Genomic DNA, 72,089 nt, shown 5'->3' on the forward strand with positions numbered 1-72,089 from the left:
CAAGGCTGGCTAATCAATCAAACTGTTTTACCACCGTACTGGATGATTAATCAAAGTTTTTGTCACAAGGCTGACTTCATTGAAACTTTTGCCACAAGGCTGGCTGATTAATCAAAGTTTTTGTCACAAGGCTGACTTCATTGAAACTTTTGCCACAAGGCTGGTTAAACACAAAAACATCTTTATCATTCTAAGCACCCTAAGTGGCATGGCCTCGGGCTTATAATGAAAATATTTTCAAACAAATCAAATAGGTGTATGTGATGATATAGATTAGATACATATAGCATTTAGACGACATTTGTCTATTTTCCTTTGCTTCCACTAGCATAAGTGGGAACTACGATTGCTCTGACTTTCTCAACATCCCTTTGAGAATACGTAGGCACAAGGTCGATCCTTGGCGAGCAAAACAAAACAAAAAAAAACCATTCAAACCTTAGCACCCGTAGACCCCGAGCTACAGATGCTCTGATTCCCTCTAAGGGATATGTATGCAGAGGATCGCGATGATCTTTGCGAGCATAATCGAACAAACACCTTAGGTCCCACCTATTTCACAAGAACCTCCACCACAACAAGAATGGAATAAACAAAACAAAGAAACCTATAGAGTACTATAGATACGTTGGGTGCTAATACCTTCCCTTCGTATAACCAACCCTCTTACCCGGAATCTCTCCCCCACTTTTTAGGTTATTGCAGCTTTTTTCCTTTTCCTACTTTGGAAACAATAAAAAGTTTGGTCGGTACAAAAGAAAAATCATTTTTTGAGCACTCGAACCCAAAGAAGGCATCAGGTGTCTCATCCCGAAAAAGGACAAACGATTTTTCCCCGCGACAAGAGGTATGATTGGATCTCTTCTATACCTAACTGCTTCTAGACCTGACATTCTCTTCAGTGTTTGTTTGTGTGCTAGATTCCAATCAGATCCGAGAGAATCTCATTTAACTGCGGTTAAGAGAATTCTGAGGTATCTGAAAGGTACTACTAACGTTGGTTTAGTTTACAGAAGATCCAAAGATTACAACTTAGTAGGATTCTGTGACGCTGACTATGCTGGAGATAGAATTGAAAGGAAAAGTACTTCTGGAAGTTGTCAATTTCTTGGAAGTCATCTGATCTCATGGTACAGCAAGAAGCAAGCTACAATTGTCCTCTCAACAACAGAAGCAGAATATGTTGCTGCTGCTGGTTGTAGCACACAAATGCTCTGGATGAGAAGTCAGCTAGAAGATTATCAGATATATGAGAGTAACATTCCTATTTTCTGTGATAATACTTCTCCTATATGTTTATCTAAGAATCCTTTTTTTTTTACATTCAAAAGCTAAACATATTGAGATATACCCTGGAAGAAAAGCCCTTTGTGGATGAAATGGATGAAGCAAGATTGGTTGCTGCATTGGAAGCTAACCCTTGCAGGGAGATTGTGGTTTGGAGACCTCAATATCCTGTTCTGCTCGGAGATTTCACGACCCTCTTTGACTTTCTGAGGGAAAACCCTTCTAAGTAAGACCCAAGCTTGGTCATTCCAGAAGTTGTTGACCCACCAGAAGTTGAAGGTCCTTCTGCCCCCAGGAATCTAGCTGCCATTCTTCAGGCACTTGAGAATGGAGATTCTGAGATTCCGGCTGCAGATTATGGAGATGCTTCTATGCAAGAAGCAGATGCTGAAGATCATGTTGCTAAAACAGTTCCTGTTGAGGAAAATTCTGCAAATGATTTATCAATGGAGGCTGCAGATCACAATGCCATCCCTGTGGATAGAAGCTGTGAAGCGTCTTCTGATAAATCTTCCCATCTTGCAAGGAAGCTGGAAGTTATTCAGAAGAACCAGGATGAGCAAAGCTCAGTCAATGCTGATTTTAGAGCTTTCATGGAGAGGCAAGATGGATACAACAATGTGGTTCAAGAGATGCTGGCTAAGATCTTGTCAAGGCTAGGGCCATCTTAGATTGAGTTTTAATTGTTTCTGTTTCTGCCTTTGCTGCATCTGTTTTTTATGCATCTTTCCTTCCTTCTCTTCTTGTACTTCTGTACTTCTGTCTTGTTGAGCTTAAATGAAAATTATCTTTTTCTTCCATGTGTTTTTTGTGTTTTTCATCTGAATCTTTTATGTTTTTGATGATATGACAAAAAGGGGGAGAAATATGTGATAAATGATTTGATTTAATCAGTTGCTTTTCTAACAGAACTTGCAAAGTTCTATGCTTTAAGTTGTGTTGTTGCAGGAATTGAAGATTCTCTTTTCAAGATCAACATAAGAAGCAACAAGATCAATCAAGCTCTTGGATTCTTGAAGCAAGCTGAGTGCTATGAAGCTTCAGAATCAGAAGAAAGAATGTTCAGATATTCTGATGATAGAATATGATCTGAAACATTATGTTTATGTGCTCTGACACATACCATATGGCTCTGATACATATTATGTGTTCTTAGCTCTGATACATATTATATGTTCTGAAACATATTATATGTTCTGACTCATTCATGCTGACTTTTGTCGTTTAGTTTTGTTCTGTAACATTTCAGGATGTAGAGATGCTCTGATGATGCTCTGGTACATTCAACAATGTTCTGATACAATCTAGCATGAAGTGAAGTAAGAAGAAATTCAAGCTCTGAAGCTGTCCTGATGGAAGCAAGACTCAGAAGCTATGGATGTTCTGAAGATCTAAAGAAATTCAAGTTCTGAAGCTGTCCGATGGAAGCAGAAGTCAGAAACTGTGAATGTTCGGTGGATCAAAGAAATTCAAGTTCTGAAGCTGTCCGATGGAAGCAGAAGTCAGAAGCTGTGAATGTTCTGAAGATCAAAGAAATTCAAGTTCTGAAGCTGCCTTAGGGAAGCAGAAATCAGAAGTCATGAATGTTCTGTAGATCAAGCTATGTGAACGTCTCTACTGAAATACTCAGGGAAGTCTTTTATTATTAAAATTCTTCTAGTATTAATTTCAGGGGGAGATTATTCATCTCAGGGGGAGATTGTTAATCTCAGGGGGACACATATTCACATGCTTATGCTATAGCTGTGTAATCTGTCTTTAGCCGTCTGCTCTTTCTGATCGCAAATTCATATCATTTATATATGTTTTTGTCATCATGAAAAAGGGGGAGATTGTTAGAACAAGATTTGTTCTGATCAATATTCTTAGTTTTGATGATAACAAGGATATGAATTTTGTGTGAGATAATGTGGTACTCTAATACATTGCAATTTCCTTTTCAGGAAATATATAAAGAGTATGCACAAATCAGCGCTCAGAAGCTTTGTCTCAGAAGGTTCAGCATGCAACATCAGAACATGGTCTGGCAAGACATCAGAAGATGGTCAAAGCAGAATCAGAACATGGGTCTATGGAAGCATCAGAAGAACTTGAGATCAGAAGCAGAAGCACTGAAGATCACATGGTATCACGCTCAGAAGCACTTCAAGGTCAGAAGACAAGAAGATGCTTTGCACCAAGCTGTTTGACTCTGATGATATTCAAACGTTGTATACACAAACATCAGATCAGAAGAAAGTACAGGTGGCAGGCTACACTGACTGACAAAAGGAACGTTGGAAGCTATTAAAGGCAACGTCAGTAGACACAGCGTGAACAAGGCTCGAGGTAGTTGACAAAAGCGTGAAACATTAAATGCAATGCTGTACGGAACACGCAAAGCATTAAATGCTCCCAACGGTCATCTTCTCAAACGCCTATAAGTATGAAGTTCTGATGAGAAGCAAGGTTAACAACTCTGAACAAAATTCTGTGAATATTAACTTGCTGAAACGCTGTTCAACTCAAAGCTCAGAAACTTCATCTTCATCAAAGCTCACTACATTGCTGTTGTAATATATTAGTGAGATTAAGCTTAAACGTTAAGAGAAATATCACTGTTGTGATTATAGCTTTTCAGAAGCATTTGTAATACTCTTAGAATTGATTACATTAATTTGTAAGTAACTAGAGTGATCAAGTGTTGATCAGGATACTCTAGGAAGTCTTAGCTTGTGTCTAAGCAGTTGTATTTAGAGTGATCACGTGGTGGTCAGGATACTCTAAGAAAGTCTTAGCTTGTGTCTAAGCATTTGTTCCTGGAGTGATCAGGTTGTGATCAGGATACTCTAGAAGACTTAGTCGTGGGCTAAGTGGAAAACCATTGTAATCTGTTGCGATTAGTGGATTAAATCCTCAGGTGAGGTAAATCACTCCGTGGGGGTGGACTGGAGTAGTTTAGTTAACAACGAACCAGGATAAAAATAACTGTGCAATTTATTTTTATCGTCCAAGTTTTTAAACTACACTTATTCAAACCCCCCCTTTCTAAGTGTTTTTCTATCCTTCAATTGGCATCAGAGCGCCGGTTCTAAGGTGCAAGCACTTAACCATGTTTAGAAAAGATTCAGGAAGAGAAAAACGCTTCAGCAAAAGATGGCTGGTGATGAACACACATCTACATCTGGCTCCACTGAGCAGTACAATGGAAATGGTAACAATGGTTATACTAGACCACCAGTATTTGATGGTGAAAACTTTGAATACTGGAAAGATAAACTGGAAAGTTACTTTCTTGGTCTAGATGGTGAACTATGGGATCTTCTGATGGATGGTTACAAACATCCAGTGAAAGCTAGTGGCGTAAAGCTTACGAGGCAAGAAATGGATGATGATCAGAAGAAGCTTTTCAAGAATCATCATAAATGTAGGACTGTTTTGCTGAATGCTATCTCTCATGCTGAGTATGAGAAGATATCTAACAGGGAAACTGCCTATGATATATATGAGTCATTGAAAATGACCCATGAGGGAAATGCTCAAGTCAAGGAGACTAAAGCTCTTGCTCTAATCCTGAAATATGAAGCCTTCAAGATGGAGGATGATGAAGATATTGAGAAGATGTTCTCAAGATTTCAAACTCTGACTGCTGGATTGAGAGTTCTGGATAAAGGCTACACCAAGGCTGATCATGTAAAGAAGATTATCAGAAGCTTACCCAGAAGATGGGGTCCAATGGTGACTGCATTCAAGATTGCAAAGAATCTGAATGAAGTTTCTTTGGAAGAGCTTATCAGTGCCTTGAGAAGCCATAAAATAGAGCTGGATGCAAACGAGCCTCAGAAGAAAGGTAAGTCTATTCCATTAAAATCTAATGTTAAAAAATGCACTAACGCTTTTCAGGCTAGAGAAGAAGATCCTGAAGAATCAGAATCTGAAGAAGAAGAAGAAGATGAACTGTCCATGATCTCCAGAAGGGTAAACCAACTCTGGAAGAGCAAGCAAAGGAAGTTCAGAGGCTTCAGAAGTTCAAAGAGATTTGAACATGGAGAATCTTCTGGTGACAGAAGATCTGACAAGAAGAAGGCTGTGTGCTATGAGTGCAATGAGCCTGGACATTACAAGAACGAGTGTCCAAAACTTCAGAAGGAGAATCCCAAAAAGAAGTTTCATAAGAAGAAAAGTCTTATGGCAACATGGGATGATTCAGAAGATGAATCAGACTCTGAAGATGAGCAAGCTAACTTCGCGCTGATGGCTACAGAAGATGATGGATCAGAATCTACATCAGAATCAGATTCTGAAGAGGTATTTTCTGAACTACCTAGAGAAGAGTTAGTTTCCAGTTTAACTGAACTTCTGGAAATCAAGGCCCATCTTAGTATCAAATACAAAAAGCTGAAGAAGCAGTTTGAATTTGAAACTAAGAAGCTGGAAGTGGAAAATTCTGAACTGAAGGAAAAAGTTTTAAATCTATCCAAAGATAGTGGATCTCCTTCTGAAACAGAAAAATCCATTCCTAGCATGAATCATATTCTGAAAGAATATGACTCGAGCTTCAGAAAGTTCTTATCTAGAAGTATTGGCAGAAGTCATCTTGCTTCTATGATATATGGTGTTTCTGGAAACAGAAGGTTTGGTTTTGGCTATGAGGGTGATACCTCACATAAATTTGAACCTGTTGATGATCTGAAGATCACATACAAGCCATTGTATGATCAGTTCAAATATGGCCATGCTCATGATATTAGGCTCACTTCACATGCACGGAAGTTTAACACTGTTCACACCAAGAAGCATGTGACACATCCTAACAAATATCATGCTGACAAACCTAAAGAATATCATGATGTTCCTCCTGTTAAATATTTTGCTAAACCCAAGTTCGATCAGAACTTGAGGAAAACTAACAAGAAAGGACCCAAGAAATTGTGGGTACCTAAGGAGAAGATAATTTCTGTTGCAGATATCCTTGGCGGAAAAGAGGACAAACAGCAAAATGTCATGGTACCTGGACTCTGGGTGCTCGCGACACATGACGGGAAGAAGGTCTACATTCCAAGACCTGGTGCTTAAACCAGGTGGAGAAGTCAAGTTTGGAGGAGATCAGAAGGGCAAAGTCATTGGCTCTGGAACTATAAAGTTTGGTAACTCTCCTTCCATAACTAATGTACTTCTTGTAGAAGGATTAACGCATAACTTATTGTCCATAAGTCAATTAAGTGACAATGGTTATGATATAATCTTTAATCAAAAGTCTTGCAAGGCTGTAAGTCAGAAGGATGGCTCAATCCTATTTACAGGCAAGAGAAAGAACAACGTTTATAAGACAGATCTTCAAGATCTTAAGAATCAGAAGGTGACTTGTCTTATGTCTGTTTCTGAGGAGCAATGGGTCTGGCACAGAAGATTAGGACATGCTAGTTTGAGAAAGATTTCTCAGATTAACAAACTAAATCTGGTCAGAGGACTCCCAAATTTGAAATATAAATCAGATGCTCTTTGTGAAGCATGTCAGAAGGGCAAGTTCTCCAGACCTGCATTCAAGTCTAAGAATGTTGTTTCTTCCTCAAGGCCGTTAGAACTCTTGCACATTGATCTGTTTGGCCCAGTCAAAACAGCATCTGTCAGAGGGAAGAAATATGGATTAGTCATCGTTGATGATTATAGCCGCTGGACATGGGTAAAGTTCTTAAAACACAAGGATGAGTCTCATTCAGTGTTCTTTGAATTCTGCACTCAGATCCAATCTGAGAAAGAGTGTAAAATCATAAAGGTCAGAAGTGATCATGGTGGAGAATTTGAGAACAGATTCTTTGAGGAATTCTTCAAAGAAAATGGTATTGCCCATGATTTCTCTTGTCCTAGAACTCCACAACAAAATGGAGTTGTAGAGCGAAAGAATAGGACTCTACAAGAAATGGCCAGAACCATGATCAATGAAACCAATATGGCTAAGCATTTCTGGGCAGAAGCAATAAACACTGCATGTTATATTCAGAATAGAATCTCTATCAGACCTATTCTAAATAAGACTCCTTATGAATTGTCGATGAACAGAAAGCCCAACATTTCATATTTCCATCCTTTTGGATGTGTATGTTTTATTCTGAATACTAAAGATCATCTTGGTAAGTTTGATTCTAAGGCACAAAAGTGTTTCCTTCTTGGATATTCTGAACGCTCTAAAGGCTACAGAGTATACAATACTGAAACATTGGTTGTAGAAGAATCAATCAATATCAGGTTTGATGATAAGCTTGGTCTTGAAACACCAAAGCAGTTTGAGAATTTTGCAGATTTTGATATTGATATATCAGAAGCAGTAGAACCAAGAAGCAATGCTGCAGAAGCTGGCAGTCTCAGAAGCAATGGATCAGAAGATCAAGTTGCTGCATCTTTAGAGAATTTCAGGATTTCTGAAGAGCCAACAGTCAGAAGATCACCTAGACTTGCTTCAGCTCATTCAAAAGATGTGATCCTTGGGAAGAAAGATGATCCCATCAGAACAAGGGCATTCCTTAAGAACAATGCAGAATGTCAATTAGGTCTTGTTTCTTTGATCGAGCCAACTTCTGTTGATCAAGCTCTAGAAGATCCTGACTGGATAATTGCCATGCAAGAAGAACTAAATCAGTTTACAAGGAGTGACGTATGGGACTTGGTTCCTAGACCAAAAGGATTTAACATCATCGGCGCTAAGTGGGTGTTCAGAAACAAGCTAAGCGAGAAGGGAGAAGTGGTAAGAAACAAAGCCAGACTGGTTGCTCAAGGTTATAGTCAGCAAGAAGGGATTGACTACACAGAAACCTTTGCACCAGTGGCCAGGTTAGAATCTATTCGTCTATTAATTTCTTTTGCCACTCAACACAACATCACTCTTTATCAGATGGATGTTAAGAGTGCCTTCTTAAATGGTTATATAGATGAAGAAGTTTATGTCCATCAACCTCCTGGTTTTGAAGACTCCAAGTCTCCAAATCATGTTTTTAAATTAAAGAAATCATTATACGGATTGAAGCAAGCTCCGAGAGCTTGGTATGAAAGTTTAAGTTCCTTCCTTCTGGAAAATGGTTTCACTAGAGGAAAATGTGGACACTACTCTCTTTTGTAAAACCTTTAAAAAGGATATTTTAATATGTCAAATATATGTTGATGATATCATCTTTGGAACATCTAATGCTACACTTGGAAAGGAGTTTGCTGAGTCTATGCAGGCTGAATTTGAAATGAGCATGATGGGAGAACTCAAAGTATTTCCTTGGAATTCAAATCAACCAAACTTCTGATGGAACTTATGTTCATCAAACGAAGTATGTGAAAGAACTTCTGAAGAAGTTTAATCTTTCTGAAAGCAAAGAAGCCAAAACTCCTATGCATCCAACTTGTGTCCTAGGTAAGGATGAGGTAAGTAAGAAGGTAGATAAGAAGTTGTACAGAGGTATGATTGGATCTCTTCTATACCTAACTGCTTCTAGACCTGACATTCTCTTCAGTGTTTGTTTGTGTGCTAGATTTCAATCAGATCCGAGAGAATCTCATTTAACTGCGGTTAAGAGAATTCTGAGGTATTTGAAAGGTACTACTAACGTTGGTTTAGTTTACAGAAGATCCAAAGATTACAACTTAGTAGGATTTTGTGACGCTGACTATGCTGGAGATAGAATTGAAAGGAAAAGTACTTCTGGAAGTTGTCAATTTCTTGGAAGTCATCTGATCTCATGGTACAGCAAGAAACAAGCTACAATTGCCCTTTCAACAACAGAAGCAGAATATGTTGCTACTGCTGGTTGTAGCACACAAATGCTCTGGATGAGAAGTCAGCTAGAAGATTATCAGATATATGAGAGTAACATTCCTATTTTCTGTGATAATACTTCTGCTATATGTTTATCTAAGAATCCTTTTTTTTGTACATTCAAAAGCTAAACATATTGAGATATACCCTGGAAGAAAAGCCCTTTGTGGATGAAATGGATGAAGCAAGATTGGCTGCTGCATTGGAAGCTAACCCTTGCAGGGAGATTGTGGTTTGGAGACCTCAATATGATGTTCTGCTCGGGGATTTCAAGACCCTCTTTGACTTTCTGAGGGAAAACCCTTCTAAGGAAGACCCAAGCTTGGTCATTCCAGAAGTTGTTGACCCACCAGAAGTTGAAGGTCCTTCTGCCCCCAGGAATCTAGCTGCCATTCTTCAGGCACTTGAGAATGGAGATTCTGAGATTCCGGCTGCAGATTATGGAGATGCTTCTATGCAAGAAGCAGATGCTGAAGATCATGTTGCTAAAACAGTTCCTGTTGAGGAAAATTCTGCAAATGATTTATCAATGGAGGCTGCAGATCACAATGCCATCCCTGTGGATAGAAGCTGTGAAGCGTCTTCTGATGAATCTTCTTGTCTTGCAAGGAAGCTGGAAGTTATTCAGAAGAACCAGGATGAGCAAAGCTCAGTTAATGCTGAGTTTAGAGCTTTCATGGAGAGGCAAGACGGATACAACAATGTGGTTCAAGAGATGCTGGCTAAGATCTTGTCAAGGCTAGGGCCATCTTAGATTGAGTTTTAGTTGTTTCTGTTTCTGCCTTTGCTGCATCTATTTTTTATGCATCTTTCCTTCCTTCTCTTCTTGTACTTCTGTACTTCTGTATTGTTGAGCTTAAATGAAAATTATCTTTTTCTTCCATGTGTTTTTTGTGTTTTTCATCTGAATCCTTTATGTTTTTGATGATATGACAAAAAGGGGGAGAAATATGTGATAAATGATTTGATTTAATCAGTTGCTTTTCTAACAGAACTTGCAAAGTTCTATGCTTTAAGTTGTGTTGTTGCAGGAATTGAAGATTCTCTTTTCAAGATCAACATAAGAAGCAACAAGATCAATCAAGCTCTTGGATTCTTGAAGCAAGCTGAGTGCTATGAAGCTTCAAAATCAGAAGAAAGAATGTTCAGATATTCTGATGATAGAATATGATCTGAAACATTATGTTTATGTGCTCGGACACATACCATATGGCTCTGATACATATTATGTGTTCTTAGCTCTGATACATATTATATGTTCTGAAACATATTATATGTTCTGACTCATTCATGCTGACTTTTGTCGTTTAGTTTTGTTCTGTAACATTTCAGGATGTAGAGATGCTCTGATGATGCTCTGGTACATTCAACAATGTTCTGATACAATCTAGCATGAAGTGAAGTAAGAAGAAATTCAAGCTCTGAAGCTGTCCTGATGGAAGCAAGACTCAGAAGCTATGGATGTTCTGAAGATCTAAAGAAATTCAAGTTCTGAAGCTGTCCGATGGAAGCAGAAGTCAGAAACTGTGAATGTTCTGTGGATCAAAGAAATTCAAGTTCTGAAGCTGTCCGATGGAAGCAGAAGTCAGAAGCTGTGAATGTTCTAAAGATCAAAGAAATTCAAGTTCTGAAGCTGCCCTAGGGAAGCAGAAATCAGAAGTCATGAATGTTCTGTAGATCAAGCTATGTGAACGTCTCTACTGAAATACTCAGGGAAGTCTTTTATTATTAAAATTCTTCTAGTATTAATTTCAGGGGGAGATTATTCATCTCATGGGGAGATTGTTAATCTCAGGGGGAGACATATTCACATGTTTATGCTATAGCTGTGTAATCTGTCTTTAGTCGTCTGCTCTTTCTGATCGCAAATTCATATCATTTATATATGTTTTTGTCATCATCAAAAAGGGGGAGATTGTTAGAACAAGATTTGTTCTGATCAATATTCTTAGTTTTGATGATAACAAGGATATGAATTTTGTGTGAGATAATGTGGTACTCTAATACATTGCAATTTCATTTTCAGGAAATATATAAAGAGTATGCACAAATCAGCGCTCAGAAGCTTTGTCTCAGAAGGTTCAGCATGCAACATCAGAACATGGTCTGGCAAGACATCAGAAGATGGTCAAAGCAGAATCAGAACATGGGTCTATGGAAGCATCAGAAGAACTTGAGATCAGAAGTAGAAGCTTTGAAGATCACATGGTATCACGCTCAGAAGCACTTCAAGGTCAGAAGACAAGAAGATGCTTTGCACCAAGCTGTTTGACTCTGATGATATTCAAACGTTGTATACACAAACATCAGATCAGAAGAAAGTACAGGTGGCAGGCTACACTGACTGACAAAAGGAACGTTGGAAGCTATTAAAGGCAACGTCAGTAGACACAGCGTGAACAAGGCTCGAGGTAGTTGACAAAAGCGTGAAACATTAAATGCAATGCTGTACGGAACACGCAAAGCATTAAATGCTCCCAACGGTCATCTTCTCAAACGCCTATAAGTATGAAGTTCTGATGAGAAGCAAGGTTAACAACTCTGAACAAAATTCTGTGAATATTAACTTGCTAGAACGCTGTTCAACTCAAAGCTCAGAAACTTCATCTTCATCAAAGCTCACTACATTGCTGTTGTAATATATTAGTGAGATTAAGCTTAAACGTTAAGAGAAATATCACTGTTGTTATTATAGCTTTTCAGAAGCATTTGTAATACTCTTAGAATTGATTACATTAATTTGTAAGTAACTAGAGTGATCAAGTGTTGATCAGGATACTCTAGGAAGTCTTAGCTTGTGTCTAAGCAGTTGTATTTAGAGTGATCACGTGGTGGTCAGGATACTCTAAGAAAGTCTTAGCTTGTGTCTAAGCATTTGTTCCTGGAGTGATCAGGTTGTGATCAGGATACTCTAGAAGACTTAGTCGTGGGCTAAGTGGAAAACCATTGTAATCTGTTGCGATTAGTGGATTAAATCCTCAGGTGAGGTAAATCACTCCGTGGGGGTGGACTGGAGTAGTTTAGTTAACAACGAACCAGGATAAAAATAACTGTGCAATTTATTTTTATCGTCCAAGTTTTTAAACTACACTTATTCAAACCCCCCCTTTCTAAGTGTTTTTCTATCCTTCACTGATGACTTTTGTTTTCTTGTCTCTTTTAAAGTTCCAGATTCCTCTCCATCAGCTCGGTTAGGTCCATAAAGTATGAACATCTTCTCATAATTTGGAAGTGGTACATTTCTCCAATTTGATGCTTTTGGTTTTGACTGAAAAAGTGTGATAAATAAAAGATATAAGATTAATAAAAGTATACAATTATTTATTAACAAAATATTTTAAAATACAAAAATTTCATCAAAATTTACCTCAATTAAAGCATTCCATACTTCTGACTCGGCATCCCATAATTGTGTAGTTGAGTTCCAAGAAAAGCCGCTCATACCACCTTTAAAAATGTCATAATATTCAGTGAAATTTTTTTTCAAAGTTTTCCAACGGTTTTTAATCTTCACCTTGTAACTTTGTTTCCAAACAATGCACGAAGTTCAGCTGCAATATTTTCATATGCCGATGTAGTGAATGTACCGTTGACTTTGTTCCCCTTTTCGTATTCATGCATAAAAGCATCAACAAGAGCATCATCCATGACTCTATTCCAAGTCAACGTTCCAGAGTTACCATTATTAATTGGTAATTGCTTATTCGATGCCATAAACTATAAAAATGAGCAATTATAACATAACAAAATTAATAAATATAATTAACGAAAAAGTCGCAATATCATAATAAATTTGGTACTACTTCATCAAGGAACAACGAACATAAAAGTAATAAATATAAAATACAAGTCAAACTCTTTAAGCTAAGTTATTATTTTGATAATTTAACCACATTTGATGTGCTACACTATCTCTTATAACCCCGCCCATAGCAAGTTCATCTCTATCACTTCTTGAACCTTGATGACTGTCATGAGATACATTTTGATTTGCAAGTTCAACATCTACTTCTACTATAAGGTCTTCATCCGGGTCTACACTCATTAGATAATTGTGAAGAATGCAACATGCAAAAATGATTAATTTTTTAGCTTTGACTCCATAATTTGGCTCTGTTGAATTAGATAAAATCTCAAATCTTTATTTCAATACACCAAAAGCTCTTTCAATTGCATTGCGTAAAGATGAATATCGAAGATTAAACAACTCTTTAAAATTTTGTGGTGGATTTCTAGCTGAATATTCTTTCAGGTGATACCGAACTCCTCTATAAGGTGTAATTAATTCATTTGTCAACACGAATCCAGCATCAACAAGATAATATTTTCCTAAAGTAAAGGTAAATAATAAATGTGACAGTATAAAATATATAATATAAATAACTATAAGTCTAGGTTATTCTTGTATTACCTTGAGGAATTTTAAATTTATCTTCACGTGTTAATGCATTCTTTATTATTCTCGAGTCAGAGGCAGAACCTTCCCATCCCGCGAGCACATAATTAAATTTTAAATCAAAAGTACACGGTGCTAAAACATTTTGTGTCGGGTAGTCTTTCCTACCGCGATATCTAGGAGCATCTTTTGCGGATACTTTGACACGTATATGTGTTCCATCTATTGCACCAACACAATCCTAACATAATCCTATGACATATTTTTAAAATGTGAATAATCTCCAAATGGATTCATTGCTTGTCTTACCATGTGCCAAAAATCTTTACTAATTTAACCCACGGTTCCCAAAAAAAAATCACCACATGATAATGTTTAAAAACAAATAAAAGTAAGTTATATATGCATATAAAAAGCAAACAAACACCAAGTATACATGTAGTAATAATGGTAGCGGTACTGCTGTTGACGGAACGATATCATCTCTCTTTTTCAATATTAATTTCTTAATCTATGACAATGAATAACTAAATTATCAAAAGAAAAATTCAACGAAATAAAAAGAGAAAAACTCACCGGAAATAAGAGCAAGCAGATAGCAGCAGCACACTGTGAAACAACAAATAAAAAACTTAATTTTAATAATTCAATAAGGATAATTTTGGAATTAAAAAAATAATTGAGGATAAATTAGATATTACAATAAAATTCTAATAAGTGAATATCTCCTCCCCTCCAAATTCCCCCAATTTGAGGGGGAGCAAAATTTAAGTCTACGAGAGATTTTTCTCCCCTCCCCTCACCTTATAAAAATTGAACCAAACACATATATTTATGAAAATCCCCTCCCCTCCCCTCCCCTCCATCTACCTTCAACCAAACGGACCCTTAGGGTTTTTTTTTGTTTATAGTATTTAGTTGGGCCGAGTTTGTTTAGAGAGAGTGGCCCATTTCCATTTCCAATTTTCATATTCCACCTTTTTCATTCTCACTAATGTATTATGGGCCTGCTTTTCTTTTTCTGAAGCCCATCTGGCTGTTTGCTTTTGAAGTTTTCTTTTGGGCTTTCTCCAGATTGCTATTGGGCCTAGCGCCCAATTTCCTATATGCACCCATGTTTTGCTTTTATTTTAATATATGTTTCTAGTTTCTTTTATTTGTTTTAATTTTTAACTATTAATTTTTGCTTGTTTTGTTTTTAATATTAAAAAAATATATAAAAACATGCTTTTAATTATGATTTTATTTTATTATTAAAAAATCAAAAAAAATATTAGATTAGTCTTTTAATTTCTCAATTTTAGGTAGAATTAGATTAATATAACTTTAGGACTTAGAATTTCCCTTTAGTCATTTTCTTTTCTTTTTCTTTTCAACCTTTAAAATACTTAATAAATAGCAAAAGTAGAGAACGGTGAACATCCTTGCATTGGGATTCAGTTCACAACTATCTACATTTCCCTTTAAAAAAATACCCAACCAAAAAACACTTAAAATACCTAATAAATTTCAGATTCTTAAAAAGTAGAGAAGGGTAAGTATCCTTGCATTGGGATTCTAATTTACCATTATCTACATCAAAAAACATTGTTCATTTTAAAAAACACCAAAACATACAAAAACTTGTAATCCGAACTACGGCTGCTCTGATTCCTTAATAGGGATACGTATGCATTGGGTCGTGGGGCCTGAACTAGCACAACTTTGTATATATTTCTTTCTTTTCCTCGTGTTTCTTTTCTTCGCGCGTTTTCCTTTAGATTTTAGTTTTAGACTTTTAGATAACACTCATAAATTAGACTAACAAGAGCCGATCCCATCGAGTACGACGGACGTGAGGAGTGCTAACGCCTTCTCCTTGCGTAACCGACACCCTTACCCTTTTCTCTGGGTCGTAAGACCTTTCGTTTGTTTTCTCTTATAGGTTTTAGTCGATGTTTTCCTTTACCTTCTCTTGGGATAAATAAATAATCGATGGAAACTTTATTGATGTTAAATCCTGATGATTTCGACCCGGTTGTCACAATATGCTTGTAACCCAATCTTCATAACATCATCCCGTGTATCATTCCAAACCATATTATTCCTACTCCTCCAAAAGGTCTCAAGCAAAACGGCGAATCTACCCGCATCTCTATGATCCTCATGGCTACAAACATAAAAAATAAGGGACTTAGCATTAGGGATGTCAACTTGCCTCCATTAGCGGGGATCCCCATGGGGATTCCCCATTTGGGGCCCCAAAGACGGGGAGTTTTCCCCCGCGGGGACGGGGATGGGGAACAAAGTCTCCCCGAAGGACTTCGGGGACGGGGGTGGCGTAAATATCCCCCGCCCCGTGGAGTCCCCGCCCCGCATAGAATAGCCAAATGTCCTTAATTTATTATATATATAATTTTAAATTATTATGTAGGTCTATTTGTCATTTCATACAATTAATGTTATACACAAATTTAAAATATATAAAAGAGTGAGATCTAAATGATTATTTCAAGTTTATTTTAAGTTTGAAATTTTGGTGGTCATGACACTCAATATTATAGATTAAATATTGTTAAAACAATACTATTTATCGTAAAGGAATAATTTATAAATTTCTCGTGGTTACTTTTTGAAGCTTTTACTGTTAATTTGGTTTAAAAAAATAATAATCATGTCTATCGATCTTCGCATGGGGATCCGTGGGGACCCGCGGGGATCCGCGGGGACGGGGATGGGGAATAGATTCGATGGCGGGGATTATGATGGGAATGTATTCCCCGGTCCCGCCCCGCCCCATTGACATCCCTACTTAGCATCATGGAAAGTGTGTAATCGAGCCTTTATAAAAGAAAAAAAACCTGCTGCCCGCTAACTTTGAATGTTGGATACGCATCCGAAAACATATGCCACTCATCTTCATCCTCTAAATCACACCATAGACATAAAGATGGGCATTGGACATGTCGTTGTTGTAGATTAGCGCGCATCGGAAGGAAGTCCCTACAAATCCGCCATAAAAAGTGCTTAGCTCTTGATGGTGCGGTAATATTCCAAATATTCTTCTTACCACCTCAACGTTATAGAAACGAGTGCTACTTTACGCCCATTTCCAAAGTTTATACCCCGATTTTACACTATATTCACCATTTTGCTCCTCTTTCCAAATCAACCTATGTTCCACCACATCTTCTACTAAAGGAACTCTAAGGATAACTCCAAACCCTTTGTTGTAAAAAAATTGATTTATCTTACCTACGTTCCATTTCTTAATGTTGGGAAGCAAAAGGTCGTTCACATAGTGATCATACGTACTTTGAACATACGGTCCATCAATAAAACACCCCCTTTCTCACGGAGCCATGGGTCATATATAACCTTAATATTAATACCGTCTCCAATACTCTACTTACTTCCAAGGTTAAGAACATCCTTTGCCTTCCATAAACTACGCCAAACAAAACTCGGAGTATAACCAATCTTAGAATCAAGAAAGGAGGAATGAGGGAAGTACCTTGCTTTGAAAATTCTAGCCGCAAAAGAGTTTGGTTTCGCCAAAATATGCCATCCTTGTTTTGCTACCATAGCCATATTGAAGGATTTAAAATCCCGAAAACCCATACCTCCTTCATTCTTCGAGCTAGTCATCCTCTCCCAAGCCAACCATCTTATGCCTTTGTTATTGCGACCACCCCCCCCCCCCCCACCAAAATGAGTTAAGCATTTTTTCAATATCGTTCACCACCCCATCCGGAAGCACGTAGACACTCATAATATAGGCCGAAATTGACTGAAGAGCCGACTTAATCATAACCTCTTTCCCAGCCTTAGACAATGATCTCCACTCCAAGAATTGATTCATTTCCAAATCTTATCCTTAATAAAAGAGAACACCGCCTTCTTGGTTCTACCAATCATGGAAGGTAACCCTAAGTAATTTCGTGTACCCAAAACTCATCTCACCCCCATCACATTGGCTAAACCATCCTGATCTGTACCACTGATATTACGACTGAAGAAAACTTTAGATTTAGCCAGGTTGATCTCCTAACCCGTCGCCTCAGCATAAATGTTAAGAATCTCCATAAGATTTGTCACCTCCATAAGGTAACAAATATCTTAAACAAAAAATACAATATAAATCAAAAATGATATAAATTATTATTTGAATAAAATAATTAAAAATATTTAATATTATATTAAAAATTAAAAAGAATAATTCAGTTTTTTTATAAATTAACTAGTTTGTTTATGAATTTAACATAAATTAAATGAGTTGGTTGGATAGTTTTTTTTATATAAATTACTGGTTAATTAAAATATCATTTATATTAAATAAAAATATCATCATGGGCCGGACGGTTTGGGCTTAATCTCATTGCTTATAAAAAAAGTGTCGAAGTTTCCTTATATCTCACTCTTTCTCATTTTCTCTCTAGGGTTACCTTCATTCTATCGCCGTCATTCTCTCCATCTGGTTCGTCTGAAATTTATAATAGTAGCACTAGGTCAAAATAGGTTAAATTATGATGATTGATTTATAGGTTATAGATAAAAAAATTATTTCTATTGATAGTGGCTTAGCTTTTTCTCTTCGTCTGTTATTCTCTTCATCTGTTACTAAATTAGCATTAGGTCAAATGGTAAGGATTGATTTATAGGTTATTGAGAAATTTTAAATTTTTTATTTCTATTGATAGTAGCTTAGGCATCTTAGGTCTAATAACACTCTTGCTTATTCTCTTCGTCTGTTATTCTTTGAAATTTATAATAGTAACACTAGGTCAAATTATGATGATTGATTTATAGGTTATAGATAAAAAATTTATTTCTATTGATAGTAGCTTAGCTTGCAAAAAGCAGTGAGTCTGCAAAACAAGAAGTGTAAAGAGGCAATGATGCAAGCAAAGAAAGTGGCCTCTTGAAAGGATGAGATTCAAGGAAAGAAAGTGCAATCGGATTCAGAATCAGAATATGAAGATTTTGATGATGATGTTGTAAGGGCAATGGTGTAGTTTTCATGATGTCAAAACATTGTGGATTAACTACAACTGGAATGGAATCATAGAAATCAAGTAAATACAACAAAGACAAGCATTTTTTGCTACAAGACATTAATAGGTCGACTCATAAACATTATAGGTCGACCTACTACAAGCATTTTCTGAAAAATTCCATGTAAGGGCTGAATGCGTCGACGCATTACAACTTCAGGTCGACGCATGGAAAATTGGTGCAATCTCGGTTATGCGCACGCTGACCCTTCAGGTCGACGCATCAAATTTTGGATGATTCAAATGCAAGAGAAAAATGCGTCGACGCATTGATGGACTAGGTCGACGCATGGCATTTTGAGGAACTCACGGGAATGCGCACGCCGACCCTTCAGGTCGACGCAAGTGTCACAATTAGCTCATTTTCAGGTGCAATACTTTCTACAGGTCGACCTATGCAGAGGAGCAGGTCGACCTAACGCTTCTCAAACTGGTTTTTTGTTGTATCCAACTTGACCTATGCAATGTGTATGCTATAAATATTCAAATGATCATTCTCAAGCATTTTAACAAGAAACGTGAAAGATATACTCAAGCTTCTTCTCATCTTCAACCTTTCGCTTATTGATCGAAAATCACACATAATCATCTTTTTTGATCGGAGTAAGGAATGTGTGTTGATAAGGTTCGACGGTAGACATTTGTCTTGTTCGAGATTCGACGGTAGACATTTATCTTGTTCGAGTGAAGATTGTTGAGGGTGTTTCTTGTATAAAACCTTAGGGTTTTTTCCTTCTTCATCAACGATTTTGTACGAAGGTTTTTGATGATCGATTCGCTTTGGTAATCATTTCAGCCGTGCATAAGGGATTGAGAGATTGAAGATCCTCTCAACAAATTTGCTACAGCCGGAAGATTGAGAAAGGAACGATCGGGGTCCTGATCGGTGAAGATCATTGACATTGACTTGATTCAACTTGAATCAAGGGGAGGATTGAATTGTACTCAATTTTACGGCATGTGTGTAATTGGTGATTGGTACATTCTATCCTTGTTAAACATTTTGCAATCAAATAAAACTTTCCTAATTTCATTTGAAATTAGGGGCAGACGTACTCCTGCGAGGACGATAGAGGAACTGCCTTAACAAATCTCGTGTTCTTTATCGTTCTTACTTTTATCTTGCTTCTATTTGTTTCGTTTATTTCCATTGTTGAGCAAAAACTAAGGTTTGGTAAATATTGATCACCAAGTGTTTGATAAAATTACTCAATCAATTTTTTGTTTAAATTTTAGTATAAACGTTCATTGTGAGTAATATACCATCTAGTGTGAAATTGAAGCAATTGATATATTCGTTAAAATGTAATTCATTATTCGCCACTTTTCATCCATTCGGTTTAGTGCACATATCCGGTCCTAGATAACGCAATCGCTCTTAGACGATTAAGTGATTCAGGGAAGTCACGTTTCAAAAGCTAAAATTTTATTAAGTAAAAAAGGTGGTCTATTCACCCCCCTCTGGACCATTCATATCGTCTAACAAGTGGTATCACGAGCTCCGGTTCATTCTAGTGCTTGATATAACTTTTTAGAAAATGGAGAGCGGTCAAAAAGGGGCATATAATAAAGTGCCTATTTTCACTGGAGAAAATTATAGTTATTGGAAAGACTATATGTGCATCCATATCAACTCCGTTGGTAGAAAAATATGGGATGTCATCGTCAATGGTCTTATGGCTATCACCATAACCAATGATGCAGGCATCACTAGACCTAAACCTCAAGCACAATAGGATGAAAAAGATGAAAAGAATTACGGGTATGATTGGAAAGCTAGAAACATGATTATAGCTTCCTTAGGGGTTGATGAGTACTTTCGTGTGTCGCATTGCCAAATGGCTAAGGCAATGTGGGATGCATTACAAGTCACCCATGAAGGAACTAATGATGTTAAGCTAGCTAGAATCAATACCTTAACGCAAGAGTTTGATCTCTTTCATAGGAAGCAAGGTGAAACCATTGAGGATATGCAAAAGAGATTTTCTCACATTATCAATTGTTTACACGCTTTGGGACATATTACTCCCAATGTCGTAGCTACTAACAAAGTTTTGAGATGTCTTAGTAGGGAATGGCAACCTAAGGTCACGACAATCAAAAAAGCCAACGATCTCTCTACATTGGATCTCACGACTCTATTTGGAAATCTAGAAGAACATGAGCAAGATCTCATGAACCTAAACAAACACGAAAAGAAAGAAAAGAAAGAGAAGTCAAAAGATACCGAAAAGAAGTTTATTGCTCTAAAGGCTTCAAGTTCTAAGTCATCCACCAAAGATACGTGTGATAGTGAATCTAGTGACGAAGATGATAGTCCGGATGAAGATATGGGATTGTTCGTGAGAAGATACAATAAATATCTTCGAAAGAATGAAATCAAGCACTCGGACAACAATCTAGTTGATTATAGACGTCAATCAAAGCCTAACAAGCAAGATGAGTATAAGAAGACTAAACCTAGAGGATCTTGTTACAATTGTGGTAAACCGGGTCACTACAAACCGGATTGTCCTTCGCTAAAGAAAGATAAGACAAAGAGTAAACCTCAAAAGAAGCAAACAAAAGGAAGAAGAGCCTATATTGCTTGGGAATGTGATAGTGACTCATCTAGCAAAGAAATCTCAAGCGATGAAGAGGAAACTGTCAACCTATGTCTCATGGCACATCAAAAGAAGAAAAAGATTGTGGAATGTCTTAAGCCATCCGAGAGAAGATGGTTTCTAGATAGCGGATGCTCAAGACAGATGACGGGTGACTTATCTTTATTCTATGACTTTGTGGCTAAGAAGAAAGGATTTGTGACCTATGGTGATAACAACAAGGGAGCAATACTCGGTAAAGGTAGTGTAGGTAATCCCTCTTCTACTACTATCTCTGACGTCCTTCTAGTTGAGGGCCTTAAACACAATCTTATTAGCATCAGTCAATTATGCGAAAAGGATACTCGGTATCATTTTCTAAAGAAAGTTGCATAATTGGAAATGATGACAAGAAAGATGATGTGTTCAAAGGCCTGAGGGTAAATAATGTATACATGCTTGACCTAAATGATGTATCCTTGATTGAGGCCAAATGTCTAGCAACTATGAGTGAAGACTCATGGCTTTATCATAGACGTTTAGCTCACGTCAACTTTGATTTGCTCAATAAAATCGTCTCAAAAGATTTAGTATCTGGCCTACCTAAAATAAAGTTTTCCAAAGATCACTTATGTGATGCGTGCCAAATGGGGAAGCAAACGAGGATCTCTTTTAAATCTAAAAACATTGTTTCAACTACAAGACCTCTTGAACTTCTTCATATGGACTTATTTGGACCATCTAGAATAAAAAGTCTAGGTGGAAACTATTATGGGTTTGTCATAGTTGATGATTTCTCTAGGTATTGTTGGACGATTTTCTTAGCAAGCAAAAGTGACACCTTCTCCGCGTTTGAGAAATTTTCCAAGTTATTCCAAAATAAATTGAACACTAACATAGCATCCATCCGAAGTGATCATGGGGGTGAGTTTGAAAATCATCTTTTTGAAGGGTTTTGTGGCAATCATGCCATTAATCATAATTTCTCCGCACCACGAACTCCCCAAAAAAATGGAGTAGTGGAACGTAAAAATCGTGTGTTGGAAGAACTCGGGAGAACTATGATTAATGAACATGGGCTTCCAAAATATTTTTGGGCCGATGCCATAAATACGGCTTGATATGTTTTAAATAGGGTCTTGATACGACCTATTCTAAACAAAACACCGTATGAACTCTTGAAAGGAAGAAAACCAAACATTTCTGACATTCGTGTATTTGGATGTAAGTGCTTTGTTCTAAATAATAGAAAGGAAAATCTTGGTAAGTTTGATGCAAAAGCGGATGAGGGTATCTTTCTAGGATATGCTCAATCTAGAAAAGCTTATAGAGTATACAACAAAAGGTTACATATTGTTGAAGAGTCCGTACATGTCTCTTTTGATGAGTCTTGTCCGAAAGTTGTCGGAAAAGGTAGTGTTCTTAATGGTGCAGGTGTCTCAACTGAGAGTTTACTTAAAGATCCGGATACCAAGCTTGAGAAAGATAAAGAATACCTCTTACCCGAGAATAATGAAGAGGAAGTGGATCAAACACCTAAAGAGAAAGTGGAAGACCAACCAAGTGAGAAGAGTAATCTTCCTCTTGCATGGAAATCTTCTAAGGACCATCCTATGGAGAACATTCTAGGAGACATATCAAAAGGGGTGACAACACGTTCAAGGATAAGTAACTTTTGTTTTTATTATTCTTTCGTCTCTTAAATTAAGCCTAAAAACTCCAAAGATGCATTAGTCAATGAGCATTGGTATTTAGCTATGCAAGAAGAGCTAAACCAATTTAAGAGAAATGAGGTTTGGGACCTTGTCCCTCCTCCGTGAGACCATCGAGTGATTGGCACTAAATGGGTGTTTAGGAACAAACTAGACGAAAATGGTATCATCACTCGCAACAAGGCCCGTCTTGTTGCTCAAGGGTATAGCCAAGAGGAAAGGATCGACTATGAGGAGACCTATGCTCCGGTCGCCCGACTTGAGGCAATACGCTTGTTAATTGCATTCGCATGTTCACAAAACTTTAAGCTTTATCAAATGGATGTTAAGAGTGCGTTTCTAAATGGGTTCATTAATGAAGAGGTCTATGTATCTCAACCTCCCGGATTTGAGAACGTTGATTATCCTGATTATGTTTATAAACTTAAGCGTGCTTTGTATGGCCTAAAACAAGCTCCTAGAGCTTGGTACGAGCGGCTTAGAAATTTTTTGATTAATCAAGGTTTCTCAAGAGGGAGAGTTGATACCACCCTATTCATTAAGAGACATGAAAAGCATTCCATATTAGTTCAAGTGTATGTTGATGATATTATCTTTGGCTCTACTAATATGACTCTTGTAAAGGAGTTTTCTAAGCTTATGCAGGGAGAATTTGAGATGAGCATGATGGATGAACTAAACTACTTCCTTGGACTCCAAATAAAGCAACTAAAATAGGGCATGTTTGTGAGTCAAACTAAGTATTGTCAAGAGCTCATCAAACGGTTTGACATGGCAAAGTCCAAGGCCATTGACACTCCTATGCCTACCGCGGTAAATCTTGATCGGGATGAACATGGTAAGCCGGTTGATGTAAAAAGGTATAGAGTTATGATCGGTTCCCTACTTTACCTTACCGTTTCCCGTCCCGATATTATGTTTAGTGTATGCATGTGTGCAAGATATCAATCATGTCCTAAGGAGTCTCACTTAAAAGCCGTTAAGCGCATATTTAGGTATCTTGTCGGTACAACTAAGCATGGCTTATGGTTCTCCAAAGGTAGTGATTGCTCTTTGGTTGGATATTGTGATTCCGACTTTTCCGGGTGAAAATTGGATAGGAAAAGCACTAGTGGAACATGTCACTTCTTTTCAAATTCCTTGGTTAGTTGGCATAGCAAGAAACAAGTGTTCGTTGCTTTGTCAACCGCCGAGGCGGAATATCTGGCGGCCGATAATTGTTGTGCTCAAATACTATGGCTCAAGCAACAATTACTTGACTTTAATGTCAGGCTTGATCATATTCCTATCTTTTGTGATAACACAAGTTCTATTAATCTTACCAAAAATCCGGTCTTGCACTCTCGCACTAAACACATAGAAATTCGACACCATTTCCTTAGAGATCATGTTGAGAAGGGTGATGTAGTGTTTGAGCACGTTGATAGCAAAAATCAACTTGTCGACATCTTTACTAAACCACTAGCTACCGAGCCCTTCTTTCACATCCGTAGGGAACTTGGCTTCCTTGATATATCGGGTAGGTTGCAACTATGAGTAGTTGCATATCCTTTATTTATTGTTATTATCTATGTTCTCACAATTTTTTTAAGTGTTTATAAAAAGATATGTGAGGGAATGTTTCTCATCTCCCATGTGTAGAGGTAATATCGTTTCAACCTTAGATTCGCTTCATGCTAATATATCACTATGGTAAAGTTGAAATTTGTTCATTAATATGGTTGTTTTATGCATAATTTTGTTGTGACATACATACATTCATTGCATCTAACCAAATTTTGAAATTTGCAAAGCATAGGTCGACCTACTCTTTTTGTGAGTCGACCTACTCAAAGGAATTTTTCAAAAATCTGAGGCTAATGCGTCGACGCATCACCTGCATAGGTCGACGCATCGTTCGTAGAATTTCAAAATTAGGTTATATTTAAAAAGGGGGCACAAGGCAATTCACTCTCTTCTTTCTCTTCCTTGCGCCGACCTGCTCACACAAAAACCCTAACACCATTCATCTCCTCCCTCTCAATCATCAATGGCCTCCCACAAATCCTCAAGAAAGAGAGCCAACAGAGGGGACTCTTCTTCTCAACCACAACCTGACATCGAGGATGCTCTATCTCTTATTCCTGATGCTCTTGTGGAATCCTACTCCGCCAACTTCAGCAAAAGAAAGGTAATCAAGCAATTCATGCTATTCATAGGAACCTTGCGAAGACTTCATCTTTAACAGGTAATTGATCTGCTTGAAGTACAAAAACTAGGTGCTTTTCTTGAACTGAGTCATGATTACAATGAGGATTTAGTTCGGATTTTCTATAATGGGATGGAAGGTCCATTCCAAGGTAGTTCGTTCAACTTTCAGATGGGTACAACCACGTACGCCATTACCGACAACACTTGGAGGCATGTTGGCTTGTTTCCGTTAACTGAGAATGCTGTCACGGTAACTGACACCAACATATTGACTCAGTTTGACTTCAATGTTGCACTGAACAACATGTTAAGGCGCCCTCATGTTGACCATGTCGTTCAAAGCAATTTATTTCCTGGGACAGCTACCACAGGTTTGCTGAGCATACTTGATAGAATCTTGCAGTGGATTGTGGCGAGAATTATCGACCTAAACAAGGCGGATACTCTCGTGTTGAACAACAGGAAGTGTATTTGGTTTGGCTAATCAAAAATAGAATTTCAGTGAATTGGCCTCACTTTATCGTGAAGCGGATGTTTGAGATGAAGGAATCAGGAAGAGGTACCGCTATTGGATACGCATCATTCATCCAGTGGGTGCTTAATAAGGTAAACATTCCGTCTCAACGACTACCCAAGAAGTCCATCTCAATCGACCAAGAATTCACGAAGAAGACATTGAACATGATGGGATTCTCTTACAATCAAGCCACACGTACCTATAGAGCCATTCTATGAGGAAACAATCCTGACCTAAACCGAGAAGATGAGAATGAGATGAATATCGATGAAGGGGAGGATAATGAAGGTGAAGATGAAGATGAAGATGTGGGTGCTGAGAATGCCAGCTCTAGTATTGTAAATTTGATGGAAGCTATGTGTCTCCAACAAATTGAGAATCAAAATTTGATGAATGAGCGCCTCACTACATTGACCACTCGTGTCACTGAGCAAGGTACTCAATTTACGGCCTATTCCACACTTCAAGAGCAATGGTACAACACACTCTATGGTATGATAGATGCTCAGAGCAACCAACTTTCCTCCTTTACAAACGCCTTCATGCAACATTATCCATTCCCTCCGGTTCAGACAGCTCAACCACCACCTCCGGACCAAGAGAGACATGAAGATGATGATGCCTAGTGTTCTCCTTTTCATGCATACACCATTTACATACTTTCATGAACATTTTTATTGCTTTTGTGACTTTATTTTATGCTATGCTGAACAAAATTCTACCGTACTTTGTGTTTGTGTAAGGATATTAATTGAGCTATATGCTCATTACGCGTTTGGCTATTTATGTTATGTTGTCGTCTTTTTCATTTTATCATTAAGCGTTGTTTTATGTGAATGATTGCTTTATGATTATGATTGCAAAAGGGCTTAGTAATGATCAAATATTGAATGATGTTATCCTACCATGTATGTATAATATTGCTTGTTTCTTTTTGATGTTGTCAAAGTGGGAGAAAAATGAGTGAATCAGCAAGCTACGGAAAACACACGCACCAACATAGTGGGAGCATGTAGAAAGGGGGAGCAAGCACTTTGCTTAAGCAACGCCTCGACAAAGATTCACGAGTTTTGCCATCATCAAAAAGGGGGAGTATGTGAGGGCAATGGTGTAGTTTTCATGATGTCAAAACATTATGGATTAACTACAACTCGAATGGAATCATAGAAATCAAGTAAATGCAACAAAGATAAGCATTTTTTGCTACAAGACATTAATAGGTCGACTCATAAACACTATAGGTCGACCTACTACAAGCATTTTTTGAAAAATTCCATGTAAGGGTTGAATGCGTCGACGCATTACAACTTCAGGTCGACGCATGGAACATTGGTGCAATCTCGGGTATGCGCACGCCGACCCTTCAGGTCGACGCATCAAATTTTGGATGATTCAAATGCAAGAGCAAAATGCGTCAACGCATTGATGGACTAGGTTGACGCATGGCATTTTGAGGAACTCACGGGAATGCGCACGCCGACCCTTCAGGTCGACGCAAGTGTCACAGTTAGCTCATTTTCAGGTGCAATACTTTCTACAGGTCGACCTATGCAGAGGAGCAGGTCGACCTGTCGCTTCTCAAACTGGTTTTTTGCTGTATCCAACTTGGCCTATGCAATGTGTATGGTATAAATATTCAAATGATCATTCTCAAGCATTTTCACAAGAAACGTGAAAGATATACTCAAGCTTCTTCTCATCTTCAACCTTTCGCTTATTGATCGAAAATCACACATAATCATCTTTTTCGATCGGAGTAAGGAACGTGTGTTGATAAGGTTCGACGGTAGACATTTGTCTTGTTCGAGATTTGACGGTAGACATTTATCTTGTTCGAGTGAAGATTGTTGAGGGTGTTTCTTGTATAAAACCTTAGGATTTTTCCTTCTTCATCAATGATTTCGTACGAAGGTTTTTTACGATCGATTCGCTTTGGTAATCAATTCAGTCGTGCATAAGGGATTGAGGGATTTAAGATCCGCTCAACAAATTTTCTACAACCGGAGGATTGAGAAAGGAACGATCTGGGTCTTGATCGGTGAAGATCATTGACATTGACTTGATTCAACTTGAATCAATGAGAGGATTGAATTGTATTCAATTTTACTGCATGTGTGTAGTTGGTGATTGGTACATTCTATCCTTGTTAAACATTTTGCAATCAAATAAAACTTTCCTAATTTCATTTGAAATTAGGGTAGACGTACTCCTGCGAGGACGATAGAGGAACTGCCTTAACAAATCTCGTGTTCTTTATCGTTCTTACTTTTATCTTGTTTCTATTTGTTTCATTTATTTCCATTGTTGAGCAAAAACTAAGGTTTGGTAAATATCAATCACCAAGTGTTCGATAAAATTACTCAATCAATTTTTTGTTCAAATTTTAGTATAAACGTTCATTGTGAGTAATATACCATCTAGTGTGAAATTGAAGCAATTGATATATTCGTTAAAACGTAATTCATTATTTGCCACTTTTCATCCATTCGGTTTAGTGCACATATCCGGTCCCCGATAACGCAATCGCTCTTAGACGATTAAGTGATTCAGGGAAGTCACGTTTAAAAAACTAAAATTTTTTTAAGTCAAAAAGGTGGTCTATTCACCTCCCTCTAGACCATTCCTATCGTCTAACAGATGTTTCTACTGAAGATGGTATTTGATAGGAGCTTGAAAGTGAAGATGGTATTTGATAGGAGCTTGAAAGTATATGTGTATTGAGGATTAATATCAAATGAAAGTATATGTGTATTAGGATTAATATCAAATGAAAATGTCACTTTCTATTCTATTATATGTTGAAATTCTTGACACATTCTATGTTTATTGTCATTTGTACATTTCAAGTTTAGTTTAGTTGTCTAACAACAATAGAAGAAATTATAGTTGATCCTACCTTCCTTTAATTGTAAACTATATGTTGCTTTGTGGCACTATGAGTGTATGAAAATCTATGTACAAGATATATTTGGTGGCCACAAAAAAGTACTCAAAAACAGTGAGTTAGCCAGAAAACAATTTAATATGACTTGAAATCTGCTGTCGACATATTGGACACTTTGATAATTTTGATCCACAGTCTCTACAAGTCTGCATAGGAATTTCTTTATAAGTGGAGAAAGATTGGTAGGTAAAAAAACAAGTATTTATTTACTATGAGAGCTTACCATGTGTCCACACCCAAAGGCCATGTCCTTCTCATTAGTCAGACATATAGTGCATGCCTACATTTCATAACATTATACTTGCATAAATAAACCTGTTCAAGTTTATGTAAACACGACTTTGAAATGTTATTCACCTTATACTCTCTCAACTTTATTTTTCTCTGAAGATCACTGAGTTTTGCCTAACCAATAAAATCAAGAACATAAAATGTAAAATTTTCATCTAAATTATAGTTATTTCTAACAAACTAATAAAATAGCTATGGGTTCTCATATCAATGAAAAAAAAAAACTAATAAAATAGCTGAGACACAAAAATAGTACCTCAGCGACAATAGCTTTTGAGTTGGAGAATGTAATATCTCTAGTAAAATTCGCTTTAATTCGTTCAACATTTTCTCGCTCTTCTATAAGCTCTTGTTTTATTGCTTCAACTTCTCTTATGGCAATTTGTGCCATCTCGTGACTCCTATTAGATTCTAGTGTAAGATATTGAATATCTTTGTGTTGTTCTTCTAGCTCTTTCTTCAGCTTAGTACATTCGCTCTTGCAAGGACGAGTTAAGTCATATATAAGAACCGAATACAAGAATTGTGAAAAAATCAACTATAAAATAGTCTAAAAAACAAAACATACCTCTACCATTTGTATATGTTTTTCTAACTTTCTCTTCTCTGCAATGTTATCTTGTGCTGCAATCTATGTGGTAACTAAATTAACCAACAAGAACTCATACAAAAGAACTAGATAATTATCAACAATAGAAAACTCATCTTCATTTCTCAACACAGATAATTATAAGAAGAAGAAGAAGAAGAAGAAGAAAGAAGTAAATGGTTTCATGAAATTGTTTCAATTGTTATGAAGCATGTCATGTAATACTAAAGTTACTTGTTTTTCAGATTCTTCCTTGAAACTTTGAAATCTTTCTCTAGCGAAACTCGCCCGCTTCTTCCACTCGTCACGCTCTGACCTTAGTTCCAAGTTCTCCTTCCTTACATTAACAATAGAAAGCAAATTCTATGTTTGATGTTTTTATACAAGCAACACATACTAGACATGAAGAACAAATGAAAACAAAAAAGTTACCTAGACTTTACTAGTTCATCTTCAATATGTTCCCCCCATTGAGTTTTATGCACTTGTGCTTCATTGGTAGTTGTAGTAACTGAGATATTGGAATTGTAAATACAATACAATTAAGAAATTCCGAAAAATATTTTTGATTAAGGATAAGTATTAAAAGAAAGAGGAAGGAACCAGGATGAAGCTCCAAATAAAGTGGCCTAGGTGAATGAATATTCTCTTGTTCTTCATTTGAGTGATTGAGCAATTCAACCTACAAAGAAAGAGTTAAAATATATTCAACTATAATATAAGTTCGATAGTGGCGCAACTTGTTGTCCGTTTGTCTGCTATTTCTGTACAATCTTATCCATTTGTCTGCGATTTCTGCATAATCTTTATTATAGTTTGAGAATATAATGTAAATGAAATATTGAAGGAGTAAACCTACATTTCCATTAGGTGTTTCTGGTTGAGCTGAATTGGCATCTCCTGCAGTGCAATTATATTTATGCCATCTCCAGTTGGTAATCAAACACTTTGTAGAGCTGAAATATTAATCAAAGTTTATGGAATATGTAATAGTGAAAATATTAATAAGTTAGAGAGAGTAAGTAACTAACCAGTATCCGACAGATTTACATCGTGAACATTTGGTGGTACTTGGTCTTCCACATTGTTCACACCCAACATCAGATTCACAGTTCTTCACACTACTGCTGCTACTTGATACATTCATCTCCACATTACGGATATTCTCCTTCCACTACAAAAGTCTCTTATTAGTGATTATCACAATTTCTAATATTATGTGGGTGGGTTGTAGAAACTATCAACCAAACCAGTTTTCAATCAAAGTTATACAAATAATATTTTATTTATTTTTTACATGAAAATCACACCACATACAAACAGACAAAACAAACATAAATTAAATTCATAACAACAAAAAAAACCCGAAAAAATTAAGCAATTTTATATAACATGTTGTGAAAATAGATATATTTTATCAACAGACACTGTTCAAAATAATTTTACACAAGTGATGATCTTTCGAAAGAAGATATTGGTTTAAATGCAATTTTAATCTCTTTTATGTTTGAAAATATAAAGTTTTAGTCGTTGAGTTTAAAAGACATTTTTTTTTCTACAATTTCACCTAACTATATAAAAAAACGTTTTAATAAGGATTTTGAACACTTTTTTGTCTGAACATGAACATGATTATAAAATAAATGGTCGTAACACTTGTAATTTTATTTGTTAATGACCAGTCAAAATAGTTTGACATCAACCTTGTTCTGACCTAGTGAGTTCAACTTGCACATATATGACAAAATCAACATGATAAATAAATTATGAGATATGGAAATTAATATTTGGAACCTTACATTATCATACTTGTCGTCGACAAGCATATGGGTTTGGTGTTGATCAACATTTCTTGCTTCATCTTTTTCACTCTCTAATTCAATGCATTCATATCTATGCCATGACCTCCAATGTTCTATTTGGCATCCTCCTGAGCTAATATAAATACCAAAACAAATCCAATATTAACCAAAAACATTATATATTAACATTAACTTTATTGAAAACTAAACATACCTATATTATATTCACAAAAATACAACTATTTCATGATACTTACCAATATCTAGCAACCTTGCAGCGAGCACATCTTGTGGTGCTTGAATTGCCACAGAAGGCACACGGAATAACGTTTCTTGGAGACGCACCGCGGTGCTCGGATGCCCGGTGACTGAGCTGATGTTCGTCTGCAGGATACTCCGGTTCTTCTTCTTCATCATCAGCCTCATTGATATTGGAATTGATTTCTTTGTTTTCTCCGGTCCAATAAAACTTCAACAACACAAGAGCAATCAAAATTGTGAATAATATGTAACCTCGTGACGAATTAGATTCATCAACTTTATTGCCATGATCACAAATGGGTGTTTCCTTTTCAGTGGAACCAAACAACTCAAGAAACCAACTTAGGTCCAATGATGTTGCCACATAAACAAGCATCTAGGCAATACAAATTTTAAGATTCACAAAAAGAGAGAAAGAGGGAGAGATATACTACATGTTCAAAACATTTGATACGTATGAAGTTGTTATAAATATTGGACATTTTTTACTTAGTGATTTTCCATGATGTTTCGATAAATTATTTATTATGTACTGTAATTACTTAGAAGAAACAAAATTGAGAATATGTCAACTAAGATTATGAAATCTAAGAATAAATTAATGTGTGTGAGCGTTTTCCCAGAAGTAGGGCCTTTAGGGTTGAAATTTGTTGTATGCTTTTTTTTAATACCTTTAATATGGTTTGGAAACTCAGTGGGAAATTCAAAGGGAAATTATATCCTCAATTTCAAATTATTTCTTGTTTAAGAGTTGACTATCTTACAATAATTTAGAAAATAAATTAATAACCTTATGAAAGAGGTAATATTTTTTTTATCTAAAACAAATCATTTTATTATATTCTTTTTAACTAGTAAAATATTAACAACTACTATAATAAAAGTATAAAGAATAATGTGGCTTGAAATTGGTGCCCACAGTGTTTCCTTCATACTTACGGATATAAATAAAAGTCAAAAATTAAGAGAAAAATTAATTTTAATTTTTAAATAAATAATTTGTACCTAGTAAAATTTAAACATGAGATCTTAAGGGAAGCACACCTTCAAGATACAAATTTTCGCCACTAGACCATGCACGCACACGAAAAATTAATATATCAAAACTAGAAGAAAAAAATAAGAACAATATGTATTTAAAAAGACTTAAAATTTAATATATTTAAATTGTAATATAAAATAACTTTAAAAAATAACTTTATATTTTAAAATAAGTTAAAATTTTGAATAAATTTTGCTTGATACTATACCCAACTAAAACCTCATGATTAATTAAAAATTTATCAAAAACTTCTCTAAAACAACAAATAGCGCGAAAAATGAAGAATAGGAGCTGTTAGATTTGAAAAGAAAACTTTTCTTACAAAATCTAATGATTCACATGACTGATGTCATTATTTAAATTTAGAATTGATTCACATAACTGACCTCATATAGGGAATTTAAAAAACAAAATCTAATGATTCACATTACTGGTGTCATTATTTAAATTTAGAATTGATTCACAACTGACCTCATATAGGAAATTTAAAATAATTGTGCCGACAATTGTGTTGTCCTTCTCTTTGGTTTTCACTGAAAAATAAAAATAAAAAATTTAAAAAAAATTAGTGAAAGAAGAAGGTACATAAAATTTAAAAAAATAAAATTGAACTATGGGAAATTTCAAATTTTGAGGTAAGTACCGGAATTTCTGAAATTTCCATGAAATTTTCTCTAAAATTCTGAAATTTCAGTAAAATTCTTCCAAGAATTCTGAAATTTCTGATATTTTACTTTTTAAAATTTCTAGTATCGCCCAAAAAATTTAAAATTTTCAGAAGCTGAGTTGGAGGGTGTCAGAATCAACTCAAAGGGTGGCAAGTTAAATCCTTAAACAAGTTTCATAGTACCAATTAAACCCACTACATTTATGCAAATATTTCCTTTTAGTACGTTGGATTAACTTAGGGAACACACCTTTCAGATTTCAATTCAAAACAGGTAGAATCTTTTGAAACACAAGTAAAACTTGAACAGAAGAAGCAAATAAAGGAGTATGTACAATATTTTACAGGTTTTTATTCATATGATTTCTGCATATTCTTGCTATGTTTCTACATTCTTATAACAATCCAACAAATCCAACCTATCATATTAAGCAAGAGTAGGGCTGCATGACCATTCTTCACCACACTTAAAAGCTACAATCACACATAAATATGATACAGTTCACTAATGTGCAAGCTTTTTCATTCAGCAATCATCCAGAAAACACCCTTAAGCGATTGGTGATCCTCTGTCGGCATATCGGACAATTGCTTAATCTTGACCCACAATCTCTGCAAGTCTGCATTCCAAATATTTAAAAGAGTTTATTCATAAGCTATTATTATGACAATTGCTTAAGTTTGACTTAAAAGCTCAACGATAGTAAAGTTCAAGCAACAATTGTAAAATGATCACTAATGGCACTTAATGATGATTTTTTTTTAAATCACAGTTTTATTGAACATTATCATCCACTGTATCAATATGCATAAATAAACTACATATAAACGCTTTTATGCATGTAAATATCATGAAACTGATTGTCTAACAAAAGAAGAGACAAGAGACCGATAATTTAATGAGGCTTACCATGTGACCACATCCAAAGGCCAAATCCTTTCTATTGGTCAAACATATAGCACATATCTGCATGAATCATGAGATATTAAAATATAAAATAATTCATCAAAAAGGACTGGTCAGTTTTGCAATTATTGAAAACTATGATTGTTGGCATTATCATAGATATCCCACAAAATCAGCATTTATAATTGTTTTGGATCTCTTTTATTTGACTCAGGACAATAAAAGGGACAGAAGGAAAAATAGGGAACGAGAGATTCTCTAATTTTCAACTGGAAAACATGCTTGATTGCCAAAACACTTGGTGACGAGCCCTATTTATACTAATTTTTGTAGGGCTTAACAAAATAAAATGTTTTGAAGACATTAATGCATGTAATTGATTATAAGAAATATCTAGTAAATAAGAATGCTGTAGGTCATGTGGCTAGAAAAATCTGAAGATATTATTGTTTTCCTAGTTATTAAGTCTTTATTTAGTAGTGTTTTCCTTAGGATTATTGAACTATGTATAGGTTATAGTTAAAGTAGTAAAGAGTTGCTATATAAGTTGGTTGGTTAGTTTTTTTTTTTTGACTAAATATAAGTTCGTTAGTTAAGATTGTTATAAAGTGTATGTGTATAAATAAGAGAATACCAGATATTTGAATATTGTAATTGTGAATATATTATTCTCTATTGTGAATGGAAAACCCTCAAGGAGAGATTCTCTCTTATTTCTAAAATTTAACTCTTGGGTTGTTTCTTGGAAGTTACAAAATACTCTCGATCACCCTTTATCATTCTCCATCATTCTCCCCTAATCTCATCCTCAAGTCAAGATTTTATGCACCATGACTAAGACATCTTCAATAATATTTGACATAGGATGAAATGAGCCATTTCTGAAAACATATATACTAACTACTATTTTGGAATCCTTCTGTCACTGTCACTGAGTATGAGGTAGTCCAAGGATAAAATACATACTAACATCTCCTCAAGGTGTCTTAGGAATTGGAAGTGGCGAATACAACTTCGTCACCTTGATGGTTCCACTGCGACTAAAAATAATATTGTCTTGAATTCCTTTTGTTCATTGACTTCATTGGATGGTACAAGTTCTAACTTGATTTTAACTTCATCCTTAACAGAAGTGTAAATGTTGGCATGACCATATTGTGTCTCCCAAAAAGAATGTGGCAAACATTCATTAGAATAACATCATACCATACCTTGTCTTTTGTACTTTTTACCAATAAAAAAATATACAAGCAACGTTAAGATACTTTTACATCATTATCCTTGTTAAACCATTGTAACTTGTATGAATGTAGAGTAGATGCTCCTTTTTTTTGCCAACTTTAAATTTATTTTTACCACCATATAGTTTAACACAACATTTTCACTGATATCATAAATCTTGTCTTGTGAGGTGTAGCAAGTGTGCGAGGGATTGTGTCTTAGCCATGGTCCTTCTTATTTCTTTGGCTTTGACTGTGAAAACTTCTTCGAACTGCCATCGATTCACCATAATCAGCATGACTATATTCTTCCTCTTATAATCGCTCACCTGTCTCCTCCTATTCAAACTCTTCATGAATGTCCCTTTAATGATGGTGATTATTTTAATATTTGGACAATCTGAGGTTGTGTCCAAACCCTTAACACTTGAATCATTTGGTTGTCTTGATTTTGCTTTCTTTGAATGTGTTATGTTGGGGTTTATATGAATAACTAGGTTGTTAGATTGGCATGGATTCTATTGGAGGAAAAAGGTTGATATGAAGACTATTTGGGTAATCGTTTCTGAGCCCAAATCACTAGAGTTTAACCCGGGTCCTAAAACTCTATCAGCCCTGAATACAAACTAATTATACTACCAAACCTCACTGCATGCTTTATTTTTAAGACACTCCTTGCAAAAAAAAAAATATTATCAGAATATTAAGAAAGATTTAGAGCTCAATAGTTTTACTAAAGATATGATCTATAACAAAAATTTATGACTTAGTTTAATTCATGTAACCTGCCTCACCTAGGGGAATAAGGTTTGGCTGTTGGTTGATAGTTGGATATGTCTATTTTCTAACAGATAAATTTACTAGCTTCATATATAGATCACTTTTTAGAAAATGTGTTGACCTTCTAGAGAACAATTTAATAAAGTGTCATGTGTTTAATACTCTTGATCATTACTTGTTTTCTTGTACCCAAATTAACTTACTAGGAAATAGAGTAGAAAATATAATAAAACGCTTTGCAATCACATGTACCATTTGGTTTCGCTCATCATCCATGGATGATTCTGGCATGTTCCTCAGAAAATAATCTGGTGGCATATGTCGAGAATAAGGTGCTGGAGGAGGTCTTGGAACCATTTTATTTGCCCTTCCTGTAGTACGACTTTTGTTGATAAAGCAGAGACAACAGAAAAAGAAAAAAAAAACAAATAATTAATCATCAAACAGAAAATTTAAACTACCCTGAAAGAAAACCACCTAATGAAAAGCCAGTTAGCGTATCAGAACTCACCCAAGTAATCCAAGCTCAAGGGTTGCTTTATATTGGAAAGGTATCTCCATAAGAGCAGCCAGAGCAAAAGCAGCTTCTTTCGCAGAGGAGCTTATTTTCTTAGACATGATGTCATTGAAGTTAACAAACTACATTAAACAAGAAAGATTCTTTAATATAACAAAGTGATTGCAAAAAATGTAATGTAACTAAGTAACTATTGTCACTCTACTATTGCTAATTTGGTGTAACCTGAAAATTATCGAAATCACGTGCAGGTAACTTGTCATCAAACTTTTTCATATCTCCCCAAGGTCCGTCACCAACTCCAATCAGAACAATAGAAAGAGGGTATGAACTGGAAGCAGAATGTATAAAACACAAAATTAATGTTTGATTACACAACTGGCATGTAGTTTTTTTTAATAGTTAATAATAACTCTGTTATGGTTATAACTCATAGCTGAGGCTAAATTCCGTTTTTGTTGATAATTCATTTTTTCTAGAGGGTATTCATTTTATTGTAAATTATCTTGATGAGCATTTAAGGTTGCTTATAATTATCAATTTTCCATATTTACCTTGCATCAACAATTGCTTTTATTGTTCTCTCTTCTTGAGGACTTAATTTTCCATCACCATTATTTTCATATCTCGTAACCTTCGAAGTTCAAATCAAACAAAATCATGCAACTATGGGAAAGTTAAAAAATAAACAAGCCTGAATATACAGCTTAACGGTGTATACCTGGCCATCTGCAACAATAACTAACACGTGGAATTGGCCATTTGTTTTCTCAACCATGTCTATTGCAGCCTCAATCACCGGAGCATATGATGTTGGTCCTAAAGGGAGAATATTTATTTAGCCATGACTCTTAATGTTTACAAATGTTCGCTGCAGGAAACTAATGGTGATTCCATTCTATGATTTATTCCATAAAAAGAGCATAATTGTGGAATGCAATTTCTATTCCATGCCTTGTTATATGAAACTGGATTTTACTATACTCTCAAGATTCAAAGTTATATTGGACTTTGACTAATCTGAGTGATGCCGAGTGAACAGATACTTGAGGCATAGAGATCAAACACCAATTTTTCCGTTCATATACTCAATCTTAAGACTTTACTCGAACGTGTATAGGGTGTCGGAATGAATTGTGAAAGTTGCATACTGTTTGCATTCTCTATAATTTTTCTTTATTAATTTCTGGATATAAATATATATGGAGTACATTTAACAATGAACACTTTAAGTCTATAACCAGCAAATGCAGCATGAAGAGCCATTTGATTGCAAAAAAGAATAACATTACAAGGTCAGATCATAGTTACCTGAAAGGCTCAAGTTTGGAACAATTTTTTGATAGCAAGCCAAAACTTCCTCAAATCCATGGCAAGCTGAATTATCAGCATGAAAGCTAAACACTTCGTGATCATGAGTTGTAGCTGTACGGTAACAGATATTAAACAGATGTAAAAATGCTGAGAAAAACAATGACTTTCTCAGTTTCTTTCATACATGTTAATGTTTTAAGGGATTATTACACCTTACCGTCGCCAAATCCAAAACAAGGAATCAAGTTGTCGTCATCAAAAGGAGCCAAGGTCTTTCCAATAATAGAAATAGCTTTCTCATATGGATTAGGTGTATCTCCAATAGCATGTAGACTTCGATTATTAAACGAGATTCTGCCTTGAATAACAACAACCATGCATTGGCAATAAACAGATTTAAAAAATAAAAAAAAAACATCCCAAAAGAAAATAATAACTGAGTAAAGAACAAATTGTGGTTAATTCACACCGCGGCAATTCAGTGTCGCCACACAAGGAACGACTGAAATCGTAAAAGCCACGCCACCTGGTTAATATACTAATACTACTTACCAGTCCATTCATTGCTTTTAGTAAAATCGATTCCAAGGATGAGATTTGATGATTCTAAACCTTCGTTTCTCAAGGCACTTGTAACCTGTATAAGTGAAAAAAAATATTTAATTAAATGTTAATTATTATTTTTAAAATCTCAAACCAATCGATTATTTATCGGTTCGGTCTGAAAAAAAAACCAAGCCAAACGGTTCGGATTAAATTTTTGAACCGTAAACCCTAATTAGAATCTAGTTCAGTCAACGTTTCAATTCCACAAAACAACAAAAATGGAAGAAAGGAAGAAAAGAGTAAGAGCAACCTGTTGAAGAGAGGTAAAGTTATCCGGAATCAGAGCATATTTCTTCTTCGCAGAGAGCTTCCCTAAGCCATGATGAGATTGCGGTGGTTCAGACGGTAACTGCGGTGGTTTGGAGAGGGATTTGCTTGTGGTGGTGGACGTGATTCTCGATTCATCGTGTCCGGAAAATTGAGCTTTGCGCTTTTTCGCCAGTGAGTTTCCCATTGTATGTCAACGAAGGTTATTCAAAAATAAATATAAATATATTTAATAAAACAATTATCAAAATATATTTAGAAAATAAAAATGCCGTTAGATTCATAAATGGTTAATGTTAGGATTTGACATATGCTTCTTTTTAATTTTGGCATTTTACCAACTAGTTGCTCTTTGAAAATCTCTTAATGCACCTCTGTGTCTTTTTAGAGGTCCCTCCGAAAATTTTAAAATATTTTTAAAATTTGATATTTATTTTCGAACTCACCCTATCTCATATTTTTAGAGTGGTTTTCGGATATATATTTCTAAAAGAATATTTTTTTTCTAAATCAGAGGATTCCACATATGCATCTCTGAATCAACCTCATAATTTAAGTTTAGGGATTTTTGGAGATGCATTTTCGAAACTATTTTAAATATATATTTCTAAACTTCATTATGTTGTTAGAGCAACGGAATTCAAAAACTATGAGTATTGATGAACCCAAACTCTCAGCTCCTTCGCAAAACCTTCAAGCCACAATACTTCTTTCACAGCTTTAGTTAGGGCAATATACCCCGCTTCAGTGGTTGATAGAGCAACAACCTTCTGAAGTGTTGCTTTCCAACTAATTGTTGTGCCAAACATAGTGAAAATATATCTAGAAATAGACTCTAGAATTCATACAACCTGCAAAATCAGAGTCGACATATCCTTCGATTACTGCTTTATTATCTTCACCCAAGGCTCCACCATAAATTAGGACCCTCTTCAGAGATCCATTTATGTATCTTAAAATTCACTTCAATGCTCGTCAGTGAGCCTTTCCAGGATTCGCCATGTACCTGCTTACAAGACTTATTGCATATGTTATGTCGGGTCTAGTACAGACCATAGCATACATTAAAGAACCTACTATATTATCATATGGGATGTTATTCATATAAGCTCTTTCGACATCAGTACTGGGGCACTGATCTATACTCAACTTAAATTGAGGGTTTGTTGGAGTCACAACAGGCTTTGACTTCGACATATCAAACTTGTCAAGAATCTTCTGTAGGTATGCCTCTTGAGATAAGTATAATTTTGACTGCTTTCTATCTCTTCAAATGTCAATTCTAAGAATCCTGGAAGCAGCTCCCAGATCCTTCATATCGAACTCGTTATTGAGTTCAGCCTTCACCCTTTTTACATCTTCGACATTGTTGCTTGCTATGAGAATATCATCCACATAAAGCAACAAAATAACAAATGAATTAGCTAGGTAGAAATTTGAAGTAAACGCAATGGTCGAACTGACTTCTAATGAAACTTATGTGTGCCATGAACTTGTTGAATCTCCTATTCCACTGTCGAGGAGATTGTTTCAGTCCATATAAAGATCTCTTTAGCTTGCACACATAATCTTACTTCCCCTTTTCGACATACCATTCATGTTGCCTCATCAAGATCATTTCATATAGATCACCATACAAGAACGCAATCTTCACATCCATCTATTCCAGTTCAAGATCGAATTTTGCCACCGTGGCAAGCAACATTCGAATGGACCTATGTTTCACAACAGGAGAAAACACATCATTAAAGTCGACACCTTCTTTCTAAGTGAAACCCCTTATGACCAACCTTGCCTTGTATCTTCTCGACGCCACTCCTTCGATTCCTTCCTTAACTTTGAAAATCCATTTACAGCTGACTAACCTTGCTCCAGCAGGTTTCTTGATCAATTCCTAGGTGTGATTATCATGAAGAGATTTCATCTCATCATTCATGGCCTTCATCCATTCAGTCTTATTTCGGCTCCTCGTAACTTCTTTATAGTATATGGGTTCTTCGTCTAGAACCTCACTTGCAGAGATTAAGGCATAAGTTATAAGATCTGCATACCCAAGTCTCTGAGGTGGCTTGATTGTAACACCCCATTATTTTCATTATTTAATTTAATTGGAATTTAAATTAATTATTTGGATCAATTGGCATTTTAGTGAATCATTGGAGAAAATAAGAAAATATGGTAATTGGGTCGGTGTGACAATTAGTAAAAGGGAGGTGTTAGTACTAAGCCTATTACTAAAGTAGAATTATTATTTTCATAAAATAAGGAAATTAGATAGAAGAGAAATAGAAAGCAAAAGGAGGAGAGGAAGAGAAACCAAGAGAACGTGAAAGGGCCAAGGAAGAGGAGAAGAGCATTTAAGAACATTTGACTAAGGTAAGGGGTGACTAATACTTTTAGCCTATATTATAAGTTTAATGATGATAGGATTGAATTTGTATGTTGTTTGTCTCAATTGAATATATGTTAGTGTAGTGGGGAAAATCTGAGATCAAAGCCATTAAGTGACTTGACTCGTTATTTCAGTGAAAGCCGCCACCGCGCTTTATTGTTGTTAGAATAAGATTTGTTCTGATCAATATTCTTGTTTTGATGATAACAATGTATATGAATTTTGTATAAGACAATGTGGTACTCCAATCCTATGCATTTTCCATTTCAGGAAATATATAAGGAGTATGCACAATTCAGCGTTTAGAAGCACTGACTCAGAAGGTTCAGGATTACAACATCAGAACATGCTCTCGCAAGACATCAGAAGATGGTCAAGAAGAATTAGAACATGGTCTATGAAGCATCTGGAGAACTTGAGATCAGAAGCAGAAGCACTGAAGTTCTTATGGTATCACGCTAAAGCACTTCAAAGTCAGAAGACAAGAAGATGTTCTGCACCAAGCTGTAACTCTGATTCTGATTATTAACGTTGTATTCACAAAATCTGAGATCAGAAGTTAGTACTAGATGACAGGCTATGAAGTCTAATCTCTGACTGACAAAAGGAACGTTAGAAGCTACAAAAGGCAAAGTCAGTAAAAGCAGAGAAAAGCATGGCTCGAGGTAGTTGACAAAACAGTGAAAACATTAAATGCAAAGCTGTCCAGTCACGCAACGCATTAAATGCATTTCAACGGTCATCTTCTCAAACGCCTATAAATATGAAGTTCTGATCAGAAGCAGAAAACGAATAACTCTTGCAAGAATACCAAAACGCTGCTGAAATCAATACTTACAAACTTCATCTTCAACCTCACAATCTATTGTAATATTTAGTGAGTGTTAAGCTTAGAACTTAAGAGAAATATCATAGTTGTGATTATATCTTTCTAAGAAGCAATTCATACTCTTGTAAACATTTATTTTACATTGATTTGTAAAAGGTTCCTAGAGTGATCAGTGAGATCAGTAGACTCTAGAAGACTTAGAAGTTTCTAAGTGTTGATTTCCTAGAGTGATCAAGGTGTGATCAGTATACTCTAGAAGACTTAGAGGGTATCTAAGTGGAAAACCATTGTAATCAAGATTGATTAGTGGATTAAATCCTCAGTTGAGGTAAATCGCTCTAAGGGGGTGGACTGGAGTAGTTTCGTTAACAACGAACCAGGATAAAAATATTGTGTTCATTGTTTTTATCTTAAGAGTTTTTAAAGTTACACTTATTCAAACCCCCCCCCCCTTTCTAAGTGTTTTTCTATCCTTCAATTGGCATTAGAGCACCGGTTCTAGGGGCAAGCACTTAACCGTGTTAGAACAAGATTCAGGGAGAAAAACACTAAGTCAATATGGTTGATATTGTTACATCCACTTCTACATCTACTTCAAATGATCAACACAACAATGGAAATGGAAATGGATATTCTAGACCACCAGTATTTGATGGTGAAAACTTTGAATACTAGAAAGATAGATTGGAAAGTTACTTTCTTGGTCTAGATGGTGAGTTATGGGACTTACTTGTGGATGGTTATAAACATCCGGTAAATGCTAGTGGAGCAAAGATGTCAAGACAAGAAATGAGTGATGATCAAAAGAAACAATTTAAACATCATCATAAGTCAAGGACTACTCTGCTGAATGTTATTTCTCATGCTAAATATGAGAAGATATCAAACAGAGAAACTGCCTATGACATCTTTGAATCATAGATGACTCGCGAAGGAAATGCCCAAGTCAAGGAGACAAAAGCTATTTCCTTAATCCAAAAGTATGAAGCCTTCAAGATGGAGGATGATGAAAACATTGAAACAATATTCTCAATATTTCAAACTCTAACTGCTGGATTAAGAGTGCTTGACAAGGGATATACAAAGGCTGATCACGTCAAGAAGATCATCAGAAGCTTGCCCAGAAGATGGGGCCCAATGGTGACTGCATTCAAGATAGCAAAGAATTTGAATGAAGTCTCTTTGGAAGAGCTGATCAGCGCCTTGAGGAGTCATGAAATAGAGTTGGATGCTAATGAACCTCAAAATAAAGGTAAGTCTATTGCTTTAAAATCTTTGAATAAAAAATGCACTAACGCTTTTCAGGAGGAGGAAGAAGATTTTGAAGAGTCAGAATCAAAAGAAGAAGAAGAAGATGATGATGAACTGTCCATGATCTCCAAAAGGGTAAACCAACTCTGGAAGAGTAAACAAAGGAAGTTCAAGAACTTCAGAAGTTCTAAGAAGCCTGAAAAAGGAGAATCTTCTGGACTCAGAAGATCTGACAAAAAGAAGGTCATGTGCTTTGAGTGCAAGGAGCCAGGACATTACAAGAGTGAGTGTCCAAAGCTTCAGAGGGAGAAACCCAAGAAGAAGTTTCAGAAGAAGAAAGGCCTTATGGCAACTTGGGATGATTCAGATTCATCAGAATCAGAATCAGACTCTGAAGATGAGCAAGCCAACATAGCGCTGATGGCTACTGTGGATGCTGAATCAGAATCTACATCAGAATCAGATTTTGACTCTGAAGAGGTGTTTTTTGAACTGTCTAGAGATGAGCTAGCTTCCAGTTTAGATGAAATTCTTGAAATCAAGGCTAAGCTTAGTATCAAATACAAAAAGCTGAGAAAGCTCTTTCTATTTGAAACTAAGAAGCTTGAATTAGAAAATTCTGAACTCAAAGAAAAAGTTTTAAAACTATCCAAAGATGCTGAGTCATCTTCTGGTTCAGAAAAGTCTATTCCAAGCTTGAACAATATTCTTAAAGAATATGACTTGAGTTTCAGGAAGTTCTTATCTAGAGATATTGGAAGAAGCCATCTTGCCTCTATGATATATGCTATTAGTGGAAACAAGAGAGTTGACATAGGCTATGAGGGTGATACCCCATACAAACTTGAACATGTAGATGATATGAAAATCACATACAAGCCCTTGTATGATCAGTTCAAGTATGGCCACTCCCATGATATTAGGCTCACTTCACATGCTAAGAGTTTTCACATTACACACACTAAGAAGCATGTGACACAAAATAGAAAATAGCATGTTGCTCAAATTAAGGAATATCATGTTGTACCTCCTGTTAATTATCATGCTAAACCCAAGTTCAATCAGAACTTGAGTAGAACTAACAAGAAGGACCCAAGAAAATGTGGGTACCTAAGGAGAAGATAATTTCTGTTGCAGATATCCTTGTCAACAAAGAAGACAAAGCAAAATATGTCATGGTACCTGGACTCTGGGTGCTCGCGACAAATGACGGGAAAAAGGTCTATGTTCCAAGACCTGGTGCTTAAGTCCGCTAAAGAAGTCAAGTTTGGAGGAGATCAGAAGGGCAAGATAATTGGCTCTGGAACCATAAGTATTGGTAACTCTCCTTCCATAACTAATGTACTTCTTGTAGATGGATTAGCTCGTAACTTATTGTCCATAAGTCAATTAAGTGACAATGGTTATGACATAATCTTCAATCAAAAGTCTTGCAAAGCTGTAAGTTAGAAGGATGGCTCAATCCTATTTACAGGCAAGAGAAAGAACAACATTTATAAGATTGATCTTCAAGATCTTAAGAATAAGAAGGTAGCTTGTCTTATGTCTGTTAGTGAAGAGCAATGGGTCTGACACAGAAGATTAGGCCATGCTAGTTTGGGAAGGATTTCTCAGATTAACAAACTAAATCTGGTCAGAGGACTCCCTAATCTGAAATATAAATCAGACGCTCTTTGCGAAGCATGTCAGAAAGGGAAGTTTTCCAAACCTATATTCAAGTCTAAGAATGTTGTTTCTTCCTCTAGGCCGCTAGAACTTCTGCACATTGATCTGTTTGGCCCAGTCAAAACAGCATCTGTCAGAGGGAAGAATTATGGATTAGTCATTGTAGATGATTATAGTAGATGGACATGGGTAAAGTTCTTGAAACACGATGATGAGTCTCATACAATGTTCTTTGACTTCTGCACTCAGATCCAATCTGAGAAAGAGTGTAAAATCATAAAGGTCAGAAGTGATCATGGTGGCGAATTTGAGAACAGATTCTTTGAGATCTATTTCAAAGAAAATGGTGTTGCCCATGATTTCTCTTGCCCTAGAACTCCACCGCAAAATGGAGTTGTAGAGCGAAAGAATAGGACTCTACAAGAAATGGCCAGAACCATGATCAGTGAAACCAATATGGATAAGCATTTATGGGTAGAAGCAATAAATACTACATGTTATATTCAGAATAGAATCTCTCTAAGACCTATTCATAATAAGACTCCTTATGAATTGTGGAAGAACAGAAAGCCCAACATTTCTTACTTCCACCCATTTGGATGCGTATGTTATATTCTGAACACTAAAGATCGTCTGAGTAAGTTTGATTCTAAGGCACATAAGTGTTTCCTTCTTGGATATTCTGAACGCTTAAAAGGCTACAGAGTATACAATACTGAAACATTGATTTTTGAAGAATCAATCAATATCACATTTGATGATAAGCTTGGTCTTGAAAAGTCAAAGCAGTTTGAGAATTTTGCAGATATTGAAATCTCTAACTCAGAAGCCGAAGAACCCAAAAGCAAGGTGTCTGAAGATCAAGTTGCTGCTTCATTGGAGAATTTCAGAATTTCTGAAGAGTCAACTATCAGAAGATCTTCTAAACTCAACTCTGCTCACTCAGAAGATGTTATCCTTCGGAAGAAAGAAGATCCTATCAGAACAAGATTATTCCTTAAGAACAATGCAGAATGCCAATTTGGTCTAGTATCTCTTATCGAGCCAACTTCTGTTGATCAAGCTCTGGAGGATGCTGACTGGATAATTGCCATGCAAGAAGAACTCAATCAGTTTACAAGGAATGACGTGTGGGATCTTGTTCCTAGACCAAAAGGATTCAACATCATTGGAACCATGTGGGTCTTCAGAAACAAGCTTAGCGAAAAAGGAGAAGTTGTAAGAAACAAAGCCAGACTGGTTGCTCAGGGCTATAGTCAGCAAGAAGGTATTGACTATACAGAAACCTTTACACCAGTGGCCAGGTTAGAATCTATTCGCTTATTAATTTCTTTTGCTACTCAACATAACATCACTCTATATCAGATGGATGTTAAGAGTGTCTTCTTAAATGGTTATATAGATTAGGAAGTATATGTCCACCAACCTCCTGGTTTTGAAGACTCTAAGTCTCCAGAACATGTTTTCAAATTAAAGAAATCATTATATGGCCTGAAGCAAGCTCCTAGAGCTTGGTATGAAAGATTAAGTTCTTTCCTTCTGGATAATGGTTTCACTAGAGGACAAGTGGATACTACCCTCTTTTGTAAAACCTTTAAAAAGGATATTTTAATTTGCCAAATAAATGTTGATGATATTATCTTTGGAACCTCTAATGCTACACTTGGAAATGAGTTTGCTAAGTCTATGCAGGCTAATTTTGAAATGAGCATGATGGGAGAACTCAAGTACTTTCTCGGGATTCAAATCAATCAAACTTCTGATGGAACCTATGTTCATCAAACCAAGTACGTGAAAGAACTTCTGAAGAAGTTTAATCTTTCATAAAGCAAAGAAGCAAAAACTCCTATGCATCCAACGTGTGTTCTAGGTAAGGATGAGGTAAGTAAGAAGGTAGATCAGAAGCTCTACAGAGGTATGATTGGATCTCTTCTATATCTTACTGCTTCTAGACATGATATTTTATTCAGTGTTTGTCTATGTGCAAGATTCCAATCAGATCCTAGAGAATCTCACTTAACAGCTGTTAAGAGAATTATGAGGTATCCGAAAGGTACTACTAATGTTGGTTTAGTCTACAGAAGATCTGAAGAATACAACTTAGTAGGATTTTGTGATGCTGATTACGCTGGAGATAGAGTTGAAAGGAAAAGTACTTCTGGAAGTTGTCAATTTCTTGGAAGTCACCTGATCTCCTGGTACAGCAAGAAGCAAGCTACAATTGCCCTCTCTACAACAGAAGCAGAATATGTTGCTGCTGCTGGATGTAGTACACAGATGCTCTGAATGAAGAGTCAGCTAGAAGATTATCAGATATATGAGAGTAACATTCCTATCTTATGTGATAATGCTTCTGCTATATGTTTATCTAAGAATCCAATCTTACATTCCAAAGCTAAACATATTGAGATTAAACATCATTTCATTAGGGACTATGTTCATAAGGGTGTTATATCTTTAAACTTTGTTGATACAGACCATCAATGGGATGATATCTTTACAAAACCCCTTGCTGAAGATAGGTTTAAGTTCACTCTGAAGAATATCAGTATGGATTTATGCCCAAAATGAAAAGATGAGAAGTTCTGATATATGGACTAGATTTGAAATGATCATTCATTTTCTTTTATAAGAAGTTCTGATTGTTAATCAGTTAGATATTCTGATTCTGTTATTGCTAACATTTCATATGTCTAAGTTGATTCAGAATCTCTTTTAAAGCAAAATAGCTGTCACCAGCTATTCCAGAAGATGAACACGTGTTCACTTTAATTGGACAAGCATGCGTGCAGTTGATGAGACGCCGCCCTAGGTAACTGTGCAAATCATTTCAAATATCACGTTCTTTCCCTAACGTCACTTAAAATTAAATGCATTGATTCTCTGCATCTCGTAACTGTTCTTTCAGAATCATATTGCATTTTATTTCAAATCCGTGTCTATTTAAACCGCCATCATCACATCATTTTCTCTTTTCACGCATTCCTTCTCTCTCTCTCTCTCTCTTGTGCATGCATTTCTGCAATCTTTTTGCTCTCTTCCAAAACCTTAAAAAGAAACACAGAAATCTCAATAGAGTATCAATGGGTTCGTCTTCATCTCAAAATGTTGGTTCTTCGTCTCAACAACAACAACAACAAGCACAAGAGCTCATTCCTATGATCACTTGCTCGATTCCTCGGGATCAGTTAGAAGTTATATGTGAACTGATGGTGGATGTTGATAATCTGGAAGAAAATCAAATCCATATCAAAGACAACCTGGTATTTCAAAAATGGTCGTCTCTATTTCTTGAATTCTGTGGACCAGTTTATCCAGACCTACTGAAGGAGTTATGGGTTCATGCGTTTGTTATCCCTAAAGCCATAGTTTCGTTTGTTCATGGAAGATTCTTTTCCATCACAGAAAACACATTGAGAATGTTGTTTGATTTGATGAATGCTGAAGGTGAGACTGAAGCAACTTTAAGAGCAGATTGGGATGCAGTCTACACTGAAATCTTTACTGATGGAAAGAAATCAACTAGAGTTAAGGATCTGAAGAACATATACACGACATGGATAAAGATTCTTATAGGATGTTTTTACCATAGGAAATCAACCAGTTCTTCTGATTTCGTCAACAACAATCAACAATACATCATGTATTGTCTTGGTACAAAGAAGAATGTAGATATTTCCCACATCATTTTCAATCACATGTGGAATGCTGTGAAGGATTCTAGAGATGAGAACATGATGAAGAAGGAGAGAGCTGTTATTCCTTTTGGGAGGATTATTACCAATCTTCTGGTTCAAACCAAGATGGTTGAAGAGTTGGAAAATGCTGGAATAGTCAAAGATCCTTATACAATCACTGGGAGTGTTTTGAATGCTCATACTTTGAGGAAAATGGGTCTTATTCAAGTTGTTGATCCTGCTCCGAAACCAGATCCAGATGTTAGAAACAGAAGAGGTCCAGTTCTTGCTGAGTTTGAGTTGTTCTTTCTCAATGAACAGCCAGATATTAAGGTTCATTACCTTAATATTCTCAAACAAGATGGTTCTGTGGATACTAAGGTTGGGACAAGTAGGCAGAAGCTTCCATATACCAAGGATGGTGAGATAGAAGCCTTTCCAGAAGTTGCTACCCATAAAGAAAGAAGAACCAGGAAAAAGCTAGACTTTCCTTCTATCAGAGAGGAGAAGAGAAGTGAAGAGAAAGTTGCTGGAGAGAAAACAGAAGTTGTAGTTGAAAAGGAGAATAAGAAAGAAGAGAAGATTGTTGAAAAGAAAAGAAAGAAGAAGGATGATGAGAAGGACGTAGAGAAGAAGAAGAAAAAGAAAGATAAGAAGAAGATGAAAAAGAAGGTTGTTGAAAAAGAAAAGGAGAAGAATGAAGAGGTAAATGAGGCAGAAGCAAAGAAGAAGGAAATCTTTGAAGGGAAGAAGGTTGTGATTCAGAAGAAGAAGCGGAAAGAAATTGAAGCTGATTCTGAAAGGCCTCACGAGAAATATAAAGGTGTGTCTATTTCTGAACCTGGTTCTGTTCCGTTTGTTAGTTCAAAATCTGTACCAACAGAAGTTCCAAAACCCTCTCAACCAGAAATTCAACCAGAAAAAGCCTCAGCCAAATCACCTTCAACCACCATAGTTCTCACCCCTCCTCCTTCACCCAAAACCAATCTTGCTTCTGACCACCCTGATTCTGAACCTATTCTAGATGTTGTACCCCTTCAAACCCTCTTTCCACCTCACACATATATTCCTCTCTCTCAACCTCCTCCTCATTCAAACTACGAACCTGTTACCTCCCCTGTTCCCAATAATGCCAATGCATCAGAATCTCCAAATTCTGATTCTTTACATGCATTATTTCGTGCCTGGAACTTTACCCCTAAACCTCATTCTGACCCTGCCTTTGTTAACCTTGAATTTGAGGATGAAGCAGAATCACTGCTTTCTCTTGATAGAGAACCTGAACCCTACTTCATTCTGAACCCAGATTCCTCTTCCACCCAATTCAAAACCCCTAACCCTAAACTATCTGTTGGTGTAAGTTTTGAATTTCTGAAACAAAAAGTACAGACAGGATTAGAAGCCTTAAAGGTTGCACATAATGCCAGGACGAATTATGTTGCTACAAGAAGTCTCTGGAGAGCTTTCAGAAGGGAGTTCAGTTTTGACCTTCTAAAGCTTCAGAAGAAATGTGAAGCAGAAGCTCCTGGCCCTTGTGAGTTCCTAATGGATTATGAATACTGCTATTTCTACCCCATCAGGAACATGAAATCTCTTGAAGAGAAGAGAAAATCGGTTCAGAAAAACCAGAGAAGGAATCTTGATTCAATTTGGAAATGATAACAGAAAAATCAGCAAAAAGAAAAAGGTAACAGAAAAGTGAGGGAGGAGAACCTCATAACAGAAATCGTAACCGAATTCTCCAATTCATCTTCATCATCTTCTCCACCTTCTTCATGGATCCCTAACGAACCTTCACTCTTTCATTCATCAATAACCTGCAGAATTCCAAAAAACGTAACAAACTTCTTCAAGAACCTCTTCATCGACCTTCACTAATTCTTCAGAAGATTCAACCTCTTCGGTCTCAATTCGTCAACAATTTCTGCAACGTAACATCACAACAATCTTCACTGCATATCTTGCATCGCGTCCTTGAATCATCACACCTTCAACAATTCAACGTTCATTCATCAACATCACTCAAAACAATCGTTCAAAAGAAGAATTCAATAACGGAAAAAAGATCGAAAACCTGTAACAGAAGATCACCTCTTCATTCTCATGATTCTTCAATCGACCTCTTCTTCATCAATCTCCACGCACAACTTTGTTTCGGCAGTCGTTTTGATCTTCAACTCTTCTCTTCCATCAACGCGTGATCATCGTTTGATTCAACCAATTGCAACAACATCAACACGGCAACAATCGGTAATCATTCAACATCATCATCAACGCAACACGCCTCCATCAACGATCAGCGCAATCACAACAGAAGCACATCGTCACACTATCGCGTCTCCTCCAACGAATCTTTATCTCCTTCCTCTTCAAATCTGCGCACAAGAACAACAACAACGATTCAAACAGATACGAAATCGGAGATGAGAAACGAAATTGAACGAATCTGAGACTGAGAGATTCGAGACGAAGAGAGAGCGAAGCTGAGAGGCGGTGATGTTACGCTTGTGTGCTTCGCGATGGCGATCGATCGGAGATGATGGAGAGCCTTCGCCGGAGAAGGAGACGTCACCGTCACGGCCATGAGAGTATTGAGGGAGAAGAAGGGGATCGTGAAGTCTGATAGCCACAATCATGTAAACCTAATCCTCTTTCTTAATCATTTGTCTTTCAATTAACTGATGCACTAATTTGATTTTAATGTTGCAATCTAAACGTGATTAAGCATTGGTTAATAATAATTAATAAAATCTGGACAATAAAATTGTTGATGGATCATCACGTTTTGGGCCAAAGAACGAAATTATTGCTGCCATACACCCCATTTGAGCCCAACACCACTTTTTTGCCACAAAATTCTGAACAAAAACAGTTTTGGACCAAGATGCTATGGGCCTGCGACCAAACTACCCTATGTACCACTGATTTCAATCTGAACCCCCCTTGTTCAAGTTTTTTTTAGGTGTTTAAAATTAGATTTTGTACATAATTTTCTTCTATGATTTTCTAGGCAATAATAACATGAAAAACAATATTTGATTCGATTTTTGCATAATAAAAAAAATAATAAAAACATGTAATCTTTTGCTTATTAGACTTTAATTGTTTTCTTACATAGTTCTATTTTAGTTTTAGTTGAAATACCATAAAAAACAATTTAATATCGTTAGATTTTGTTTTAGAATTTACTTAGAATTTAACTTCTATTATTTTTTATGGCGGGTGCGTATCTCCTTGTTATTACTGATTTGTTTGCTGAGATGTGCGAGGTACTTCGAGAGAGCCTTCGATTACGATTCGACTTGTCTCGTGTTTCACTTTATTTGTGGGACACAGATTCGCTTCCGGTGCGACTTGATTTGAGTCGTGTTCCACTTTATTTGTGGGATACGAACTTATTCCCGATGCGATTCATCTGATCTCTCATTCATTGAGATGTATATTCTTGTATTGTCTGGTCTGTGTTCTCTTGCAGGTTGCTTGTGTGGTTATGCTCGACGTGTACCACATGTCGCTCGGGATTTACTTTCACGACGACACTTTCTGACTCGCTTTGCTTGATGATGGCTTACGCGAAGTATTCCGGACTTCTCTGCTTACGCTTGCTAACTCATTGCGGATTTGCTATCCGTTCAGTATTGTCTCCTGGTCCCTTTTACCACTTTCTCGCATCATCCTTTAACATGAGAAGTAGGACCTAGACATGCATCTGGCCAAGCCCTCAAAAGAGGCTCTGTTTTTGTTGGTGTGTTTATATTTGTGCTTTGCGGCAGTGTCATACCCCAAAATTTGCCCTCCTATATTCAATCAAAGGTTCCTCTATGCATCTTCAATGATTGTGAATATTCAAGGCCTCAAATGGATCTCAAGGTGTCTCAGATGACAATTATTAAGCTTTAATCCCAAGGATCTCCCACTCAATGGCTCAGATGACCAATAATCGACTGTGTTGACCTGAAAGTCAACTATAGTCAAAATACAGTCAAACTTCAAGATTTTTTGGTCAAGCATCAAGTATGTGAGGTCATATCCATCATTTGATCAAAGGTTGATCATGGCCCATTAATAAAAACTCAGAGATGAACAAATGCAAAGGTTCAAATTAGGGTTTTACATAGGAAAAAGTCAACTCAACTTTGACTGGCCATGACTTCCACATGGAGTATCATAAATCCCTCACTCAAAGCCTATTTTGAAGGAAATTTGATTCTCTACAACTTTGATGTTGGGTCCAAAGTCAGGAAATACACCATTTAGGAGATAGGAACAAAAAGATTATAGGTCCTCCAAAAAGTCAATGAAATATACCTTTTGGGTCAAAGCTCATAACTTGAGCATGGAAACTCCAATTGAGATGAGACCAAAGACATCACTTAGAGGACTCTCTAAGCTTTCTAAAATGATAAATAACACCTTCATATGATCGAAATTGAGGAAGTTATGGATTGCACTAGTTGATTGAATTGCAAGAAGTCCATAAAGGAAACATTGATCAATCCTGAAAAATTTGCAAATAGGCTTAGGGTTTTTGGATCCAAACATGTTCCTAGCATTATCCTTGACTTCTAAATCTATCCCCACATTTTTATTATTTTTATTTATATTTGTTTGAATTTTAGTCAAATAAAAGGCAAATAAATTAAGTAGAATTATAAAATAATTGAATAAAAATCTTTGGCTTTGGTTTGGATCATTTAAAAGGCCCAAATAACATTCCACAAGGTTCTAAATTCGTGCTAGCTTGGTCATGAAGGAAGATCATCCAAAAAAAAAAAAGAAATATTTTTATGCATATTAATTCAAATTTCCAACTCATAAAATAACGAATGTCCAAGCCCATTTAGAACACTAAAATACTCTCCATATATAATCAACACGCTGCAGCCATAGAGGGGGGTTGGTTTGGCAGCCAAAAGCTAGGGTTTTAAGGAAAGAAAATTCAATGATCGATGAACTCTTGGTATCCACGATTCCAAGCAATCTCAGAGCCAAACAAGCGTTCCATTACACTCATAAGACGTCATAGAGTAAGTCCAGACATCTGATAGCAGGTGGTAGCACTCGAGATTCAGTTTGTGGAAGGTTTTAGAGGAGAATGGAACCGTCGTTCGCAAGCTTTGGTACCTAAAACGACGGGCACCATTGTTAGGGCATGGAGAAGGCACACATTCGTTTTCGTATTTGCAGGTGTTTCCAAGCCAAACGGACATCACCATCGTCTTCGCAAGGTCGTTTTTAGTCAATCTGGACAGCTTTCATTCCCGTTAATGGCGTCTCTTGGTGGGCTTCAAGGTGCAGCCATGGAAGAAGAAGGGTCTAGCAAAATCCGCAGGAAATAGCATAGCTAAATCTGCAAGAGTTTCCGCAGGAAGTTTTAGGAAGATGATGAATAGTGTGTTTCAATGTTGGACCGCGTGCGTGGCTTTTAGGCGTGTTACGATTCGTCCTCTTGTCCAGCGTTGGGGCCCACAATTGACTCTGTTTGAATTTTCCAGTCATTGCGTTTCATCCCTTTTATTAAAACTATGGGATTATTTCTTAAATGAATGTTCGCAGCTGGATTGGTCGAGACTTCTCCTGATAACGGTCCAAACCTGGGTTCGATCCCAGGTTACAACATATTTTTTTTGTGAAAGCAATGTCTCTTGATCCAGCGCATGAGGCTTAAGGGGGACTACAATGCTCCACCAGATTCCGGCCCTTAGATTCACAACGATTAAGATCTGAAGGATAAGAAGGTGCAGGTCCACCATGGATTTATCAACGCATCACACTGGATCAATACCCAGGTTTTTTTATTCTTTTTATTATTACTTTATTATTTAGATTAGAATTAATTAGTTGGTTAATTTAATTGATTTGCTTGATTGGTAGTAAAATTAAATTAGGAATTAGGGTTATAATTATTATCTTCCCGATTATATTTTTGATTATTCGATTATTTCGAACAATTAATTTAATTAATTTTAATTATAAAAAACCATAAAAACCTTGTCTTAAGAGATTAGGGTTTGCTCCATCCCATTTGTCCAAAGTATCAAAATATTAGGATTAAAATTATTATTCGTTTCGACTAAACTTATTGGTCGCGATGATTAATAATCGGTTAATTTGATTAATCAAATCCTATAAATTAAAATACACATTATTTTGCTAAATGGTTTTAACCAAAACTATTGGTTACGATGATTAGCATTTTTCTTTTATCAAAATTCGTTATTATTTGTAATCGAATCTATCGATTATGAGGAGTAACGATAATTAAAATACATACATTTGTTATTCGCGATAATCGAATCTATCGATTATAGTGGTTAGCAATCCTCCCTTTAATTCGTTAGCCATGGTAATCAAATCTATTGATTATTGCAACTAACGATAACATATCAAAACCAGGGTTGTACGCCCACTTCTAAAAGACTAAACCACAATACTACGGATTTTTATCCCTTCAAACACTGCGATGTTTCACAACTACGATAGGCCACTCAAAAAGCCTCCAAACCCATATGCAATCAAAATTCAAACCTTAAGGGCGTACAACCTGTACCCCGAACTACGTAGACTCTGATCCTCCATAAGGAGGTACGTAGGCACTTGGCAACAAGGCGAGTCCCCCTCCCCAAAATCTCAATTTTCTCCCTATTCAATTCCTTAGTTATTAAACCTTGCCATAAACCTTCATCTTTGCAATGTTAACCTTTAGGAAAGGGTTTTGGATGCCTAACACCTTCCCTTAACCCGAATATAGTATCTTACCCCGATCTCTCAACTACGTAAGGTTTCCTATTCGCCTTAGTAGAATAGGTGGCGACTCTCTAAGTTCAAATTTTAGGCAGGTTGCTACAGGCAGGGAGTCACGGTGTAATAAGTCCTATATGGCACTCCGTTAAGTCCTCATGGAAGGCACGCGGAAAGGGTTAGCAATCAACCCCCGCCTAGTCTCATCGAGTCTGTTCAGTATGCGCACGCTACGCGTGGCTCGCTTCTGAACCAGCACAAGATCTTGTTATCGAGTATGTCAGGAAAAGGGTTCATGCAGCCGGACCCCCGCCTTTCCTATAGCTCGCATCGCTCGACGTTGATGCTCGGTGTACGCACGCACCGTTTTCATTTACGATCCGTGACGGCTTGGTTGCTGAGAGGGGTCCGCCCTCTTGTCTATGGCCCGATCATTTTCGCGAGGTCTAATGCTTGGTTGACTTAGGTTGAGTTGCTCCCCTTGGCTATGGCGGGACCGCTTTTCTACCACTCGGTCACTACCGTTGGTTTTGTTTGCTTTACGAGCGGATGCTCGTTTGTGTGCTCATTGTTTGCTTTCGCCTTTTCCCTCGTAGGTTGTTGGTTTAGTTTAGACTTCTACCCTTTGTATGATAACATTAGGTAGCAAGCTTTCCCCCTTAGCTTAGGTCTTCCTCATGCATTCTTTAAAACACAAACCACACTCTTTGATTTTCTTTTCTTAAGAGCTTGTTATTTCCGCTCCATTCCCAGCATAAGTCTCCAAAGGTCGAGCAGCGGGGTGTGAATGTAACTCGTTTACCTAAAAGACACAAAACAAACAGAAAATAGTTAGCCGAGCTACGGTAGCTCTGATTCTGCAAAACAGATACGTAGGCAGCGGGGTAGGGCCCGTGCGAGCACAATCCTTTCTTTTCCCTACATTTTGCATGCATTTTAGTCCAGATTAGCGCAGTTTGCTTACACACCCATAGTTTTAGACACAGGCGTGGATACCATCGAGTACGATGGGCGCGAGGGGTGCTAGCACCTTCCCCTCGTGTAACCGACTCCCTTACCCTTTTTCTCTGGTCGTGAGACCGTTGTTTTGTTTTGTGGTTTGCTGGCATTCCCTTCCTTTTCAGGATAAATATGTTAGTGACGACTCTGTTAATTTTCGCGGTAGCAACAGCTGGCGACTCTGCTAGGGACGTCTTGACCTGTTGCTGGTCCGGACTCAGTGAGTCGATCCTAGCGCTTGTGTGTTTATCTTTGGATGTTTTTATTGCTTTGCATATTTTACCTGTTTGCATTGCATTCTATGTGCGCTTTTACTTTTCTGCATCATATTCTGGACTAGCTGGATCTCTGTTTGTTGGGTGGGTGTTTCAAGAGGTAAAAGGCCCAATACCTAGGCTATGTGTGAACCATAGGAACCCTAGGATAGAGTGGGAGCATGGTTTGTCTCGAGGTGTACGTCTCGGGATGGATTATGTGACCACGAGCAGAGTAGTGGTTTCAAACGGAGGTATTATCGTCACCCGCTTCTGCGCTGTGATGATGCTTACCTTCGGGAGGACCGTATACTACGTTTCATGACCTTACCTTGGCCTAGATTTTACCCGTGAGTGGGGCGGGAATCAATAAACATATAACAGGTACATTGTTGGTGACCGCTGTTCTTGTTAGTGGGTTACCGCTGTTCTTGTTCGTGGGTTACCGCTGTTCTTGGTCGTGGGTTACCGCTGTTCTTGTTCGTGGGTTACCGCTGTTCTCGTTCAAGTGTGTTATTGACTATGGGCTTTGGTTCCGTGGATTGATATTCCGTAATCTGTGTGGTATACCATTTGGGGGCCGAACCTTTGGCTTTGTGCTATGTGTGTTACCAGCAGTCCAGAATGCCTGGTGGGTGGCACTAAGTCCCACCACTTTGCATCATTGCATATTTACTTTCCAAAAAATGATGTACAAAAAATAACTAGCATAACTAGCATACATGTTCCTTTCATTTCCAAGGAATCATATCTTTAAGCCGCGTGTTGAGCTTTTCCATCTCTTGCTAAAAAATCAAAACATGAGGATTCCTTGGAAATTGAATGAACATGGCATTGCACACATATCATGCACCTCATACCTTTCATGCATAACAGGTGTTCAGGATCGAGGATCTCTTATTCAGACTTGGTACTCTCATCAAACTCAGACACTTGATTTGTTCTTGTTGTGTGCTCAAAGATCGATCATGGAACTTTGTGGGGTGACAGAGTAGAGGGTTCAGTTGGGGTTGTTTATGAAGACATGTGTCGCACGCTCGCGAAATGTGAACAGAGTCGCCACCAATATATTTATCCCATCACGAGAAAGGAATATCAGAAAACCTGGAATAAAGAATGGATAAGAAAAGGTCTTGCGACCAGAGATAGGGTACGGAAGTCGGTTACGCGAGGGGAAGGTACTAGCACCCCTCACGCCCATCGTACTCGATGGTATCCACTTATGTTTGTTCTATTCTAAGGGTGTATAAATCTAAAGCTTAATCACTAAGGGAATGCATGCAAATGAAGGAAAGGAAACACGGGGAAAATAAGGTTTATAAATAATTGTGCTCGCTTAGGCCCCGCGACCTAATGCCTACGTATCCTTTTCAGGAATCAGAGCGTCGTAGTTCAGCTCATATGTTTTTGTTTGTTTTTGTGTTTTTTAGTTGAACAGTTACATTCGCACTCCGCTGCTCGACCTCTGGAGTCTTAAGCTGGGAATGGAGCGGAAATAACGTGTCCGATTAAGAGAAAGAAAGCCCTGAAGGCAAGAGAAAGAATGCCTCGGAGGCAAGAGAGAGGAGAGAGAAAATTGGTTTGTGTTTTTTAGGTGTAATTCCATGATGGACGAAAACCCACTACAAGGCTTCGCATCACTTCCTTACTTTGCTTAGCTCTGGGCCTTTATTAGATATTTTGAAATGTTTTTGGTTAGGTGTCTTTTAAGGGAAATTAATTTGTGACTTGAATCATGCCATAAAAAAGGAGTTTTTGAATATTTAGAGAATGCACATCGAGGCCTACGCCACAATCGTTTCTCTAAATGAAATACAGTTTTTGAATAATTAGAGAATGCACATCGAGGCCTACGCCACAATCGTTTCTCTAAATGAAATACAATTTTTGAATATTTAGAGAATGCACATCGAGGCCTACGCCACAATCGTTTCTCTAAATAACGGTTAAGAAATACACCGAGGCCTACGCCTCAATCATTTCTCTTCCGCTAAGTGGGAAAGAACATACATCGGGGCCTACGCCCCAATCATTTCTTTCACACTAAAAAAAGGCATTAGCATGATTCGCGTCGTCCTTTATTAATGTTTTAAAGTTGAAAAGAAAAGAGGAAAAGAACCTAATCTAATAATGATGCTAAGTCCTAAATTGCCAAGTTAAAGTCTACCTAAATTATAGGATTTCAAAGGGAAGACTAACCTAAAAGTTATGGAGATATTATAGGTCCTAAATCTAAAGGAACAAACAAGTAAAATTACAAGCAAAAATTACAAGTAAAAAATCACAAGTAAGCATGATACAAAATTGGTACAAAAATTGGCTAAAAGAATGACTTGAAAATATAGCACAAAACATGAAAACAAATGATTTAGAATATAGTGCGAAAATGAATTAAAAGATACTATTTTTATGAGAATTTTACATGAGAAAAAGAATTCGAATTAAGCATAAAGAATTAAAAGGAAATTAGCCTAAAACTAATATCTTTATGTGAATATTTTTTATGTCAAAATTAGTATTAAAAGGTCTAAAAGAAAGTTAAAAATAGTCATTTTATTGTCTAAAAGGAAGTGGGAAAAATCTAAGTAAAAAGCCTAAAATTCTAGCAATTTTAAATAGAGTCAGGGGGTGTAATCTGAATTACTGGGCGTGATTAGCAGCAGGGCGCAGGGCCCAGCCCAAAGGATGTTTTTTTTTTGTTCACAGATTTTTGCCAGAAGAATTATGGGCTCAGTGGGGGTATGGTAGCAAATTCAGCCCAAGAATAATTTTTGTTTCAGCTTCTCTAATGGCCAAAAACATATGAAATGGGCTCAGAGTGGGGGTGTGGAACTAGTAATTTCGGTCAAGGCCCTCATGATCCATGAACACAAATTTTCTAATCAGATCCAATTAATCCAAACCTTATGCTAATTTCAATCAGATCCAGTTTTATATATCAATTAAACTTTATACTAAATCCAGTTAATCCTCAAATTAAACTTAGATTAATATAGACTTTATATTAAAATTGATGTTAAACTTTATGTTAAAAAACAAGATTAATTCAATTCAGCAGAAGACCAAAAGGAATTAGGTCAAAGTATGGCTATTAGGATTAACCTGAAGAAGCTCTCTCCTCTCGAACGCTAACGGCGACGGCGGTAGCCTTCCCCTTCTCCGATCGATTGCGCCGCTGTGACAATACCATAGCACAACGAAACACAAATTCGCCTCTCACCTCACCCTAGACCGATCATCCTTCACTCTCTCCGAATCAAGCTCTCGTCACGTCTTCCTCGCTCCGATTTCTGACCGGAGGTTATTCAATTCGACGGCAACGATAAAGAACCAGAGAAATCCAGGTATCCTTCACCTTCTTGCTTTCGATTATTTCGATTCCTTTCTCTTCCGATTCTCTGAGTTGATGCTGAAGTTCTTGTTGATTTTGTTATAGCGTGATGATGTTGATGAAGGTTCAAGATTGTTGTGAGTTGAAACTGATTGATGAAGATTGAGGTTATTGAAGGTTGAAGTTCGAGAGAGATTAGGAATTGATGATGATGAGGATTGATGATATGTGAAGGGATTGAAGAAGATGAATGAGTTGCAGAGGGGAATAGTGATGGCCGAATCAATGGAGGAGCAGAGGGAGGTTCTGTATGGAGTTGAAGGTGTATTGGAGAAGGGTGAAATGAAGTGAAGATGGTGTTGCAGTGAGGATTGAAGATAGGCGTTTGGAGAAAGATTGATGATGAATGGAAGTTCTGATTTATAGATATTCTCAGGTTAGTTTTTCTTCTGACTTTTTCTCTTGTATTCAGTTATGCTTCTGTTTTGAATCTGTTAGGATTGGTTAGTAACTATACTAGGTTGTTAGAGGTTGTTAGAAGTTAGTTACAGTTTGGTTAACAATTAGTTATAGAATGTTAGTAGAAGAAAGGAACTGTTAGGAAATCAGTTAAGGTTGAAACTGAGTTTGTTAAATTGGTTATGGCTGTTAGTGAATCAAAATAGAGAAAGAACTAGTTAAATGCTGTTAGTTGATAGGAATTGAACAAACTGTATGATGATGATTGAATATGCTAGGGATTTTGTTTGAAGTGAATTAGTTGATGGTTAAAACATTTAGGAGTTATCTTTGGTTTTCTGTTAAAAGAGTTTAGAAATAGATGGGTTTGAATGGTTCATATTGTTTGCTCATTTGTTTATGATGCAGGTTTGGAATAATGGCCATATGATACAAGTGGATATGGGGTCTCAAAGATGAAGAGGAATTGAAGATTAATATAGTTAGTCACAGCAAGAATCATGGACCACTTAGTTGATCAAGAGTAAAAAGCCAATTGTTCAACACCAACAATTATTTTTTGTAATTTTCCTTTTGTAATTCTTCTCGTTGTAATGTATGAACATTTGGGATCCTCTTTTCCTTGTAATGGATATTGGAATGGAAGTATGAAGATTAGGAATAAGCTTGCATCTTGGTTTTGATATAAATGTCTCCTCTTATATATATATATATATATATATATATAAATTTGTGTTGGTAATTTTATAATGGTGATGGCTCAGTAAGGACAATGGAATAAAATTTCTTTACTACCTTGAATTCAATTGATGAAAACTTCAATAAAGCAAACTTCTTCTTTCCCATGAACTTGAAATCCCATCCTTCTTTAACTTTATCTTTTGTTTCCGAACCATGGACATGCCTTAATATGATGTTCGATGGTTCTCATCTTCACTTGAAATTTTAAATAAGATCCTTTCATGAACGAAGCATGATTGATACTTGGATGCACTTGGACATGTAAAATTGATCTTGTTTGACTTGTGAATGAATGAAAGCGCATTGCCAATTGTAACTTGTCCTTTGAATTTAAGATAACCAAAAAGAACACTTGCGTCATAAAAAGCCTTAATTTGATGAAATATGAATAAATGAGCTTTTGATTGAATGAACCCCTGCTTGTATGCCTTTATTGATGACCTAAGATGCAAATAATGGGGTGATAATGCAGATGAAATAGGAAAACATAAGCCAATTAGAAATGGAATTTAGGTGGGCAAATTTTGGGGTGCAACAACATGCAAGTTATGACCCATGCTCAAGGACTCTTAGTAAGAAATACTCGGAGCACTCCGTGGATCTCTTCCATAATTTTGCTGTTTCTAAAGCTCCTCGTCAGCGGCTAATCTCCATTTCTCTCGTGAACTCAAGGGGTATGTTCTTAGCAATGACAAAAGAGGTTCGAAAGACAAATCTATCTGATTCTCTTGTCTTATGCTCATTTTCTTCCACGCTTGCTTTATTTGCAACTGGTTAAGCTTTGTATGGTGTGAATGTCTATAGATTCTATGCTTGATGATTATGACACTAGGTGTGAATTCTATCTTGGGGCACCTGGTCGTGATGCTAGTATTTACAAGTCTTTGAAGTTGCTTGGGGCTCTCGCACGAGGGATAAGCAAGACATTGTCTATCTTGAGCATTGCACCATTTGCATTGCTCGAATCCCTGATGCACTTACAAATTTCGTGTGACTTCACCAGAATTTTCTGCCAGACCATAATCAAGAGTGATCTGCAAAGGCACCTCTCATTCTCAAGGTTCTGTTTCACATCCTGAGTCACCTCCCCTTCCTGGAGTTTCCTTGTCTGTAGCTTTCGCTTGTCAACAGAGACGGAAAAAGTAAGAAGCAAGTTGATGTAATCCCCATGCCTGGTGTTCAGTTGCTTTCCTGTTTGATGGAGTTTCAATCGGTTAAGATTCGTGCTCTGAGTGTTTCTCACCACAGACTGTTCTCCTAATTTTGATGACAATACTCGGTGTTTTCCATTCTTGGGGCACCTGATCATAATGTCAAGCCTTACAAGGTGTTGAGGTACGAGGAATCCAGAACTACTTGATGAAGAGATGTTTAAGTTTATTCATAATGGTTTCTACTGGTCAATCCCATTTCATCTGCTGCAAGTATAATGTTTGTTCTTCCTCAAGGAAGTAACTCATGAGAATCACTTGCAATTGGTACTGCCAGAGGTTTCCTTCACAATAGCTATTGTGTGTTCCAAGTAATGACTTTGATAGCCAAGCGTCAGAGGTTATTGTTGTTCGCTGATAGTAATACAAGTTTCCTCCATTCATGACGGTGATTACTGATCTAGCAGCTATATTTAGGGCTCCCGACCGAGGGATAAGCAAGACTCCGTGTTCTTGAGTTTGCATCATTGGCAGCTCAAATCCCTAAAGCATTCACAAACTCCAGTCGCTATATTTGGGGCTCCCGACCGAGGGATAAGCAAGACGCCTTGTATCTTGAGTTTGTGCACCACTGGCACAACTCAAATCCCTAAAGTTGAGCACTTGCAGTTTATGTATGGCTTTGTCAAAATATTCTTCCGGGAAGTAATCTAAAGTGTTCTACAAGAACATACGCTAGTGCTTGGTGTGTTTTCCACTCTGGGGCACTTGGTTATCTGATTGAAGACTGTCATTCATTCAGAGAAAAGGTTCAAGACCTGATTGACTCAAAGGTTATCACATTCGCACTTGAAGGCTAGAATTGAAGTTCTCCTTTAACGCAATGGACCTTCTGAAGCAACAAGTCTATACGGAGAGGATCTCCTCAACTTTGGTTCCTGAATCATCATGCATGTTCATGTTTAAGCTTTCTTTCTTTGTTCAATACTGTTGCATGCAAAACTTGTTTATTTTTGAACTATAATCATAATGCATTGGATATGTTTGTCTTGAAAAAAAATACATTCGCTTTTGCTCTTATATGTTTTTTATATGCTTGTTGTGATACTAAACTCTTGTTAACAAAGCATGATAACTCCAAAGGGAGAATGATGAACATAATACCAAGAACCTCAAATGGTATGCTTTTGAGTAGAACCCTGTTGATGATGTACATGCATTGTTTCAAATTCCCAAACACTGGAGATATAAGGGAGTGAAACCCTTGTTAACCCCTCTGAGCCTTCGAAGTAGGAGTTTCTTTTCTCAAAATAAAAAAAACCCCTCACATTTAACCCTGGGGCAGGGTAGTATTCAGTTAACCTGATTGAGCATTCAAAATTCATCAGGAGCACACATCTAAGGATACAACAATGGCTATCTTTCAAAAGGTTGAGGAAAGTCAAATCCACAACGGTTATCCCTCACCTCAGGAGGTCGAGACATCAAATTTATCCCTCACATCAGGAGGTCGAGACCAACATCAAAGCCGTTGTGGTTCATCCCTCACATCAGGAGGTCAAAGATATGATGATACCACAATGGTAATTCTTCATCAATCAATGACTCAGGCAGTCACTATGCACTTCCAACAAATCAGAGATTCCGGATCACACGACTTGTTAAAAAAAAAAGAATGAAGAAAAAAAAAAAAGCTTGCTAAGTCAACAACTTGAAAATAAGTGACTTAGGCAAAAGTTAGGGCATCCCGCTGGACATCCAAATCAAAATTCAAAAGAATTTGTCCAGGCAAAAGTTAGGGAAACGAAAAAAAAAAAGCAAAGAAAAAGCGAAAAACAAGGATTACAAAATAAAGATCCTCAACAAAGAGCAAAGTCGTGTGATCATACACCAAAAACAAAAGGTAAAGTGACTGCCGTGTCCAGATGCGTCATTGGCTCCTCAACCATCTCAAGTTCCTCTTGAAAGATGGATGATCGTGTCAAGTTAACTGAACTTAGGATTGGAGAACATCATGAAGGGGGTGGGCACTAAATAATTTGAGCCTAAAAATCCTTTTTCTAAAATCGTGAACCTGGCCACGTTACAACCCTCAAAAGCCCTAATTGAAGCAGGGTTAATTCGAAAGCAGACTATACGTGATGATACGGTAAACTGACTCCTAGGAGATCCGCTAAACGCTTGAGTTGGTATCACACCATCTTTTCTTTCTTTAACAAAAAACTCGATGTTACGACATCTTTTCAAAAAGTTTCTTTAAACTTCAAGACAAACATACTCTTTGCATCAGAATTATATTTCTCATAATAAACATTCCTTGCATATGAACAAGTGCTTAACATCAAGAAAGTTTCTATCATGAACTTCAGATGAAAAGTTTATTCCTCCCGAAGGACAAGTTGTCTTCCGAACTCCGTTGAGAAAAGGTAGCAATATTTCAAAGTCTGATCACCCTCAAGGGCACAAAAGCATTTGATTACTCTATCGAGTAAGTTTTCAATCAATCTGAGTCAATCAGGTCAAGATTTGAAGAATCTCTCTAAGTGCTAAGCAATCAGGGGCATTCATCCAAGTGCATTTGAAGCTACCTACAACTCTGGTCGATCAGGGGCATGGTTTCAAAGTTCATGATATTGGGGAAAGTTGGCTATGATGGCACAAATCTCGAGAAATCCTTACGAGATGAATTTCTTTAAAGTCCTTATAGACTGGGGCAAGACACTATGCATTGGCATTCTTTCCTCATCAGGAGGTGTTCAATTCAAAGTTCAGGTGTTAGCTAAACAACTTATGAACTCGGAGGCTGTTGAAAGTCAGGGTCGTCATCCTTAACATTGATCTGAGATTGAAAGTCCAATACTTGTTGGCATCTTTACAATCAATATGAATATGCAGAACACTATGAAAGCCAATGCCTGTTTGGTCCCTTTGAAGTCAACACTTGCTTGACCTCTCAAGCCCACTTTCTGGTGGCACTCTCTCGGAAATTCAATGCCTGTTTGATACTCCGGCCGATACTTTTTTGGTATTCTAATCACTACTTGCCTATCAACTCATTGAATCCATTGCTTGTATGGAAAGTTTCAAAGCTAAGATGTCTAATAATTTGTTTGCTCTTGCATTTGCCCATTGTGGGTGAGCATTATTGTTCTCTGCCATGTGAGGAGATCCTGTGAAAGATATCATGCTATATCCTGGGGAATTTTTCATCTGTTTATCTCGCAGGTACATCCTTTTGAGCGCCATGTCAGCGCGTTGGCGGATCTAGCTGAGTGAGAGATCCTCATTCCTCAGCTGAGTGCATCTAGACGAGGTCTTATTTGTTCCAAGATTCTCATCTCCTCAGCAAAGCACATTTCAACGAGATCTTCGTGCTTCAGAAGCTTTATTACCCAATGGAATGTCTTCTCCCCAGTTGAATCATTATTGAATGATATCTGATTCCCTAACAAGATCTTAATGAGGTTCCTTGCCCGAGTTCCTCACTTTCCCCAGTAGAGTGTTTCTCTCCCCAACAGATTGGCCTGTTTTTCCCAGGAGAGTCATCTTGTTCCCCAGTGGAGTTGTCTTAACAAAAGGTTCTTATGCTGAGTTTCTTATCCCCAGCGGATCTCTCATATCCCTAGCAGATCATTGTGCAGAAGTATTCATCTTCCCCACTTAGTCTCTCCTTAGCAGAGTTTCACATGCATCCTCAGCAGAATCTGTGTCCTTCAAGGATTTCCCCAGCGGAATGCGTTCTACACAAGCAAGTCGGTTATTCCCCATCAGAGTTATCTCCGTGACTTGCTCTTATCTCCACATCCTCAGAATGTCGAGAATTTGCTTCTCTAGTGAAGTTGCCAGGGTATTCCCTAAGCAGATAATTGGGATGTTCTAATCCCCAAGCAGGATTTATTCTCCAATCAGAGCTCACATCTAGATTTGATCATCTCCAGCAGATTTCCGATCCATCTTTGTCAGCTCGCAGTTTGTGACTTCTGGTCACTCATCTTGTCATCCCCGCAGAGTTCTATACTCTCTCTAGGACTGCTTCAGCAATTCAGTGCTCATCCGCTGTCTCCCTAAGCAACGTCCGAATCATGCATCATTCGCATTGCATTCTCAGAGTGATAGCGTCTTCCTTCTCAGGAACGTTATTCCATAAACATTCATACATGCATCATGCATAAATCATATCATATTTGTTTCTTTCTACAGGAAAGTTATCAAGTTTCAAAATGCCTCCCAGAGAGCAACTCGCCTAATCATTACAGGCGCTTATCCTGATGTCTTAATCAGAAGAATTTTGTTTTCCTATCTTGACATCGTCAGATCAGTTGAATGCATCCTTATTCCTGATGCCCTCAAATCGGTTGAAGATATTTGTTCCTATCCTGATTCCAGTTCAGTTGAAGGAACCGCCTCCGGATCTCCCAAGATCTTCCTAAGGAGCAAGCCTGCTGATGCCTCAGATTAGTTGGAAATATCTACTCCCTGACGATTTAGTTCGTTCAGAAGAAGAAACTCGTTTGCCCAGTCCTGATACCTTACTATCAGTTGAGGACGTTTTCTTTACCCGGCGTACACAGTTCGGAAGAGATATCCGTTCCTATTCCTGATAAACCAGACTTTCAGTTGTGGGAACCGCCTCCGGATCTCGTCGATCTTACGAAGGAGCAAGCCACTGATACCCAGATCAGATGGAGATATCTACCTGATTGACTTTTTCATTCAGAAGAGGATTGTTCTACTTATTTTCTAGCATCGAGCCTAGATCAGTTTAAAGACTTCCTTTCCCGGCGTACACAGTTCGGAAGAGATATCCGTTCCTATTCCTGATAAATCAGACCTTCATTTGAGGGAACCGCCTCCGAATCTCGTCGATCTTACGAAGGAGCAAGCCACTGATACCCAGATCAGATGGAGATATCTACCTGATTGACTTTGTCATTCAGAAGAGGATTGTTCTACTTATTTTCTAGCATCGAGCCTAGATCAGTTAAAGACTTCCTTTCTCGGCGTACACAGTTCGGAAGAGATATTGTTCCTATTCCTGATAAACCAGACTTTCAGTTGAGGGAACCGCCTCCGGATCTCGTCGATCTTACGAAGGAGCAAGCCGCTGATACCCAGATCAGTTGGAATATCTGCCTGATGATTTAATTGCATTAGATGGAGATGTCGCCTTGGTACCCAGACCAGAGATATTTACTACCCGTTGATGCCCAGATCAACCGGAATATCTCATTTCGATGCCCAGATCGACTTAAGACATTTATCCCCGATTCCTGTTCGGAAGACATCTGCTACGCCTGATGCTCAGATCAGTCGAGATGTTCCTTCTCTTGATGCCCAAATCAATTGAAGTTTTTCCCCCTGCCTGTGGGGTTGCCCGTTCCTTCTTATCGCAAGTTGGAGCATATTTAATTATCCATATCAATTGAAGTTTTTTCTCCCTGCTTGCGGGGTGGTACATTCCTTCTTAATGCAAGATGGAATCTTCTATTGATCAAGAGCACAAATTTTCGAGTTCATTCTGGTATTCAATCCCCTTCCACCTCAACGATTCGAAACCTCTGTTTCTCACTCGTCAGGTTCAAGAAGATTGAATAGGGGCAGCTGTTGCACCCCAAAATTTGCCCTCTTTATCCGTGCTATAGGTTATCAAGGACGTTTATTTCGTCGCTCAAAAAATCAAGAAAAATTAAGTAGTTTTTGTTGTTATTAAAGACAATTTCGGTGCAAAGGTTTCCTCTAATTGCTTGTTATGCAAGTCAAGATATTAGCCATGGTACAATATATGGTTTGCGGGATCATTGTGATTAAAGTGTTATTATGAGTTCAAATACTTGTTGCTCGTAATGCAAGTCACTTATGGTTTGAATGTTAAACGTGAAGTGTTCATTGAAAATTGAAGATTATTTTGGAATATTCACTCATGTTTGCTAAGGCGTTCAAATAGTATCAAAGGTGTTAAGTTCATGATTCGTCAAGAGTTAATTCCGAGCAAGAGCATCAAATTCTTTCACATTTACTTTGATCTTTCTCATATTCTACCAAAATTCATTACCAAAAATTCAGATGTCCAAAAGTTACAAAAATATTCAAAATTTCCAAGTCCAATTCATATACATAATGGTCCATTACAAAGTCACATCTCTTAGCCAAAAATTAAAAAACAAAAATTGAATTACAAAAGGAAAGGCCCATATTCAAAAATCCCAAGTCCTAACACAAAAATCCCAATCTTGTTATTCCAAAATACTCGAGACCTTTTGAAATACAGGAACCTTGATCCAATCTTCAAAAAATGCTTCGGATAACTCATAGTCTGGCACTAATTCAACTCAAGAAACTGAAAACCGCCTTACAAGAAATTGGCTCGATTCAATTACCCTGCAACAAAACCATAACAAAAACAAACGGTATCAGAATTCTGCACACTTCAAGAAGAAGAGAAAATCGGTTCAGAAAAACCAGAGAAGGAATCTTGATTCAATTTGGAAATGATAACAGAAAAATCAGCAAAAAGAAAAAGGTAACAGAAAAGTGAGGGAGGAGAACCTCATAACAGAAATCGTAACCGAATTCTCCAATTCATCTTCATCATCTTCTCCACCTTCTTCATGGATCCCTAACGAACCTTCACTCTTTCATTCATCAATAACCTGCAGAATTCCAAAAAACGTAACAAACTTCTTCAAGAACCTCTTCATCGACCTTCACTAATTCTTCAGAAGATTCAACCTCTTCGGTCTTAATTCGTCAACAATTTCTGCAACGTAACATCACAACAATCTTCACTGCATATCTTGCATCGCGTCCTTGAATCATCACACCTTCAACAATTCAACGTTCATTCATCAACATCACTCAAAACAATCGTTCAAAAGAAGAATTCAATAACGGAAAAAAGATCGAAAACCTGTAACAGAAGATCACCTCTTCATTCTCATGATTCTTCAATCGACCTCTTCTTCATCAATCTCCACGCACAACTTTGTTTCGGCAGTCGTTTTGATCTTCAACTCTTCTCTTCCATCAACGCGTGATCATCGTTTGATTCAACCAATTGCAACAACATCAACACTGCAACAATCGGTAATCATTCAACATCATCATCAACGCAACACGCCTCCATCAACGATCAGCGCAATCACAACAGAAGCACATCGTCACACTATCGCGTCTCCTCCAACGAATCTTTATCTCCTTCCTCTTCAAATCTGCGCACAAGAACAACAACAACGATTCAAACAGATACGAAATCAGAGATGAGAAACGAAATTGAACGAATCTGAGACTGAGAGATTCGAGACGAAGAGAGAGCGAAGCTGAGAGGCGGTGATGTTACGCTTGTGTGCTTCGCGATGGCGATCGATCGGAGATGATGGAGAGCCTTCGCCGGAGAAGGAGACGTCACCGTCACGGCCATGAGAGTATTGAGGGAGAAGAAGGGGATCGTGAAGTCTGATAGCCACAATCATGTAAACCTAATCCTCTTTCTTAATCATTTGTCTTTCAATTAACTGATGCACTAATTTGATTTTAATGTTGCAATCTAAACGTGATAGCATTGGTTAATAATAATTAATAAAATCTGGACAATAAAATTGTTGATGGATCATCGCGTTTTGGGCCAAAGAACGAAATTATTGCTGCCATACACCCCATTTGAGCCCAACACCACTTTTTTGCCACAAAATTCTGAACAAAAACAGTTTTGGACCAAGATGCTATGGGCCTGCGACCAAACTACCCTATGTACCACTGATTTCAATCTGAACCCCCCTTGTTCAAGTTTTTTTAGGTGTTTAAAATTAGATTTTGTACATAATTTTCTTCTATGATTTTCTAGGCAATAATAACATGAAAAACAATATTTGATTCGATTTTTGCATAATAAAAAAAATAATAAAAACATGTAATCTTTTGCTTATTAGACTTTAATTGTTTTCTTACATAGTTCTATTTTAGTTTTAGTTGAAATACCATAAAAAACAATTTAATATCGTTAGATTTTGTTTTAGAATTTACTTAGAATTTAACTTCTATTATTTTCTATGGCGGGTGCGTGTCTCCTTGTTATTACTGATTTGTTTGCTGAAATGTGCGAGGTACTTCGAGAGAGCCTTCGATTACGATACGACTTGTCTCGTGTTCCACCTTATTTGTGGGACACGGATTCGCTTCCGGTGCGACTTGATTTGAGTCGTGTTCCACTTTATTTGTGGGATACGAACTTATTCCCGATGCGATTCATCTGATCTCTCATTCATTGAGATGTATATTCTTGTATTGTCTGGTCTGTGTTCTCTTGCAGGTTGCTTGTGTAGTTATGCTCGACGTGTACCACATGTCGCTCGGGATTTACTTTCACAACGACACTTTCTGACTCGCTTTGCTTGATGATGGCTTACGCGAAGTATTCCGGACATCTCTGCTTACGCTTGCTAACTCATTGCGGATTTGCTATCCGTTCAGTATTGTCTCCTGGTCCCTTTTACCGCTTTCTCGCATCATCCTTTAACATGAGAAGTAGGACCTAGACATGCATCTGGCCAAGCCCTCGAAAGAGGCTCTGTTTTTGTTGGTGTGTTTATATTTGTGCTTTGCGGCAGGGAGTCACGGTGTAATAAGTCCTATATGGCACTCCGTTAAGTCCTCATGGAAGGCACGCGGAAAGGGTTAGCAATCAACCCCTGCCTAGTCTCATCGAGTCTGTTCAGTATGCGCACGCTACGCGTGGCTCGCTTCTGAACCAGCACAAGATCTTGTTATCGAGTATGTCAGGAAAAGGGTTCATGCAGCCGGACCCCCGCCTTTCCTATAGCTCGCGTCGCTCGACGTTGATGCTCGGTGTACGCACGCACCGTTTTCATTTACGATCCGTGACGGCTTGGTTGCTGAGAGGGGTCCGCCCTCTTGTCTATGGCCCGATCATTTTCGCGAGGTCTAATGCTTGGTTGACTTAGGTTGAGTTGCTCCCCTTGGCTATGGCGGGACCGCTTTTCTACCACTCGGTCACTACCGTTGGTTTTGTTTGCTTTACGAGCGGATGCTCGTTTGTGTGCTCATTGTTTGCTTTCGCCTTTTCCCTCGTAGGTTGTTGGTTTAGTTTAGACTTCTACCCTTTGTATGATAACATTAGGTAGCAAGCTTTCCCCCTTAGCTTAGGTCTTCCTCATGCATTCTTTAAAACACAAACCACACTCTTTGATTTTCTTTTCTTAAGAGCTTGTTATTTCCGCTCCATTCCCAGCATAAGTCTCCAAAGGTCGAGCAGCGGGGTGTGAATGTAACTCGTTTACCTAAAAAACACAAAACAAACAGAAAATAGTTAGCCGAGCTACGGTAGCTCTGATTCTGCAAAACAGATACGTAGGCAGCAGGGTAGGGCCCGTGCGAGCACAATCCTTTCTTTTCCCTACATTTTGCATGCATTTTAGTCCAGATTAGCGCAGTTTGCTTACACACCTATAGTTTTAGACACAGACGTGGATACCATCGAGTACGATGGGCGCGAGGGGTGCTAGCACCTTCCCCTCGCGTAACCGACTCCCTTACCCTTTTTCTCTGGTCGTGAGACCGTTGTTTTGTTTTGTGGTTTGCTGACATTCCCTTCCTTTTCAGGATAAATATGTTAGTGGCGACTCTGTTAATTTTCGCGGTAGCGACACCTGCTGCTCCTACACCTCCTCAGAACTTGGCTGAAATTCTTCTAGCTTTAGAGAATTCAGATTCTGAAATCCCTTCTCCTGTGTTTGCTGAAGATGCTTTAGAGGCAGAAGCTAATGCTGAAACCTTAGACGCTGAGAATCATCCTGATATGCAATCTCCTCTTAAGAAAAATCAAGCTGATGTTCTCATGGTCGATGATGTTGTTGAGACTCCTCTTCTGGACAAAAGCTTTGAT

The 72,089-nt window shown here is 37.3% G+C and overlaps 2 protein-coding genes across 5 annotated transcripts; both read right to left on the bottom strand.

Annotated features, from left to right (window-relative positions):
* Positions 1-27,892: 27,892 nt before the first annotated feature.
* Positions 27,893-31,853, bottom strand: LOC131620276 (uncharacterized). 3 transcript variants are annotated; one of them, XM_058891284.1, is made up of 12 exons: positions 31,378-31,690; positions 31,118-31,248; positions 30,350-30,492; positions 30,178-30,274; positions 29,922-30,000; positions 29,751-29,829; positions 29,553-29,655; positions 29,298-29,360; positions 28,986-29,207; positions 28,796-28,843; positions 28,662-28,718; positions 27,893-28,584 (listed from the first exon to the last, which is right to left on the bottom strand). In XM_058891284.1, the coding sequence occupies exons 1-12, from the start codon at positions 31,544-31,546 to the stop codon at positions 28,498-28,500; spliced, it is 1,278 nt and encodes a 425-aa protein (XP_058747267.1). In that variant the 5' UTR covers positions 31,547-31,690; the 3' UTR covers positions 27,893-28,497. The 3 variants fall into 3 exon arrangements, with proteins under 3 accessions (XP_058747267.1, XP_058747266.1, XP_058747265.1); XM_058891283.1 differs by having other exon boundaries at positions 27,898-28,584; positions 30,350-30,486; positions 31,118-31,253; positions 31,378-31,853; XM_058891282.1 differs by having other exon boundaries at positions 27,902-28,584; positions 31,118-31,253; positions 31,378-31,851.
* A 1,055-nt stretch (positions 31,854-32,908) lies between these two features.
* Positions 32,909-38,998, bottom strand: LOC131620278 (E3 ubiquitin-protein ligase RGLG4-like). Of its 2 annotated transcripts, XR_009289045.1 has the most exons (12): positions 38,685-38,998; positions 38,381-38,465; positions 38,046-38,186; positions 37,826-37,939; positions 37,236-37,333; positions 37,069-37,148; positions 36,740-36,845; positions 36,509-36,636; positions 36,250-36,379; positions 34,001-34,057; positions 33,510-33,710; positions 32,909-32,956 (listed from the first exon to the last, which is right to left on the bottom strand). XR_009289045.1 is itself a non-coding variant. In XM_058891285.1 (11 exons), the coding sequence occupies exons 1-11, from the start codon at positions 38,886-38,888 to the stop codon at positions 33,624-33,626; spliced, it is 1,230 nt and encodes a 409-aa protein (XP_058747268.1). In that variant the 5' UTR covers positions 38,889-38,998; the 3' UTR covers positions 33,349-33,623. The 2 variants fall into 2 exon arrangements, 1 of the variants encoding a protein (XP_058747268.1); XM_058891285.1 differs by lacking the exon at positions 32,909-32,956 and having other exon boundaries at positions 33,349-33,710.
* Between the last annotated feature and the right edge of the window lie 33,091 nt (positions 38,999-72,089).

Source organism: Vicia villosa, linkage group LG7, assembly GCF_029867415.1.
Source record: "Vicia villosa cultivar HV-30 ecotype Madison, WI linkage group LG7, Vvil1.0, whole genome shotgun sequence".
Classification (NCBI taxonomy): Eukaryota; Viridiplantae; Streptophyta; class Magnoliopsida; order Fabales; family Fabaceae; genus Vicia; species Vicia villosa.

Bases quoted from the DNA above. Each gene is read 5' to 3' on its own strand.
- LOC131620278 (XM_058891285.1), bottom strand. From the start codon at position 38,888: ATGGGAAACTCACTGGCGAAAAAGCGCAAAGCTCAATTTTCCGGACAC. The intron at 37,149-37,235 runs GTATACACCGTT...TGAACTTCGAAG, and splicing joins TTATTGTTGCAGATGGCCAG to GTTACGAGATATGAAAATAA. The intron at 34,058-36,249 runs GTACATGTGATT...TGATTCATGCAG, and splicing joins ATGATGAGCGAAACCAAATG to ATATGTGCTATATGTTTGAC.
- LOC131620276 (XM_058891282.1), bottom strand. From the start codon at position 31,757: ATGCTTGTTTATGTGGCAACATCATTGGACCTAAGTTGGTTTCTTGAG. The intron at 30,275-30,349 runs GTTAGTTACTTA...TTAATATTTCAG, and splicing joins TGTAAATCTGTCGGATACTG to CTCTACAAAGTGTTTGATTA. The intron at 28,844-28,985 runs GTACTATTTTTG...TTTATTGGTTAG, and splicing joins CAAAAGCTATTGTCGCTGAG to GCAAAACTCAGTGATCTTCA.